This window comes from Pyrus communis, chromosome 15 (assembly GCF_963583255.1).
Source record: "Pyrus communis chromosome 15, drPyrComm1.1, whole genome shotgun sequence".
Classification (NCBI taxonomy): domain Eukaryota; kingdom Viridiplantae; phylum Streptophyta; class Magnoliopsida; order Rosales; family Rosaceae; genus Pyrus; species Pyrus communis.
The window spans coordinates 20104447-20175422 of record NC_084817.1 but is presented as its reverse complement, the minus strand read 5'-3'; the positions used below and the strand labels follow the sequence as shown (position 1 = coordinate 20175422).

The window sequence follows — 70976 nt, the reverse complement described above, 5'->3', positions numbered from 1 at the left end:
GAGAAAAGATGATAACAGCAACTTCAGATTCACACAGAATCGACAGCTCTTCAGCTTTCTTGAAAATCCCTCTTCTCCTCTTTGAGAAGGTCACCTGCCTTGCCGGCAAGTAGTCGATCCTCCTGATCTTGATCTTCTCTTTCCTTATTTTCACCATTTCTTCCTACCCCTTCAAAAACAATTAATTCAAATAAATAAAAATAAACCAACCATGCACTTTTCACATATATAACTGTTCACAAACTCAAAAACTACCGTATATTTTCTGGGTATTTTTATAAGTTTAAAGATATTGACCTCAAACCCTAGCATCTCAGATCTAAATAAGAAAATCAAAACCCAGAAAAACCCACCAACCACAAACAACTGCCCAACAAGCCTAAAGTATTTTGTATTTACCACCAATAGAAGAGAAGAAGTAAAAAAAAACCATACATAAATTATTTACTGGGTTTTCCGTTGTTATTTGTTTACCTTCGTCGGGGAGTTTCAGGTCTGAAGTTTTGGGAAATTTGCAGAGCAGTGAAAGGAAACCAAAGATATTTTGGAAAGAGAAGAACAGAGAGGAGAGAGAGAGTTCGGGTGCTGCCGGTTGTTCTAGAAAGGATAGGTTGGTGAATTAAATTTCCTATTTATAGAAAAATAAGATATATCTCGCTTTAATATCAACTGTTTGTTTCTCTTTCCTATTTTTGGATATTTAAGGTAAGAAACGTGGAACGCAAATCAGTTGGCGTGATGAGTGATGAATGCGATCACCACCGTTCATCATATATGCGGAATGGACGACAGTAAAAATATGGAATCTCTTAGATTTGTTCATATCTAACTGAGTGGGGATTCTCGGTTTATTTCTTTTTAGGTGTCGTCACATCCACTTCGTCTCTCTCACTTCTTTATCCTAAAGAGCAGCGGTAGCAGCAATCGCTGCAACACCTGCCATCCACCATCGGCCAAACCCTCTTCCACCGTTGCCATCCCGGCCGGCCCTCTCGACTTCCCTGCAGTGCAATCTCTTCATATCTTTTATTTATTCATTTATTTATAATAAATAAATAAATTATGGTCGGTACTTCTATTCCTCCCTTCCTCTTCTCTCTGCAATCTCTTCATGTGACTGAATGTTGATTTTGTTTAGGCGTTGGTTTGTTTTAAGGATAATTATTAAGTACTTGTTAGTGAGTATTTTATGTATTCATTTTCTGATATGTTTCGATAAAAAAAATATTAAGTGTCCTTTACATTTTAAAACTTCAGAAAAATTAATAAAACGTTCATTACTTTTTTAAAAACAATAAAATATGTGTCAATTTATCATTGGACAAAATTAAAGTTGAGTGATGTTATGTTTTATCAGAACGACACGTGTCAATTCCAGGCTGTGAATGTAATGCGTCCAACTTTGTTTGAAGGAATTACATAAATGGTTGTTCTAGAGCAAGCAATGTCCTAACCCACAAGGTCACACTCCCCCAGAAATGTCTTCCAATAACTCGACTTTATTTACTAAATTAATAACGGTGATCGTCACGTATCTGCCGGATCATTGCACAATAATACGCATTAAGCCTCGGAATCTATGTGCTCCTTTATCCGAGGGATAGCAGAATAAATTCGCATGGCCAAGTCTTTGCTTCCACCAAAATCTCACAAGTCGATCAATTATAATTACCTGATCAACTTGCTGTGTTATCCTCGAGTTCCTTACTCGGCCTGATCTCGTTTTCTTTCTCCAACTAATTAATCTAATCAGTCACATGAAAACTTAGCACTTCAATGGAAGTTGAACTGTAAGTTGGAGTCATTACTCAACAAGTACTTGCACATTTTAACCCAAGAGGGCAACCCTGTTGCTGCATGCATATTTTTACATAAAACACTACGAGTGAGGATCCTCCAATCACATCCGTTCATCGTACATTATGCGGTTAATTTTCATCAAGTACTGTTTATATTCAATTTTAAATAAAAGAATTTACAATAATTTCTAACCGCACAATGCACGATAAGATAATGTAATTTGAGGATCCCCATAATCCTCACAAAGAAAATCATCCTCACTCAAACTTTACTCTAATTCTGAATAAAATATTATTTTTCAATTAATGCCTTACGTAAGATTAAAACTTGACTTTAGTCCTTTGACCACATGCCATGTCAATTATATGCATGGACTTAAATTGGAATTTTTTTTTTTTTAGTCAAGATCAAATTTGGAGAGTAAATTTGCAAATTAAATGATATATCAACAGTAAAAATAAGCACATTTATCAATGTATAAATAATAAACCAATTATCAACTTCCATGTCCATTAACTTTTAAAACTTTATTTACAAATTTAATCACCCTAGCATTACCTTTTTTTTTTTTTTTTCTTCTAACTTTGCTGAACTTTTATTCTTTTTTCCATGGGGGAAGGAAACGTTTACTGTGAATCCTCAATTCGTGGATTTTTCATTCATTTTTATACATATAAGTGTTCAAGTTAAATACTTTAATAATTATTCTCACAATATTCAAATTTGGAATAAACGCCTTTCATGTCTGTCATTAGTGTTTTTTTTTTTTTTTTTTTTTTTGTACTTTTTTCTTTTACAACTAGGTTTATTCATTTTTTGGTGTATTAAAAAAATTAGTAAGTAATATTTTCAATAAAAGCACTCCAAATTACAAGGCTCGAATCAGAACGGTTGTGTTGAAAACCCTCTGATATAAACTCAATGAGACTCTAAAGTTTAGTGCACTCTATGTATATTATGTAAACAATGAAAAGTTGTTTAGTGACTACAAGGGACTTCCCTATTTATAGAAGATGAGATGTTTCTTTGGAAAGCATTTGATTATTCATAGAGTCAAAAGTTGTAACTATTCATTTGAATTCATATTAGGATAGAAACATAATTTCACATAATACACCACTTCTAGTTTCCATTCAATTAATAAACTTAATATTATAATAATAACAATAGTAATAATAATAATATTATTATTATTATCATTATTATTATTATTTTCTACCATCCCCCACATTAATAGAAATTGACACAACACTATGCAGCACTAGGGATGGATTCAGTAGGAAAAGTATTGCATCGGGATAGTAGTTTTTAGCCTAGAACCTTCCGTTGTGAATAACTATCAAATTTACTTAGCTAATCAGTAAATGCGATGTCTTGAACAACTCTGCCATTTGTGCAAACCAAGACAATAATAATCACACAATACCCTTCCAAACACCCTCAAGGTTGCTCTATTGTGTTATTTCGTCCATGAAAAAAATCCTAGTTTATCATGAGTGCTCTAGAGAATTAAGTTCTTTTCAGCCCCATTTCTCACTCAAGATAGGTGACTTCTCATTAATAGTATCATGCAATACCCTACTTGGACTTCTAAGTCTTCCAAGCTATAAGAATCATTGAAAGCATAAAGTTTAACCTAATCTCGATGGCATCATTGCGAGACTGGTTGCAAGAGTATATATATATAGTGCTACTCTAAGTTGTCATAATTTACTTGTCCCTTTTGAACCTATATTGGGATCTCTAGTAAATTAGGTTGGGTTTCCACTATGACTACTCTAATTAAGAGCTTTTAACCCATTCCCTCAATGATACAACTTGCTCTCTAGTCCACATTTTAGTAATTGGTACCATTTGGTTGACTTCTCGTACTATATGCCCATCACAAAACTCATTCATGTGTGGAAATAAATTTTGTTTGAGAGTTGTTGTTTTCTAAGGTTAAGGCCTTCAAACATGTATTGGGACTCAATTACACAGTAATTTGCTAACACTTGGGTAACTCCCCCACATTTGAAGTATTTATTGGAAAGTCTCTTTCATTACCTTAAACAGTACTCATTACAAATTTAACATTTAATCTAACAAAATGTATCGCTTAACCAAAAAAAAGTATATATCAACTCATAAAGATAGCTAGTTACCCCACAATCCCCTTCCACTATGGTTGCCTTGAAACCATCAATAGTTCACTATCATACTTTTAGAAGTAAGAAGATGTGACAGATAGGTTCTCTATCTTCACTTGTGCCTAGTCTTTTAGCCTACCTTCATGGTTCTTAGCACTTTTAACTTTATAAGTCTCATGGGTACGCCTGCTTTAGATTGCTTAATTCTTTCAACGTAGGCATTGACTAAGAACTCATCTAAAGTGAGTTCAAATCTTTATTTGACTAAGAACTGCACCTATTTATGTTGCCACAACTAGAAGTCCATTCATTGACTTTCCCATAGCTAACATATATATACAACGACAAGACACTCTATTGTCATATTTCTGATTGCCTTGTCTGTTACATCAGAACAACTATATGCATGAAGCACCTCTTCAAGCATTTGTGGAAGTCTTTGCTATTTATGCAACAAACATCATATTGATGACTTTTCACCTTGATATACGTGCATCTACTAAAATAACAAAGCCTAATGATGCCACTGTTGATCTAGAGTAACATACATCCAAAACAAAACGACTTAATTTTCATTCCAAAACAAAATGGCCGTTCGTAAGGAATGCATCATTGCATTATTGAATTGCCCTACTCGCCCTAGTGGATGTTCACAGAACCCTGAAACAACAGAGTTCTTCCCGAACAACACCATCTCTGTAACCGAATAGTTACAGCCTGGAAAAGGACCGAACGATCCATACAAAGTGATCCTGCCTTTCTATATGAATGATTTGATCAAACTTTCAACCAAAAGTTAAAACCTTGACAGTTTATTAAGTTCCAAAACATGCAAAAACAAAATGATCCATTGCCCAAATGAATGAGTTATGATGAAACCCTCTGAATCAGTTTTTTGAACAAATATTCATCGGTTCAAAACTATTGTAAGACATACGTATATTGCACACTATGCAAACTCATCAAATGTATGCAAAGTGGCATTCATGTAACTAAACAGTGTAACTTTTCAATCAAAGCAAATGGCAATTCATTCATCTACTAAATGAATACATACACACACACACACACACACACACACACACACACTCACACACACACAACTGATTGTCATAAAGAAACAAAACTTAGTTTCTTAAATTAAGAAGTTTTTGAATCACGTATAGCAAATAAACCAAAAACCAATAAGTTTGTCTTAAAATTGTTGGAAAGTTAGGGTCTAATTGCTATATTAATCACATATAAAATTCATAAAGTAATATGCAAGTAAATAAACAATTTAAATCATGCACATGGTCAACTAAAGTTTAATGAACACAACATAATAGATTAGAAAAACCTAAAAACCGGTTGAGGCAAATATTTGACATTTTAAGATAAGTTAACACTCTACTACGATGCTCATGGTTAATCGGCGTTCATCTAACATGATACAACAACCACATCTTTGTAATACCAACATTCCAAATCACAAGGCTCCAATAAACCGTGATTGTGTTGAAAATTCTCTCATATGAACTCAATGAGACTCTAATATTTAGTGTACTCTATGTATAATTATATAAACAATGAAGAGTTATTTAGTGATCATAGGGGTTCCCCTATATATAATAATTGAGATGTCTCTTTAAAAAGTATGTGACTATTTATAACGAGTTAAAAGTTGCAACTATTAATTTGAATTTTATTAAGACCTTCCCTAAATGTTCTTAAAAGAAAAGAAAATTGAAGTTTTTAAAATTGGTATTGTGTGAAATTCGACCTTATCATGTTGAAATGAATCAGCTTGAGAGAACAACCACCGCCCAATGATAAGCAAGCGGAGGGTAAGCAAACCCTCCGCACGAGGACAGCAAAATATCTCTTATTTACACAGTTCCGAGTATTTTACTAACTTTATTCTTTGCAATCACACCATCAAATAAGCAAAAAGCAAAAAGCAAAAGCAAAAAAGCAAAAGCAAAAGCAAAAATTCAAAAGCAAATAGCATATATATTAGCGAGTTAAGTGCCTCACCCCAGTTTGAGAAAAAAGAAGTCGTAGCAGTCATTTTCAAGAGAGAACACGGCTGGAGCAGGTGGTCACATTTGCGGCTGATTCAGATGTCACGCCTTCTTCTCCAACATTCGGGTTTTCCTACTCCACGATCGCCGCAGGTCTGATATCTCGTCCGGCGATAGCATCACCATCTGCCATGCAAAAAACAAAAAAGAAAAAAATCGTCCAGATTTAATTTTTTAATTAAGAGTGACTTTTTTTCATTAAATAAAAGACTTTGGGTGCAGTCTTAGTCACTAATACTCATTGATTAAAATCTTAGTGGTTTTCAATTTTTGATCAAAATCCTTTAACTTTGTACACCTCAACATATTAATATATTTTCATGTCAACAATAAAACTTGAGATTTTATGGTATTTAAAACCTCACATCTAATGAGCTATAGAAAAAAAGGGCCAACAAAATATATGGAATTTTTTTCAAAATTTTGATTGAATAAAAAATCAATATAACAATATAATTCCTTTTGAAAATGTATATTAATAGATGTTAAGTACATGTTCGCATATATATATGTATCAATCAATTGGAAACAGTGTTAAAAAAGTGCCAAAAGAATGTATCCAACATTGTTATGAATTTGGCCAAAAGAAAACATTGTTATGAATGATAAAATGGTTGTCACATGTCAAAAGAATGTACCCGTACATTCGCCATATATAAATATCTATGGGGTACAATTCCAACATTGTTGCAAAAGTAAAATGTTTAAATATGTAACCCATAAAAATGTTTTAAAAAAATGTACCCATATAATTACATGAGTACAGTGGTGCACGTAATTATAAATTTAAAAAATATGGGTTCATTTTATACAAAAAATGGGGAAGTTTATATTAAAAAAATGGGTACATTTTATATAAACAACAATGGACACATTTTAGATTAAAAAAATAAATAGATTTATATTAAAAAATTGGTAAATTTTACATATAACAAGTGGTACATTTTTAAAGATACATGGGTACATTATAAATAAATTATAGGTACAAATAAAATGGGAAAAAAAAATCATGAGTACAAATAAAAAATTTTAAAAATATGGGAACAAAAAAATTAATATATGATTACAATTTAAAACTATTACAAATTAAAAAAACAGGGTTGCAAATCAAAAATGGGTACAAATTAAAAATAGAAATATATGATACAAAGTTTAGTCATAAATATAAATATACCAAATGTAATGTTTCTAACACTACATGAATATATTTAGTAATAAAATTTAATTATCTTGACATGTAAATATTTTATTATTGAAATAATGACATTCATTAAAACCTAAGGAACTTGATCAAAAGTTGAAAAGGAATAAAGTTTTAATCAATGGAGTAGGAATAAAAAAAAGGATGGTAACCTAATTTCTCCTAAAAAAAGGAAAAAAAAAAAAAAAAAAAAAAAGAAATATAGATGGTAGTAGTTGCTTACCCTCTGTCTCAGTTGCTTGTTAACTTCTATAAGCCCAGCTCCCTGCATGTATAATCAGTGAATGGAAGAGGACAACAAAGCAAAAATTCATTAATAATTTATTTTATGTTTATTATTTTCTTTTCGGGAAATTATTGACTATTGTATGTATTTGTGATCATTCCATATATAGACACATACAACAATCATCTATTTAAACCACAAACCTTTTTAGCAAGTGCCACAATCTCACTCATAATCCTTTCTTCTTGAAAAAATGGAAATTTGGAATTAGATTTTGCTGTATAGACATATGAACCAAAATGTCTTCCGCAAATGACCTAATTAAAGTACGGAAAATACTTGGATCAAGTCTACAATCTTTACAACCACAAAGAAAAGGTCAAGTCTACATTCAAATTGATCAAAGGCTTAAGGTGTCGATCTGTTTATTTGATTAAGCTCGGTCATAGTTCACGCATGTATAGTGAAAAAAATATCAAAGAAAGAAATGCAGCATTACTATTATGAAGTGCTAATAAAAATTTCGTATATGAACAGAATTAATACATTTGTCTTATCCTTTGCAAGAATGATATTTAAACAATGACTAATTAAACAACAAATCGTCCGGATCATTGCACAATAATACGTATTGCCTCACAATGTGCTCCTCTATCCTAAAGGATTCCTAGTTTTTTCTTTCACTTTTGATTTTTACAGTTAGGTTATTCATTTTCCATTTAGGTACTATGATTTAATTCTAGAGTTAAACCTTTTGGCCTGGTTTTGATTTCTAGGCTTCGGGAGCAACTAGATGAAGAGCTGAACTTCCCACAATAAGAAGAAAAGCCTAAGGCGGTAGACCAAATGCAACTTAGAAAAGGGAACAAGTTCTAGTCATTTATGCGGCTTATCAATGGATGATGGAAAAACCAGCTATCCTAAATTATACAGTTGGGATGAAACCAATTTTTATAACTCCAGGGAGGTTATTACTTAGTAGAGTTGTAATTAAAAAGTTTATTTATTGACTTATTATGAATGTTGTATTTCCTAAATAGAATTCTTTGGGTGCCAAGTATTTTATTTCTTGCATATTTTTGTACTCATTGACAATTATAATGATGTGGAGACATGTTTCCTTAAGATAGGACCAAGAAAAATTATAACTTATTATAATATGGAGTTTATTTCAATACCTATTTGAAATATTATTTATTAACTTATTTATCCTTAATGAATGTTGTATTTCCTAAATAGGATTTCTTGGTCGCCAAGTATTTTATTTCTTGTATTTTTTGCACTCATTGATAATTATAATTATGTGAAGGCGTGTTTCCTTAAAATAAGACCAAGAAATTATAATTTATTACAATGTGAAGTTTATTCGAATACATAACTGGTCCCAAGTTGGGATTGGAATTTTTTATGACTTTAAGGAAGTTATTTTATTATGGAGTATTACTATAAAGAGGTTTTACTGTATTTTTTTTCTTTATGTGGTATATGACACGAGAAATTTTAAATCCTTATGATCATTAAAAAAATTTAATATGTCACTTAATTTTTTATTTACTATTATAAATTTATCCATCCAAAATTAACAATAACAAAAAAAGAGATGTAAAAATCATAATTTTTTTAATTTATAATTGTAACAAATAAGCTAACGTTGACACATTATTTGGTTTGCAAAATTTGGTTTAAAAATTTAGCCACCCTAACATATCCATTAGAATAAAGTACCCCAAAAACAAAAGGACAAAAACATACACAGTGAAATGCAGATACCTAATTTACCAACAAGAAAACAAAACTAGAACCAAGTAATCCAGATTTGGAGATAATTCATCAAGATTAACCAGCCACAACAGTCTCGCTTTGGATATATTTGGTTCTGTTGCAAACCAACTAGCCAAAAAGCCCAAAACATTAGGGCAAAGCTTTCTGGAGGCCTATTGCTTGGTCTGGTTACCCAGATCAAAATGTCAAGCTGGAATATTGTACATGAGATCTTCAACTAGGATGAGAAATGCTAAGATGACTCTTTAAAAAGTGGAACTCTCTTAGATTCTCTGATACCTCATGTTTTTCATACAATGTTTTATAATGTTAGCACGAAAATTAACGTTAAACTGTGAGATGCCAGATAATCCATGAATAATTTCACTTTCCCCCTTGACATTTCTCACTGAGGATACACAACAACATAAAGGCAAAACCAACGTTGGGACTATCAAGTTAACCAAAAAAGTGGGTTTGGATCCCATCCGGATCCAGGTTGTGAGAATTCTAAAGATCCTTACATCCTAGCCGTTTATCGTACATCATGCGATCAGAAATCATTTTGAATATATTTATTTAAAATTAAACACAAATAATACCTAACAAAAACTGATCATACGATTTACGATGAACGGCCTTAATGTGAGAGAAAATCCGAATAGGATCGTCAACCCGAAAAAGTGGAATAAAATGTTTAAGTCAGTGCTCACATCAACTCGGCATCATTGCAAATATGCTTTTAATTGTTATATTCCCTATGGCCACTTTTTGGTGGGTGCATTGATAACCAATCCTAAAGTTGTCAATGCTTTTGCTACCATAGTTAGCAAAATCCGAATACAATACGTACATATTTCTTAAAGGCAATTGTTATTAGCATTTCAAAAATCTCATTCTACACTCTAAACTTTTTATATTTGAAAAGAAAAATACACTTGTGAAGAGTATAGAAAGAAAAATACACTTATACGAGTATAGAATGAGATTTTTGGAGTGTCAATAACATTTCCCTTCTTAAAAATACTATTATTATCCATACACGACTTAATTAGTCATTAAATCACATGAATTTTTAAAGGGAAGTGTTATTGGCACTCCAAAAATCTTATTTTACACTCTTCACACATGTATTTTTCTTCCCAAATATGGAAAATTTGAAGTGTGAAATGAGATTTTTGGAGTGCTAATAACAATTCCCTTTTTTAAAACTCCCAAGATACAATACACGCACGTACATATTTTAACATTTAATGCACATTACCTGCATATATAATTAATAATATATAAAATTTACATTTTCTTGTACTAAGAACAATTATATTTTCTATATATATACGGAATACTTAATATTAAAAACAATTAAATTTTAAAATTAAAAAAAAGGGCCAAGTTTTCAAAATATTATTCTATGCTCGAAATTTGATAAGAAAAGATTAACGAACAATATTGCTAAACGGCCTAAACAACCTTGCAAAGGTTGACTTCACCATTCTAAGTAGATCCACAATTTGACATCAGCACTTGAAAACGTTGAACAATGTTAAGAACCTACACCTGTTGCAGACAATTTTCCATTAGTTAATGACACCACATTTGCTCAACTCCCCTCAAAACTAGTGTTAATGGACTATACATTATAGCATATCTCTATTAATTAAGGGGTGTGATATCCACACATCCCATTTTACTTCTCACACACCTTTTTAATTTTCGGCCGTCGGATCGGATGAATTAAAGAAGATCAATGGACATAAATTATCAAAGGATGTGTGAGAAGTAAAATGGGATGTGTGGATAACACACCCTTAATTAATAAAACCCTCTTTGTCAACCAAAAGAGGATGAAAATACTACTTAGTCTTCTATCCCACAAAAAAAATGATGGACAAAAATGTAATTTCACAGGTCCAAATTTTACTTTTTTTTATTGAACCTCACCTATATGTGATGTTAAAATACCTCAGATATTAAAAAAAAAATTAAAAAATTTAAAAAAAAAAAACCATAAACAAAAACCTCTCACTCCCCCCACGTTCTCTCTCTCCCTCTCTCCTTCTCATTTTCTAAAAAAATGTGTTCATACACACAAAGTGTGTAGGCAAATGCTAGTATAACTTATGACACACCCCAACCCAGATATTCAAATGAAAACCTAGATCATATCATGTTGGCCGACACTTGTAAGGTGACACAAGCCAAAACAAGCACAAATGATGTGAAACTATAAATTCAAGGTGGGGCATTACTAAAAATTGGCATATTTTGCCGTAAAAAGTGATTAAAACCAACCTGCATAAAGTTCACAATTGTTTAACAACAGAACATCCTGAATGGCCACACCTAATGGGTCGGAGACCCTCCACTACAAGCATGTTCATAGTTCAATTCATAAGTAGTACTAATGTGCATGTGGAAGCCAAAATTCTCAAAAGCAAGTCTAGATGTTCTATCCATGCGCAGATGGATTTACTACTAGGTCCTACAACAAGGATAAGTCTCTCTACATTTTCGGGAGTATGGCATAACTGCCCGCTAATCCTCGACATGGATACAATCACCTCTACTAGGTCCTAAAGGGGGCGCAAAACAAGAAGAGTGTGAGTGGACAAAAGGAAAGTTTTCAAAAAATTTCTCTTTTTTAACATACTAACCCCCTTGCTGAAAATCCGTAGTGTAAAATCCATACTACATATAGATACATAGATAAATCTCAAAACTGTATAAATAACCATGGATTTCAAATCACAATAAGTCCCCCAAAGGCAAAGCAAACACATATGCCTATGTCGCAACTCGAACCCATTTATATGTACTTAGCCAGGACTCTAACTCAAAACGCTGGGAATTGAACCCAAGAAATGAGTTGCGACTCGAACCCAAAATAAGAACGGAGTTGGGACTCTAACCCGACCCTGAGACTTTAACCCATAATGAATGTCATGGCAATAATTTACTCTACTGCCGCAGAAAAGGGTACCATGACATGAGTGCAAGCATACCAAGTGGTGTCGAAGATCATCAATTCAATGAGTTAGAAGATGCATGATCATGCCTATTAGTGAAACCATTATCTCATAACACCAATATCACACCAAATGAATGTCAATAATAACATCAAATCTCCACAATAGTTTGCAAAACTAAACCATAATTCTCAAGTATCAAGTATCAACAATAATCGACAGTAAACCGCACGATCACAAGTAAGTCAAAATCATTAGAAATCATTTGTAAGTATATGGATGTACAAGCAAACCATTTTATGAAAAAACAAAGTCCACTCACAGTTACCGCCGCTTGCTCAATATCGAGGAGCCTTGCCCTTCGTCGATCTGGAAGAGCTCAAGAAATACGAACACGAACATATCCGAAGTAATCGAACTTGGTTCACCGTAAGAGAATTTCAACACATGCTACATATACGTTGGCATATAATTTCGGATTAATCACTCAATTAACAAAAACCCCAAGCTAAGAGAACCAATTCTTTAAGGGCTTGTGCCAAAGAGAATAGGAACTTACCCAAGGTCTCAATCATGTCTCCAATTACTCCATTTAGCTCATCCAAGCTCAAGATCAACTCAACCACCACGAATCTTCAACAAGAACCCCGGAAACTCGAGTTAGACACATGAATCTCAAACTTGTTCGAAAATGAAACTTGGAATTAGGAAGATCTACTTACATATTCTGAAAGCCCGTGAAGAGAGGAGTGTTTTTAGCTCTCGGGCGATATTGGCCGGAATCGGCGAAAAACCGTCGGAAAACGTCCAAACTTCCCGGTTTCGATATCTGTGAGTGTGTATGCTTGGTTCAACGTGCGTGTATGGTGTCAAATCTAAGAGGGCTTCGGGACGAATCCAAAGCCTCTGACCTTACACGATTTCGTTGCCTTATGAGAATGTTATGGTCAATTGAAATTTTGAAATGTAGAAGAGCGCAGAAGGAGTGAGGAGGAAGAGAAGCAGCAGGACAGCGGCTTCATTTTGGTTTTTCTTCTCTTAATCTTAAAACAAGCCCATCCTCCTCGTTAATACTCCGTCTGCAACCACCACGTGTTTGTCACCATGAGTGTAATAAAAATATACTAAAACAAGGAATCAGATTCTCTTAGGATCCGAATAATTTGACCTTAATGATTAAATAATTTTGGACCGTTAAAATTTAAAACAACGATTATAAACAGATAATCTTTTAAAAATTATAATAATTGTAACCGTTAAATTAAATTTCGACAATCCAGATTAAATAACCCTTGAACTTAGTTTATTAGGATCTGGTTCCCTTTGAAAATGCCTCAAAGGTCAATAAGAGCCAGCTTTCGCCCTTTAAAAATGTTTTGATCATTTCACATCAGAAGGGTAAAATTGAATTATCAATTAAATATTAATTAATATGTTTAATTTTTTTTTTATGACAAACCATTTAATTTAAAATAAACTGATTTTGCTAACATTAATTTAAAAATTAAGGACAAATTGTAACAATCTAACTCAATAAATGACCCCAAAGAAAAAACACTGTGCAAGTGAAAGTAGAAAATTTTATATTTCTAACTTTCCCATTCCGATATTTGGCATTTATTTTTCCCTGAATTCCAAAACCAGGGAATCCATGGATCCAAACAGGGCGGAAGCCGAGCGATTGCTCGGAATCGCCGAGAAACTTCTACAGAGCCGGGATCTGAGCAGCTGCCGCGACTTCGCAATTCTAGCTCAGGAGACCGAGCCGCTGCTGGACGGCTCAGATCAGATCTTGGCCGTCGTCGATGTGCTCTTAGCCGCCGACAAACGCGTCAACAACCACCCTGACTGGTACGCTGTTCTCCAGTCCGATCGCCGATCCGACGACTTCGAACTCGTCAAGAAATCTTACAGACGGCTGGCGTTGCTCCTCCACCCGGACAAGAACAAGTACGCCTATGCGGAGCACGCGTTCAAGCTCGTCGCCGATGCATGGGCCGTTCTGTCCGATCCGGCCAAGAAGCAAATTTACGACAACGAGCTGGGGCCGTTCAGCCGGATCGATCTCGGCGCGTCGAATTCGAACAAATTGCCGGTGCGGCGGGACAGCCGGGGCCGAAACGACGCCGGTGTGGGAAACGACGGCCAGCAGCAGCCGAGGTCGAGATTGTCGACTTTCTGGACGACGTGCCCGTACTGTTACGTGCTGTACGAGTACCCTAGGGTTTATGAGAGTTGCTGTTTGAGGTGTCAGAATTGTAAGCGAGGGTTCGAGGCGGTGGTTGTTCCGAATTTGCCGCCAATGGTGCAGGGACAAGACGCTTACTACTGCTGTTGGGGGTTTTTCCCAATGGGATTTGTTGGCGGCAGCGGCGCGAAGGGTAAGTCCACCGCCGCAGCCACTGCCGCCTTTCCTAACTGGATGCCACCTGTCTTTACAACTCCGCAGAGTAAAACTCCGGTGACTACAACGACAGTGCCTACCTCGGTGCCCGTGGTGCCGAATTCGGGGGGAGTGGTGGATCTTTCGGATGGGACCCCGGAATTGAGGCCTAATCCGACTCAGAAGAAGAGAGGACGACCCAAGAAATACTGATTTGGCTGGTGATGCAAAGCAGAAGAATACTCTTTGTAATGGAATGCTTTAGGACTGGCAGAGATAAATTTTTAGGTTGGTTTTTTTGAAGCTGCTGAGTTTCGAAAACTCGGAAGGTAACTCTTTACGGTCTTTGCTTTTGCTGTTGTTGATTTTGCTTTAGATTGCAATTGTTGGTTGTAGATGTTCCGATGTTCGCCTCTTAAGTTATGAAACTGACTGCATTTGTAGATTTTGTAGTTGTTGTGTAATCAGTAATCCTTTCCGTATTTAGGCCAATGTCGTTTCATTAAGTGTTTTCAACCTATCCTGGGCCCTCTTGTTCTTGTTGGCGTGTTTGGTTATATATTGAATGCATTTCAACCTATCTTTTTGTTCTTGTTGGTGTGTTCGGTTAGATATTGAATGCATGCACATATACATTCTTTGGGGACATGTGTGATCAAGTTAGCTGATTAGATGAACCATCTTAGGGGTTGTAGTTTATACCGGTTTTTCGGTTCACTTCTATGAACAGAACTAACATCTTGCTCTTTAACGCTTGAGTTGCATGGTTTTCTGGTGACGAAAATGTTTGTAATTGTTCTTTTGCTAGGGCACTTATTGGTTGGTATTCAATAAGGTAAAAGAATGCAGAGGGTGACAGGAAAACAGGGAGATTAATAGGTTAAAACATAATTTTGGTCACATTGTTATGGCCGGAATCACGCTTGATCATTTTTGTTTTGTTGTTACCAATTTTGTCATTGTAATTGACTCCGTTAGCAATTTATGTTCAACTTTGAACTTATGTCTGTTGAATTTGAAAATAGAATATAAGATTAACAAATTAAAACATTCAACTAGAAAGGAAAGAACTTTGAAGTCATAACTTTGAATCGAAGATACGGATGGAGATGTTCTAGGTCTTGCTTCGCATCAGATCATATGTCAATTAGTATTCAACCCATTAGGTAAAATGATATATATTTCAATTAATGGAATTTATAAATTGGACTTAATTGCTAACAGAGAATCCCATTGACACATACTGAAAAACTAGAACAATGACAGTTGTGATTTTGTACCAACGCAGTGACCAAAAATGTGTCTACCCAAATAAATTAACAGAGGCTAAAGAACGTAGCATAGAGTTGTTGAATTGCAAGTACTTCTTAAATCCTCTTTCAGTTGGGCTTACAATTCTAACCAGTCCAGCCAGTCAATAACTGACTGATTGTTTATCCGTTTCCATGTCCACATCTTCCTTGTCGGTGTACTTCTAGGAATAATCTCTAACTCCATACTTTGTATTATTACTTCTGTAGTTGCAGCGGCTGCGTGATAGCAGCTACTGCATCCTTTGTTATGAATTGTGTGGTAATATTGTGAAAACGATTTTCTAAGTTCAGCTTTATTTTGAACATCTAAGAGGCTTAACCGGCAACCAGTAAGCTTATAAAGGTTGAACACCATACTCCACCGAATGTGGAAGACATATACTAGTCGGTTCCAAACAACAGGAGGAGGTTAACGGTTGAAGCAATGTTATCTACTTCTTGGTACCTGTATGACTGCAAGCCATTGCGTAATTTGCAGCTCATATAGATGCGTAAACTTTAGTGGTTTTGCCTTTTTGGGGAGAGTTTGTTAGGATAGATTTGATGTGAATCTGCCTTTCCTTGATTGAGACGGTATTTTGATGGTAACATCATTGTTTTTTGCCCATTCTTAGCGTCGTGCATATCAGTATTAATTTCCGTCTTCGTAGATCAATTCATGTTATTTTATAAAGTAGAACATTGCCCTAAGTATGCACATATGGTTTGATAGAATTTCCGTTTGCATCGTTGTTTTCTTTTCGTTTTCTTCTTCTTCTTTTGTGGGTCTGGATTTGGTGGTCCTTTTGTAACGTTACTGGGTAAGCAGGAAGGTGCAAAATACCAGCAACTACAATATGAATATAAGACACCTCTAAGCCGAGGTGGCTATATCTCAAACCTATCTGAAACCGCCACCCACCCTTGTGCCTTAATTTGCTTGCATGACATTGCATGATTGGTTGAGAATATTGTCGCCTCTGCGTCGTAGTTGGCATGTTATAGTTATTCCAAGTACGTATATACACTCCTCGTACTCGTTCTTCCGTCAAGACACTTTCCAGCGTAGCCTTTCAACCGGAAAAGAAAATGTGCAGCGCAAAATCGTAAACGGAGTGGTAGTCAAGCTCCAGAGTTTGAATTCAACCACTCCATATCCAATTCCAATTCCACACATTCAGATTTGGAAAAGAAGTGATAAACGTACGTTCTTTTTTTCCTCTTACATGATTAGAAATAAAGAGAGAGAGAGAGATGTGAGAGTGATTAGAAATAAAAAGATAAGCAGCTACCACAAGTGTGGTACAGATGATATGATTTTCTTAATCAATTGGAGTGTGTGAGTACTTCCAATTTGAGATCTTTTCAAACATTATATGTAGCTTTTTGAAATGCTAAACATTTATAGCATGTTTTTACTTGGTGTGCGTACGAGGAGAAAATGGACATAACAAATAACGACGGGGGCATTTTTGTTTACCACCTTCAAGTGATAGTAATGTTCACCATCCTACTTAGCATCATTGAATAAGTTTAAATTTTGAGATTTGTATATATTTACACAATTCTCAAAATTTAAACTTATACAACGGTAATAAGTTGGATGGTGAGCGTCACCATCACGTATCATATTACTAAAGAACAACTATAGGATAAGTCAATACCCTCTTTGGTTACCCATATCTTCACTTTTCAAGAATGCTATACTCAAAATCAATGGAACCATTTTCTCTTTTGTTTTTTAGTGGTTAGTAAACACATGAATAAGAATGATACTCATTTCTTGCCATCAAATGTATTACTTCATGACTGTCTCAAAGAAAAAGTCAAAATTAATATTACCAAGCTACATACAATGAAACATAATGGATCTTAGGTACAATGAAACACTACCTGAGACTTCTCGCGTTAAAGATAAGACTTGTAATCAACTAAGCTACAATCGCCTACACAGGATATGACTACAACGATGTGGATGTGGTGGAGGGATTTTCTATAGAAATTAATGCATAATTTCAGTGACAACACCAATCCATTAAATGCTTGGCAACTGTTCTAAATTACCTAAAATTTTAGACTATAGTAGATATTCTAATACGATATTCTATACTAATATACAATAAAGGAGATGGGCGAATGTCTGAGGAATACAGTGGGCTGAAGAGGAAAACATTAATCATTAGAGTAATCTACTTGCTACTTTGATTATCAAATAGATGTTTGTCATGTGGCATCGAGCATCCCTCCATGTGGAAGGGTAAGAGCATGTGTAAGAGCAACTCCACCCCATCCAATTCCCTTTGCAATTGCGTGACTCGATCACCTAAACCCAACAAAAACAGCTCCAGCCCATCTAAAGCAGTAGAGCTATTCGATGGGCCCAAACCCCCATACCTAGCAATCAGGCCATTGTTGCGCCACCTATCTGCTTGTCCGCCTGAGTGGATCTGACGTCAGCCACGTATAAATTTTTTTGTGTTAGGCACGTAGGCTTCACATTCGAGTGAGGGAGAGTGAGCCAACCAAAAGGTGGCGGTATGACCTGCCGCCACGGGCGCACTCAACTTCTGCGCACGTGGCCATTGGATTTCTCAAATCTGACAGTCCACATTAATTTGGCTTTTTAATTCAGAAGAAATAATAAAAATGAAAATTCTAATTGGAGCCATGTGGCACAATCTAGGCAGTTGGATTGCAAAAAAAAAAAATGTGATCCAATGGCCTGTATTATTCATTTAGAAAAAGTTATAAAAGAATACCGAAAATGGGGAAAAAATTAAAATTAAGAGAATTTGAAATTGAACATAATATTAATTTTTTTAATGCCAATTGACCCGACAATTCATTTACGAGATGGAGATGTACTCGGGCAATTACCGTTCAATAAGGCAATAATTGCCAATTGCAATAGCCCAGGCAATTATCACCCAATGGGGTGAGTATGAGAGATTTTTCCAGGTACCAGGTTCCCAAGCGGTACTTCACAAGTCATAATATAAGTAGAGAAAATAATATTTCATTCTCTCCTATTTTATGACACGCTTGAATACTGGACAGTTGAAAAAATAATATCTTGAAATAAGTATTTCACATTTTTTTTTTGGCCGGAAAACTCTTCAATAGAGAGATGTAAAATATCCTTCTTGACCGGAAAATAGGGGTGGACAATTGGAACCGAAAACCGATATCGAAACACAAACCAAATTGGACTGCACCATACGGTTTAGTTTTGTGGTTTTGAAATGGTTTTGGTTTTGAAACCAAACCACATTGTAGGAAACGGTTTGATTTTGATTTTGGCTTTTAAAAACCGCACTAAATATCATCATTCATCATTTGGTTACTTGTTAGAGTTCCATACATTTAGTATCTACTCAACCACACTAGAATATCATCATTCAGCATTTGCTGCATGTTTGGTTACATCAAGTTTGCTTTCGGCATATATAGTTGTTGTAGGTTTGTTTGTGCATATATTGTCCTAATTTTAGACGGAAATAGATTATCAAAACATCGTCACTCAATGTACTCTTTGTTAACATGCGTTCATTCATTATGTATTGTGTAGAAAACAAGACCGTCTTATGCGCAGATAGATGTATATTTTAAAATGTACATTTTTTTCTTAAAAACCGAATCGAAACTGTTTGAAACCGCACAGAACCAAACTGAAAAAAATTTCGGTTTTGGTTTCGATTTCATTTACAACCGTATCAAACCAAACCATGCCCATCCCTACCGGAAAATATAAACAAAAACGCGTTTGATTACACCTCACATACTTAATACACCCCACATTTACTTTTAAATTATAATTTATTTTAATACAGTCCAGATACATTCCAACACTACACTCATGCTCCACACTTTATACATACACCCCATCACCACTTAAACTCCACATCAAACTCATCTTCTTCACCACAAACAACTATTTAAATGTATATTATATATTGTATATTGTATATTGTAAAGTAGGCAGTGATGCCAACTATTCAACAAGAAAAAAGGTGCCAATAAAAAAACTAGGGGTGGGCACGGGCCGAGCCCAAATTTGTAGGAACTGGACGTCCCGTTTTAAAATGCAATGGGCCGGGCCGGTCCAGGTATATGAATTTTGAGATCTGGAACCGGACCTAACCCTGTCCGTTTTAAACGGACTGATTCGGGTTGAGTCCACGGGTCCAAATTACTTCTTTTTTTTTAAATTTTTTTTAGAACAGGTTATTTGGATTTTGTACATAGAATAGCTCAATAGAAAACAATGAGAAAGGCTCTGCTGTCAGTACAAGGCGTTCGTAGCCTTCTCCCAGTTCTCAGAGGGGTGAGTACATCTTTCCCTGCCAATAGTTACAAATAAAAGCTTATAAAGATGAGTTTACATTCAAATCCAATTTGCATGAAATGGTCATGGTTAAAACTTAAAGTGGGATTTTGAATACCTCATCCTGATCATATTTGGTGTCAACTTGCTGGCTTGCATACGTGATAGTCTACAGATTGCAATCATATATTGCATCTCAACGTCAAATTGGGGATTTCGAATTGATTAAATTTCTGAACTTGAATCAAGTGGACTTGCATATTATCAAAGATTGTTGGTGCACAATGAAACTAAATACCTGTGTAACTTAATCGACTGGAATTACAAAATTCTCCACTAAATTTTCTCATCAACCAAAAATTATCTAATTACATTACTTGGATTTACAGAAACGTTCCACCAATCAACCAAACATAATCTAATTAAAAATACCCAAATCTGAAACAGAAGATTCAAATATATACAAGTATGAAACTATCACAGGACGTGTATATATATATATATATATTCATATTCAATTTTATTCAACAGAAGATTCAAATTCAATTCAACAAAAGATTTGAAATTCGAACATAACAGAGGTCAAGATTCAAGAACCCAACAAAATCCCTAAATCTTGTGCACCATCAACACAACAATTTTGGTTAATGTTAATCACAGCATCAAGCATGTGCGGCTTTCATTTGGTAATCCTATGAAGGCAAATTTATGGATTGGGTTTGGGGTTTTCATGAAATCCCATATGATTACAGAAGGCAGAGAGTCAGAGACTGCAGAGTCAGAAAGGCATATATCTAGAAAACCCTAAATCCCTAAATCTAAAAATTTAATCAGAGATTGCAGAATGCAGATCCTCCAGAGAGTTAAGATTTAAGAAATTATAGTACCTTAATTTGGGAGGAGATGAGATGAAGGTGGTCGATTTCGATTCGCATGATCATGGTGGTGTTCTAGAGGGCGGTGATGGGTAGTCGCGATTGGGAAGAGAAGGTGGTGATGGTGGTCGCACCTCGCAAGTCGCCATAGAGAGGGAGACAGAGACAGAGAATTGGCGATGGGTGCTGTGAGGAGTAGAGGAATAAGATGAGACTGGGTGAGGAAAAAGATCCAATCGAACGGTGGAGCGTGGAGGTGGGAATAATCATTAAATTCATCCAATATCCCACGTTAGAAATGGTTCGGGTCGGGGCCCGTTCCTCGTAATATTTGGATCCGACCCGCCCCATCAATTCCTCCGCTGTTCTTCAATTCCTCTGCCCCGAATAGCGAGGACCCGGCCCAACCTACGGGTCCAGGACCCGTTTGCCCAACCCTATAAAAAAACCCAACAAAAACTTAAATTTATATTTTATAAGATCTCAAATTCACATGTTAAAGTAAAAGGTAAGTGACTCTTTAGTACAGTGGTAGAAAAGTATTAATCATTTGCAATATGATATGTGTTTGAATTCCGTTGATGGGTTAATTTAGCATAATATAACAAAATTTATCGTTTGATAAAAAATATATATATATATATGAATTTTGCATCCAAGTAGACCCTCTATTTTCTCTGGAAAGAAATCTCATCTGGATCTCTCCCATCAAAACCTATCAATCAATTAATCTGGATCTTTAAAATTTGATTCAATAGCAATAAACATGAAACCTCTTTAAAAGTTATAATAACTTTAATCATTAAATCAAATTTTAAGAGCTCAGATCTTTTGATTGGTAGGTTTTCTCTTCCCATTTTCTCCAAGTATATGCAGTCCCTTGTGTAAAAAAGAAAAAAAAAAGGTATATGCAGCAGGCCCCGCAAAATAATTACAGAAGTGACAAAACGTGCAAATTATCCCCGTCTTATTAAACCAGCCTGACAGAAGAGAAGGGAACCCAATAAAGCTGCTGCTTCGTCGTTCCAACTTCCAAGACACGTCCTTCTCCACCCACCATTTAGCCCATATACGGCACAGTCATCCGAACTGCTATCTCTCAGTCTCAATCTCAATCTGTTGCTGTCTCTCTACTTTGCTCTGGTGAATTGTAAGAACCCAAAGCTCCTCCTCTTTTTCTGCCCTTTTTTATTTTTAATTTTTGTTTATGTACTCTGTTTGTTTGTTTCTTAAACACACTACCTGTTTCCTGCAATGTGGGTTTGTTTTTTCACATGGGTTCAATTCGTGCTCTTTGTTTGCCGGGAAAATGTGGGTGAAACCAAGTTAAGAACATGAAAAATGATCAAGTTTAAGCTTTCGAAGTGTGGTTCAAATTTTGACAATGTGATGTAAAATGTTCACACTACTTTCACAAATGAACATTTTTCGTTTTGGGAAGATAATCTAAGCATGGTTGTTCACAAAATGTTAACGAGAAAACAAAAATACGCGATTAAATTTCGAAGTTTTGTGGACGAGGTTCAAGTTTGATTGCGTAATATAAATACAACTACTTAATTTTTAGCAAAGTAATCTAAGCTTATAATTGTTTATGCATAACCTATATTATTTAACGAGAAGACCTCATTTGGTTAGCATTATATTATTGTGTATGATTGTGATCAAAGCAAAGTCCAACCTAGTGTTTAAAATGTTAGGATCTTGGGAAGCATATGAGGAACTTTTCACGATATCGATTGTCACAGACTCGTTGTTTATAGTTATTATGTGAACAGCATGGCGATTCTACAATGCAAGAGTCTTCTGTCTTGTGGCGTAGTCTGTGCTGCGTAAACATTTCACTGTCATGCTACTTGATCCACCTTGGGACTGCCACAGTTCCCCTTCTCGCCATGCCTTACATGTTCCTTGCAGTGGTTTTCTTGTTGGGATTAGGTGGGACAGGTGAGAACGGGGATTATTCCCGTTGGATAGAAGACAAACAATGTACAATATACAACATGGGTGATCCACTACTGATAGTCTAAAAGCATCAAAGCTTTTTGAGTTTAAACCCCACACCCCATAGGTTCATTAGGCTTTCTCATACACCATTGGTTTAGGTGACTAAGTTAGTGACAATCTCGGTGTTGATTCAGATTTACAACCACCAATCCGTTGCCCAACATTTTAAGGTCGGTCACCTCTACAATATCGTTCTGCTGGACCTGACATAATAGTAATTCTGTATACCTACTTAGTTGGTAATAGTAAATTTGTAAAGCACATAGAAAAATGTTTCTGTATACTGTCTACCTGACTGTCTGTTAAATTTTGTTCAAAAGTGTAGGCATAAAACTCCAAAGTAGACGAGCAACATAGAAAAGGCTAAAGCTTGATTATGTTAAACTTCTAATCAGACAGAGAATGAGACAATAGTTTGTGTATAATCGTTTGAAACGGAGATGTTTGATTCGATTGCGGCAATTTTATCTGTAGAGGTTTACAGCCCAAGAAATACTTATGTTTTCCTTTTCTGTGGTATTTCCAACTGCAAATGCAGATAATGGAATGCGATCATCCTTCGACTGGGAAACATAATAAACTGGAAGATGGAGAGGTTGTTGCTGCTAATCAATTGGAAGGGGAGGTCAAGTTGGCTGATCTCATATGGGTAAAGATCAGTGGAGGCTCATGGTGGCCAGCACAGGTATTTGAAATGCTGTATTTTCTGATTGTTTTGTAACATTCAATAATCGAGATTTTTAATTGCACAGATTCTATTTGATATTACTTAGGTGTGCCAAAGGATCCATTTCGTTATCTTCTTGTTTAATTCATAGGTTGTTGATGATAACAACGTGAGTAACAAGAACAAGCCAAGTAAAAGATCGGCAGAGAAGGTTCTTGTTCGGCTCTATGGAAGCTACAAGTAGTAAGTCTTCCACGATCAGGTGTTTTGTCCTCATTTGTCTTGTGATTGTATAGAACTTCTGAGCATATTTTCTTGCAGCTTGTATGTGGACCCGGTAAAATGTCATTCTGATTTCGACATGGTATGTTTTGAATGCACTGTTGAATCTCCTTGAATTCTGCCTAAGCATTCGAAATTTGAATACTAATTTCCACCGGATTATAGTAGACATGCCCCATACCTGATCATATTGACTGAATTGCTGAACTTTCAGATACTCAAGCAGAACAACGGTTGTTATAGGGAAATACTCCTAAAAGCTCTGGAGCAGGTAACTATTCTTTCTTTGCTAATTGCTCCTTTTAGGCAGGAAATCTTGTGGTTGAAGTTGATGGTTTCTCGTACGTCATCTAATATGGCTGTAGGTTTCTAGCCCAAAATCCGACATATCAAAGAAGCAAGGATCCAAGTCTAAAGGTTAGCCAACTCAAAATCCCTGTAAAAATGTATTGTATAACATTTATCAGTTCAACATAAATTATTGTTATCCAACTTGAGAGGATTTAGTTTCAGAATTTACAGCTGAATGGTGTAATAGAAATCATCTCGACGAACAAATTAGAATGGGAAAGGTTTTTTGTGCTGTAACAACTTATTTTAAAGCACTATTCATTATGAATTTAAGGTTGAGAAGTAAATGAGAGGATTGAGGAATTGAACTAAAAGGGGAAATACGTGGTATATGTGGAAGCATTGGTTGACCGATTGAGCCATCGTTCACTATGGAAATACTAGATGATCCCTCACTCGAGAATTATTAGAGTGACTCAACTTGCCTTTCAAGAGAACATCAGTATGCGCCTTTGCTCATGGGAGACTTGTTTGTGCCCATGTAAGGGAATGAGTTTGTGAAATGGGCTGAGAAGATTCTAGGAGTAACGCCAGCCTACTCTAAACATTTTGATATTTCTAAAAACAATGGGAATCCACTCTAAGTGTGAACATTTTGTAAGGTTTTAGAAACCCTAATATAACCAATAATGCTTTAGGTACCGATGCAAACCTTATAAAAGTTATTAAATTCATGGTAATTTAAGAAATTAGCGAGAACTCATCAGAATAAGCGATCTTCCTCTCCTGGGTGCGGAATTTATGTTAGAACCTAAATTGTTATGAAAGTGTGATACTCTTTTTGGTGTTTCGTTCTTGTGGCTTTCCATGTCCACCAATATACCCCTGTTTGTCTGTGAGTAGAGGTCACAACTGAGCTGAAGTCTTTATCTATCAAGGTCATTGTCACAATTTACTATCTTATGTTGATGAAATCATTATGTTCAGAATGGCCTAAATGGAAAGGTTTCTGTTGTTTCTTAGAAACTGAGACTCTCATACTGGTCAAAATGTTTATATTGTCGGGCAGAAAATGTAGCAGTTGATCTTTCTAGGCGTAAGTCCAGTCATAATCACGCAAGGGAAAATCCACAAACAGATTCTTCAAACTTGGTAAGTTCTTCTGATTCTCAACGGTCCTTATTTTGTAAAATTCTATTTCCTTGATATCACGTACGGGTACTTGGTTGCAGAATGCTGTTGCTCAGAGAACGGAATTTTCTGTGAGTTTCTTTAGCTGGTCTGTCGTTACATATTTATCTTCATGGGTTGCAGTTTCATACTCTTTGGCATTATCCATGTAAATCTTCTGTTAGGTAAGGGTTTCTCCAAGAAAGCGGAATGTCGTTATACCACAAAGTAAGGTGGAGCAGAAGACTCAACTTGCACTAAGGGTTGGAAATGCAAATGGAAAAGCTTCCAAGCAAAGTGGGGCAGAAGTGGTATCCAAAGAAGTGAGTGCCCGGAGATTGAGAGTGATGCAACAGCTTGGCCTGATTGCGCCTTCGGGATCTTCATTCCACAACAATGGACTGATTTGAGTCTCTTACTTAAGGTATTACAATTTTGTTTGTCATGGTGTCGATCATCTGTTAAAAATGGTAAGATTTTTTTGGTCCTTTGCAGCTGTATGATAACGTTGTACCCTTAAGAGACTTCAAATCCGGCACATGAACCATTCGGACTCAACCTGTTTTTCCCGTTTAGGGCTGCTCGATGCAAGCTGCTGGCTTTTGGTGTAAGAATTGCACTGTAGATGCATAGACTTATGTTGTAAGGCCACCTGACAAAGTAAGCCTAAATGGTCTTGGCTAGTTGGTTTTTTGCTCTCATTTTGTTTTTGGAGGGTGGTTGCAAAATCTACTGAATTGTGTTTAAGTTTCTTTTTTGTGCATACCAAGTCTGAAACCAGTTAGTGAAATTTAAGCACAGGGTGTATTGCTTCTCTCTCTATTCTCGACCTTTACGATAAACTTTTATAACTACTGAGAACACAAGTCACGTGATGTATTATTTCACGTGTTATAATGAAATGAACGATGTCGTTGATATATCCCACTTTTAGAGTATTAACCATATTGTTAAGTGGAATCCAAACACAATAGACTTTTTTCAGGAACATCGAAAAGAATACTTAAAAAAATTGACAGTATTTCTGGATGCATTGAGAAAACTAAAGGCTAATTAAGGCCAAAGAAAAAGGCTTTTCCCAAGTGATAGGACTAGATGGAACAACTCAGAATTTGATTGTTCCGTTTAGAGGTGATTTTTTAATGGATGAGACAAAATAAAATTGTATGTAATTACATATGTTTGTAATATATACGTAGAATAGAAAATCAGATTTTATTCCTAATAAGAAAATATTATAATATATATCCTTAATTTAAACTCAATATCAACCTTTAACTAACGAGTTGCTAACGTTCTTTGCTGTTTAACTTAAAACCAACCGTGAGCTAACGAGTTTGTTAACGGCTTCAATCGTTATCAACATGATCCGTTAAATATTCCTCCAAATATTGACTTTTTTACCAGTAAATGCGGTTGAATTAACGGGTTGGGATCAATTTGCCAGCTCTACGAGAGAGAGAGAGAGAGAGAGAGAGAGAGAGAGAGAGAGAGAGAGTACATACTTGTACATGTCAAGAAAAAATCGTTTGTAATTTTCATGTTCTCTTTCCAAGTAGGCACCATTATTCCCACTGTGGATGACTACTACTGAATCGCTGACAGGTGGCATTGGATAAGATTAATGCCTTTTTCTTTATTGTATTCACGTTTATTTATTTATCAAATAAATCGTTTCTTGAAATACTTGTTTGCCAAACTCATCTTTTGGAGCTTCCAACAAATGCTGAAGGCGGGAAGAGAGATGGTGTGGCCAATCCGTAAGTTTCATCATCTCAACCGGCTTCACCTGTTTATTTCATTAGTCTCTGTTTGGCTGCAAATAATTCTTTTCTCTCAATTAATACAGCCTCAAAATTAGCTCGTTGGATGATTCCAACACTGGTTTGTAGAGACTCGTTTGGCTGCTGCTCACTCGTTTCTGGTTTAACCAATTCCTCTCTGGCTCAAATTCCCAGAAAATCATCTGTTCCAAACAAGGTCCTACTTTCAGCCTCTCATGAATCATGCATTCATCCTTTTCTCAAAAATGTATTCCTTACTGATCGTACCAGATTTTGTTACTTGCATTTATGAAAATTTCTTAGACAAATTCTGCACAAGTTGAAGGCATCCCCGTCCAATTTCCGCCTTCGATCAAGTAAGCATAAAAAGATTAATGAACATTGATCATCTGATCCCCTTGACTTGCAGTCCAAACTTTGTACTGTAATTTTATATGTTTTAGACCTAAAATTGTGCCACTAAGAGCTTCCCACTATAAGTGCTATATACGATGAGCTTTTTCCATTTGTAGAAACAACCTGGTTCTGAGGCCGGAGGCATCAAATGATTCCGAGGATCTCGCTGGTGAATTTACAAAATTTAAAGTAGAAAATGTATCGAAAGCTAAGGACGGGATGGACTCGTTTGTAGCGATGAAAGAGAGGTTTCTGAGTTTTAAAAGGCACAAATTTTTGTAAGTAGCAGTTAAAAGTGTTTACAGAAGTTACTTGCACATACACATTGGTGGTGGTCTGTAACTGTAAGGTAAATATAATATTGAACAGGAAAGAGTCAGAGCATTTCCAAACCCTAGCTCAAGTACAAGCACCCAAGGTAATTATATTTTCTCTTAATCTTGTTTAATTATATACATTCTGCTTTTGTTTGATTATTTACAAAGGAATTGGGATATATCCATATATAAACTTAAAATTGTTCGAAAACAGTTCATGGTGATTGCTTGTGCAGACTCTAGGGTTTGTCCGTCTAATATCCTAGGGTTTCAACCAGGGGAAGCTTTCATGGTTAGAAATGTAGCAAACCTTGTCCCCCCATTTGAGGTATTTGGCTCATCTTTCGTCTGTCCTTATGTATTATCTCGAATCTAAACACATACAAAATCGAATTCTTCGGATCAACCTTGGTCTCTTTTGCAGTATGGAACATCAGAAACTAATGCCGCCCTTGAGTTCGCAGTAAATACTCTTCAAGTAGGTCGTCTTGCTCTCTCTAGTCCCTCCATCTATGTGTATTTATATCTTGACCATGGTTTATTACAAATGTCGTATGAACGGAGATTCGTCAATCCAAGATGTTCTTTCCAAAAACTGAAATTCTTCTTAATTTTGTCTCAACACATTATCTTATCTTGTAAAAGGAAAGGCCAAAAATTGTTCGTTTCTATACCAAATTACCGATACATTTGCAAATAGGTTTGGGAGCGAAACAAAGGTTAAAAATTAGTGACCCCCATTCCACTTCTTGCATCTTCTCACACGAGTACTTTTCTGTTTACTTTCCTTGAGAAGAAAATTGTTTGTGGCTGACTTCAGGTTGAGAACATATTAGTCATTGGCCACAGTAGCTGTGCAGGAATTCAGACCCTATTGAGAATGCAAGATGACGGTGATTCGAGGCTCGTTAACAATTCATTTCTATCTTTTGTTTTCATTCAGTTCATGAATTCCCTCTAAATATTCTTTGTGTGATTTTGCTTTCAGTAGCTTTACTCAAAGTTGGGTTAACAACGCGAAAATCGCCAAACTAAGAACAAAATCTATTGCACAGCACCTCAGCTTTGAACAACAGTGCAGGCACTGTGAGAAGGTTATACTCAATTTTCCTCGTCCTACTCTTCTTAAGCTTGTTTGTTTGTGATTAATTTCTAAAATATCTCCGAAATGATCGAAAACAGATTGTTCTTAACTCATGGTGATATGATAAAACAGATACTTATTGTCTTGTGCAAACGAATGGAAGTGACTGATTACGAATTGTTAAACGTAACAATGATAAAAGAATGCAGATCAAGCCTCCAAAATGTTATCATTCTTGAGGTATAATAAGTTTTCGTTCTAGTGCAGGAATCGATCAATCGTTCATTGTTGAATCTTCGGACGTACCCGTGGATAGAAAACAAAGCAAAGAAAGAGTTGATCTGTCTACATGGAGGATATTACGATTTTTCGAGTTGTACATTTGAGAAATGGAGCCTTGATATAAATGGCAGCAGCAGCTTTGTAGGAGGCAGATACTTGATCAAAGACGAAGCACTTTGGCGCTGAATTTCTTGGTTCTTCCATTGAAAGAATGTTCATTCTCCACATTGTAAATGCTATAGGCTAGGTGGGCTTCAACTTTGAAGGCGTACACAAGCAACAAGAAAAATTTATTCATATTCCACATTGTCCCCCGAAGTTATCTTATTTCATTTTTTGTCCTTAAGTTTTTCAAGCAAGATTTTATCGAGACAACTACTATTAATTGTGTGGTTATTCACTTGGAGGCATTATGTAATAGCTTAATATTGTAGTTTTTTATTGGAAAAACACTAAGCCTATAAATAGGCTATCTGATGAGAATAGTACTGTCTTATTTTCTCCATCAACTGCCCTTTTGTTTTTCTTTTATCTGTCTAATTTATTTTATTTTCAATACAAAAACATCATTACCAAGAACAAATTTATTGTTTTTTCTTAATTTTTTTTTTCTTTTGACAAAATGATATTGTCCACACTAAAAGGGAAGAGGTGGACTTAGCCTCACAAAGAAGGGGGACATATAAACCTTATCCTTCTAGAAACAAAAACAACAAAGATACAAGGAAAAGAGGGGGGACATGAAACATAGCCCCTCTAAAGCCGAACCTAAAGGTCTAAATCTGCAAAATAGAAAAGCAACATCACGAGGTTAACAAGAAAGTGAGACAAATATGTATGTCGAGATACACATTAATTTGAGAAGGGGAAGCCAGGCAAGCCAACATTGTCTGAAAACAAAGTAGCACGAACCATCATTGGAGGAGATTCATGCCATACCAAAGTTGGAGAAGACAAGCTCATATTAGCAAAATTGTCCACAACTATATTGCCTTCCCGATATATGTGAAAGGCATAGAAAGTCACCTTCCGAATACGGTCCAAACAAATAGACCATTGCATACAAAGAGACCATGGAGGATCAAAATCAGGCGAGTGGAGGGCAGAATAAAACACTAGAAGAGTCACTTTCCAGCCAAAGACAATGTCAACCCCATTGATATGCAAACTCTATACCAATAATAATTGCTGATAATTCTACCAAAAAAAAAAAAAGAATTGCAATGACCAATCTGTTGGCAGAAACTACCAAGAAACTGATCGTGGCAATCACGAAAAACTCCTCCACAAGCAGCAGGACCAGGATTTCCTTTAGACAAACCATTTGTATTAAGTTTAATCCAAGGAAACCAAAGAGAAGTCCAAAGCATAGGAAGAATAGTTGGCGCCTTGCGAGAGATAGGTGGGATCCCTAAAGAAGAAATGATACGAGCATCAAAACCCTGAGAATAACTAGGAATAAACTTCCCACCATGAACGATCCCATAATTGATAGACAAGCAAAGATGATGAAAATAGATTGGGTGACCCTCGAAAATGAACTTATTTTGAGCTTTCCAAATAGCTGAAATGTCTAAAGACCCACAAAAATCCAGAGATTGTGCAACTGTTAGGAAAAGGGATTACGTACGTAGGCATCCCAAAAAACAACCACGGAATCTGAAAAAGGTAAAGAGGTACCAAATTGACATGCTAACCACCTCCAAAGTTACCTAGATATCCGAAACCCGAAAAAAAAAGATGAAAAGTAGATTCCTCAAAGTTATGACATAAACAACAAATGGATGCCGGAGAAATACCATGTTGTTGTAGTGCACCTTTTGTAGGAAGTTTGTCATGAAAAAGCCGCCAAGCCAAAATAGACAGTCGAGGTGGGATAAAATGTCGTCGAATAACCTTGGCCCAACCACAATTGCTATGTTTTTTCCGAATAAGATAATAACCAGAAGAAAATGAAAATTTCCCAGTCGATGAAGGCTCCTAGATTAATTTGTCATTCTCTACCTTTAAGGCAAAGGTAAACGAAGAATTTGTTGGACTACAGAGGGGAATAAATCTCCAAAATAATCTGGTAAAGACCATCTTTGAGCATCAATATCATTTGAAACCTGAGGAAGAATTGTGGGTGAAATGACTGAAGATAATGAATAGTCAATAATTGGGCCATCCAACCATTTGTCGAACCAAAAAGAGACTGACATTCCATCACCAATAATCCAACAACTATTATTATTCAGAATATGCAAAGCCCGCTTCAAAACCATGCCACACTGAAGACCGTAAATAGATATCTTGTTTTTTGTAGGGCGCAAGAGGAAAACGCTGACGAGCGAAAGATTCACATAGAGAAGATTGTAAAGCATCCCAACTAAAACTAAGCAAAGCCGTGAAGTTTAAGGCAGCCAAATCACATATTACAAATTTATTTGTCAATTTTTTTTTTTTTTTTTGGCAAACAATTATTCAAAATCATTTTGTGAACTGACTAGTACTACACTCTAGTAGTAATCCTTTTGACATGGATGATGAAAGTGTATTATATTTTTATTGGATTAAATACGTATTGTGTGGCGTACCTCGATCCACCTCCCGTATCAAGGTATCCTCTTGATATTAAAGCACGCCTTGAACCCTCAAATTAGTAGGGTACACCCACTTCTGATAGGTGCATAGTAACAAAAATTGTCCTACTCAGATTAAAACCCAAAACAAAAAGGAAAAAAAAAATCATTTGCTAATTAAAACTGTAAAACCGAATAGGCCTCCACAAAATTAAGAGAAAGTGAATGAAAGTAAAACTTTATTTAAGTCGAGTCAAGCCGGGACTAAATAAAACAAAGAAAATGCAATCGGGGGACCTCATAAGCTGAGCTTTGAGGAACTATCGCATTTCGGACACACACAGAAGACGGAAAGCAGAGGCAGCCATGATCTCGCAGTTCTTCCTGCTCTCGCAGCGTGGCGACAATATCGTCTTCCGCGACTGTCAGTCTCTCTCCCTCTCTCTCCCTCTCTCTCTCTACTGATCCAATCTCTAATTCCTTACTAATTTCACTCCCTAGGATTTTAACTTCCGATCTGAATTGTTCAGCAACTCAGTTGTTGTGTAGTTCAATCTTCGTTTAGATCAATTGTTGCTTATACTATTTGAAATTATCTCTAAAATAGTTATTTGGTAGAGATCTCCAAGAACAGTTATTAATTCAGCTCTAATCTCTAGTGGGTGTTTCCTAGATCGCACATGCATACCGTAGTTTTTCCCAATTAATTTTCGTTCATGAATAAGCAATTTGAGCACGATTTTGAAGAAGTTAGTACTATTATGACCTTTTCGGAAATGGGTATGGTGAGAAATAGAGAAACAACTGCAAGTGAACACATTTTTTGTTCTACAAGAAAGGATGAATAAGCATTCGGGAGATCTGTTATTATTGGATTTAGTGCTGAAAGATGGTGTTCTTGATGCGTGATTTTGTTCATGCAGATCGCGGTGAAGTGCCAAAAGGAAGCGCAGAGATATTTTTCCGGAAAGTGAAGTTTTGGAAAGAAGATGGGCAAGAGGAAGCACCCCCTGTCTTTGTAGGTATTATCTTACTGAGGAATGTTTGGCAGTGTCAACTATTTTCATTTGATTCAGTCTGCATATACGGTATCTTATACTGACTTTTTCTATACTCAATCAATAGAACGTGGATGGTGTCAACTACTTTCATGTGAAGGTTGTTGGACTATTGTTTGTCGCAACCACAAGAGCTAATGTATCACCATCTCTTGTCTTGGAACTTCTACAAAGAATTGCCCGTGTCATCAAAGATTATGTTGGGGTTCTCAATGAAGATTCTATAAGGAAGAATTTTGTGCTTGTGTACGAGTTGCTTGATGAAGTCATTGTAAGCTCCTCTTATATTTCTTAACTTATTTGGTTGTATCTTTCCCGGGCACATATGAATTCATGCTTCTTATCATCGTAATGTGCTAAGATAGTTTCTCTATTTGATTGAAAATTTAAAATGTGATTTGCTAGTTACCCTTTTCAGTAAATCTCGAATTGATGTTATCTTGTTGATAATTTTGTAACTATTTCTTGTCCCTGATTATTGCTCCCCCTCCTTTGTGTTTTATTCCTACAGTTATTTAAATGACTAGCTCTTTTAAAGGACAGCTTTAATTAGTATTTTTTCCAACCAAAGTTCAGATATTAACTGGATTATTTGAATCGGCAAAAGTAATGCTGAATGTATCTTTCTCCTCAATGGTGTGTTGTCCAGCTGCGTATTATTCGTAAATAGTGCTAACGATGTACAAGGCCAGCTGGAGTTGGGCAATTCCTGCTTCTTGTGATTCTTTACTGTTCGAAAGTTAAAGTTTTGGGAGGGAGGAAAAGGGTTTGGTGCTAGGAAGTTATGTTGTATTGGCAATAATTTGGGTTGTTTGGATGGAGATGAACAAGAGAACTTTCAAGGGTGCTAGGGAAAGGATATGGTTCATTAGAGAGATGAAGTTCGAGTTTGAACTTCCTTGTGGGCTTTCGGTTTCTTTAGAATTTAAGGAGTGGTTTTCATGCTATTTATTTTGACTGTACTCCTGTTTTAAATAGTTTTTTTATTTTTTTTATTTTTTTTTATTTTTTAAATTTGTTTTCAACTGGTTTTCCTTTTTGATATACATTTTGATGGGTGGCATTTATCGAAGAACTCCTTGTCCGTGTTGCAAATTTCATTTTTATCCAATAAAAGTTTGTGTTTCATATTGAAACTATATATATGTTGATAAACTTGATATGTGCATTTATGTGAAAAATACATTGTGATATATTTGATCCATGGAAATTATTAACTTGCTTGTGACTTGATTTTGTATATTCATTACAGGATTTTGGCTTTGTGCAAACAACATCAACTGAATTGTTGAAGTCTTATATATTTAATGAGCCAATTGTTCTCGAATCTGCGCGTTTATCATCTATTGGCCCTACTGGCCTTTTTATGGTAAGGTGTTATCTATCTATTATGAATTTCAGAAAATTAATGGAATTTAGGTGGAATATCATTTCTATTGTGGTCTTATTGGCATTTTAGTTATTGACTCCCAAAATCGATGCATGCAGCAAGGGACAAAGAGAATGCCTGGAACAGCTGTCACAAAATCAGTTGTTGCAAATGAGCCTGGTGGTAGGAAGAGGGAGGAAATTTTTGTGGATATAATCGAGAAGATTAGTGTGACTTTCAGCTCTAGTGTGAGTATATTTTTCTTACTATTAGATTTAACCACTTTTTGCTCACTGTTATACAGGCATTAAAATATAAGAACAATCGTACAGACACAATAATAAGTTACAGTTTCTAACAAGCAAAATTTGATGCCAATCTTACCCAATTGTTATCATGAACTTCTTGGGTTTGATATAGAAATGTTGCACTCCCATCTCTTTTGATATCATAGTGGTATGTTTAGCGGTTCTTATGAATGAGGTGACACTGTGACAGTGTCTCTATGGCACCTGAAATTCAGCTTATTTGGTTCTTTATAATTAATTTTATATCATGCACAATAGGGGGTTGATTATGAAGAGATTAGGTGTCCAGCAGTAGCCAATTTTAGGATTTTTCGACCTTTCTGAAGGGTTGTTTGAAGGATTAGAATTGTGGATGAACATATAGGTTTTAGGGTTTCAAATGAATGCTAAGGCCTCCTTTGGTATAATGGATTGGATTGGAAGGGACAACTCTCTAAATTCAAGGTATTTTGAAGGCAATGGAGAATGATTCTTCATTTTGAGGGGATTAGAAAAGGATTAGGTATGAAGAAAACTTCTCCCTTCTAAATCCTATCATTTTGGGGAGAATTGCAATGGATAACTTTTCTTCTTGAGTAATCCATCTCCTACCTCCAAGTTGATCACAAATTTTATTTCTTCTTTCAACATACCTTGAAAATAATTGCCTTTTCCATTCCACTCCAATCCTTCATACCAAATGAGGCTTAAAATTCTTGTAAGTCATCTTGAACACTTGTGTCTAGACTCAAAAACTCCTTTGAGGTTCTAACGCTTGTAACTTTAGCCTCAAAATTTTAGAATGGATAAAATGCATGTAGTACATAAACTTTACTGCAATGCACATTCTTTTGACTTAATTCTTGACTTCTCCTAAACTTAACTATATTTATTCAGTATATGTGGAAACAGTAATATAGTCAATTAGCTCTGCAGTGCTAGTCTATTCTTATCAGGTAATCTTATGTTGCTATACAGGGTTACATATTGACTTCTGAGATTGATGGAACCATTCAAATGAAAAGCTATCTCTCTGGAAATCCAGAAATCCGATTAGCCCTCAATGAGGATCTGGGCATAGGAAGAGGCGGAGGGTCGGGCTATGGTACTTATCTGACATGCCACCGGATTGTTATGTTTTACAAGTTCACAACTATCTTTTGAAAATAAATCTTTTCATATTATGGTGTCATGGAGTTGTTTGTGGTATTATGGTCAAGTGGATGATCTAATTTTAAAATTTGTAGTTTTATGTTCCCTAGAAAATATCTAGTTTTTAGATTAATAAACTAAAATTTTGAGGTCACAACCGTCAGATACATGCAGTATGTCCTCTCTTCTAAAGAAAGTCCCTGTTTCTTTTTCATGTTCTCAACCGTATGATATTAGTGCCTACAATCATCAACTACAATGCCTCAATATAGCTTTAATTCGTTCACTAAATGCCAAGTTATTTTGTCAAGCTTGTATCTTGTCCTTTCACAATCTCAAATGCTGCTTTCTCTTGCAGACTATAGGAGTTCATTTGGATCAGGAGCAGTGGTACTTGATGATTGCAATTTTCATGAATCTGTACGTCTTGATAATTTTGAAGTAGACAAAACTCTGACCCTGGTAAGTGAAAATGAGTCAGATCAGATTATTCTTTTTTCAATTTAACTGATACTCAAGTAATGTGATATCTTTTGTTGAAATGATTAAATGGCTGCTCTGTGGTACTAATTTTAGGTGCCCCCTGACGGTGAATTTCCTGTCATGAACTACCGTATGACTCAGGAGTTCAAGCCCCCTTTTCGTATTAATGCGTTGATTGAAGAAGCAGGAGCTCATAAGGTGATCACTGTTTCATAAATTTTATTCAATGTTTTAAGGTTGTGAAATTAACAAAAAAAAATTATTTAGGAAGATAAAGAATCAGATTTTGAACAAGAGAATGAGGCATTTACCTTACACTATGATGCTGACTTTGTATAATTCATATCATTTAAAGATCATGTAACTGAGGTAGAAAATTATCGTGTAGTTATGGTAGAAAATTACAGTTTGGAATTGCCATTGTAGGCTGAAGTGATTCTGAAAATATATGCCGAGTGCCCCTCAAACATTACTTCCAACACAGTTGCTGTACAAATGCCGCTACCTAAATATACTATCAGGTAACTGTTCACTTAATTTTCGATTGCTAAGAGAAGATTAGGTATTGTTCCATGTCATCCTTGTAACAATTGATATGGTGAAAGGGCAACGTTTTTGCATGTCTATTAATTGATGATCAATTTCCATATAAGATTTTCTGGGTACTTTAATTTGCCATTGTTTTTAATTTGTCATTGTTCTTGGTTCTAAAGTTTGTTCAAAATACAAATGTCAGTCTCAATATGATAGAAAACTTTGTTCACTTGGGTTTCATTTTAACAAGTCTTGCTAGGATATTTTTTTACCCCTTTCTCACAGTACATTGGAAGGGAGAGGAAAGAGGAGAAGGAAAGGGGAGGTGTTGTTTGCTGGGTAGGGTACCCATGACTATCATTCTCTCACTATAATTGCAGACATAAAAAATAAGCAAAAAGGGAGGTAACTAGAAAGACTGATTAGACTTCAGCAGGTTGTTGTGAACTTGTAAAGGCAGCAGTTATTAAAACCAACTAAAATATACAGCAAAACATGGTGGTTGTCTTTGAGTAATTACAAGGACATTCTATAAATAAGAGGACCTTTAACTTCCAGTGTATGAAAAAGGTGTAGACAAGGCTTCATAGTATTCACATGAGGAGTCAAACTGGCGGACCTTGCTAAAAACTGCATTATAGTGTCTATATGTACTAACCACTGCTTAAACAATAATATATGTTATTTCAGAGCCAGTTTTGAGTTGGAACCAGGAGCAGTTGGACAAACAACAGACTTCAAGGATGCCAATAAGAGACTTGAGTGGGGATTAAAGAAGGCAAGAATTTCTCATCCATGATCTCATTTGTTCACGTTATTGAGTTTTGAGTAGTGATTTTAGCAGTGTTAAACTTTGTCCCATTATTGCATAAACTATATTGACAAGTTCAAGCAACAGATTGTCGGTGGATCTGAACATACGCTACGTGCCAGACTCACATTTTCCCCTGAAGTACATGGTATGACCTTCATTGATTGGGTTTAGTATCTCCTTGATTACTTTCAAAATGATGCATATTTAATGTTAATCTCATTATATATACATATTCGTGCGTCACATACTCAATGCAGGAAACATAACAAAAGAATCTGGTCCAGTTAGCATGACATTTACAATACCTATGTATAATTCTTCAAGACTTCAGGTAAGCCATTGTCATTACTTTCATTCTTACCTCGTTAAAAACATGCAATGGATGTTGATTATGGTTAAAATACTCATCATGGATCATGTTAAATCCTTTCTTTTCATGCTGTTGCTGATTTGTGTTGGACTTGAAAGGGACATTATGGGTCGAATATGTGAGTTGAATGTGGCTCCAGATTTTGGATCCCTATCCCAACTAAATCTCGACTCGACTATGGCAAGGCCTTGAGTCCTTGACATAGTCTAAAACGAGTTTCTTTTCTAAATCTTCAAATGAGGATTGGTTTTCGAATGGAGCTATAAAGGTGGATCATTTTCTGAAAAACCCCTAGGTTACAATGTCATTTCTGATGAAGCATATGCATTGTGCAATAGAAGAGGTCAGCTTTGTTCGTGTGCGATAAAAATGTTCCCAACGACTTGTTTGAGGCTGATATGTACAGCCTTAGTGATTCTTCCGGGCCAGGGAGGCATCAGCCCTGGTGCCTCAGAGAGGTCGTCATTAATTTGTCTAATACCTAGCTCTCATCCTATACAAAGCTCTTCATCCTCTGTTGTCTTGCGCAGTGAGGCGAATGGATTTTCCCTGCTAAGTATGCCTGAGATGCAGAGTTATCACTACCTTTTAACATTACTGGCCCCCGCCATTTAACAATGTTGTCCCCCCGGTCTTTTTTCAGCTTTTAAATAGAGTATAATAAAATACTAAGGCCATTTTATAGGGAATGTGTCGACCGTACATCAACATGTTGGTTTATGTGTTGAAGATTGGATAGCTAAGCTCTGTTATTTATCTCCAATTTTTGCCTATGAATATGCTGAGTTAAATGTTTTTTCTCTGATGCAGGTAAAGTACTTGCAGATAGCAAAGAAATCTGGGACTTATAATCCATATAGGTGGGTAAGATATGTTACTCTCGCCAATTCATACGTTGCTCGGATATGATATGAGGAAGCCTCATCTGTCATGCCATTTCGCGGTGGAGGAATTGGATTTGGAAAGCAAACGGTTCTAGCTGTTGTAAGATGTCTAATGAAACCCTTTCTCTCTCTCTATTCTTTTTTCGGTGGGTTCGGATTTCAGTGATTTCATTTCTCGACGAACATTTTGGTTGTATCACTGAATTTTTTTGAGCTGGACTATTCATTCGTTGAATTGCTCCTTGTGGATTGGCTGTTTATTAACTGTACAAATGCACTCAAATTGCAACCAGTAAGAGTTTTTGTTACTTTCGATTTATTTTTTCCCGGGTCTGAGTATGTTGTCTTCAAGAAAATTCTGCCCAGAACATTTGGGAGTGATGACAATGTAAGTTTCATATGAACTTCTGCCGTATCTGTCTGTTATATGCACCAACCTCCAGTCTGCTTAACAACAAAAAAAAACAGTCGACGGTGGATAAACAGCAGTGCTTTTGTTTTCATCTGATATTTTATCGAAATGTTGAACTTATAGCCGTAAAATGTACACGTGACGGTGTTATAGCAGGCCGTCGCAGCAATATTTGTTGAGTAGTGTTATTCGTACACCTATTTTTACTTCTCTTACGTCCCTCTCAATTTCGTCCGTCTGATCCAGTAAACTGAAGAAGATGAATATATGAAAACTTAAAAAACTGTCTTATTTGTTTCGTCCGTCTGATCCAGTAAACTGAAGAAGATGAATATATGAAAACTTAAAAAACTGTCTTATTTGTTTCCCTGCACAGATGAACAGTTCTACCGTGAACCCAACCCATGGCTGTATATTCAACATGCCACTGTAGATAATTTAGCCCATGGTTGACAGAGGTTTTGTTTTTAGTTTTCATCTTTTGTGTTAGTGGTAGTGGGGACAATATATGAGGAGAAAGACATATGAAATGAGTTCACTGCTACCGTAGTGTCCCGTTTCCAAAAACCATGATATGTGTAAGTTTTTCAACACATGACACTACATTATTGAATCGGGATACTACGTGGTAGTGAACTCGTTCTATGTAAGTTGCTTTCGCAGGTGAGGGATGTGGAAGAGTTGAAGAATTGTGGGAGAGGTGTGTTTGGGCTAGCAATGAAAATTAGGCTTGTTTAGGGCCAAATAATTTCCATTTCTTCTTGAGAATACGAGTTGAGCTTCGTTGTGCCAATTTACAGCCAATCTATGAAAGCAAAAAACAAACAAGGTTCCTCTTCTCACCCAATGTAAGTCATAGGAGAGCTCATAAAAAGGATCTTCAACACTCTCAACAAATTGAGACGTTGAGAGAGCCATCGATCTACTTATGGCGCAATTGTTTGGTTTAGAAGTTAATTAAACTCGCAACATATATCAGCACTCACTTTCTCTGTATGTTGGCAGCATCCAACACTGGCATGCTCACTTACACCTTTCTCTTGTGGCTCCTTTTGTCATTGAGAGAAAAGAATCACTTGGGGGTTTATAAAGGTGGTTTGATCAAGATTTTCTATAACCAACAAGATTTCAAAGAATTGTACTAGGAGAACTTTGACGCCACTAGAACTATGCATGTAAGAGAAAATCTCTCATGTACCTAGGACTGTAGGCGGTAAATACGGGAATCCATCATTCCTAACAAACTATAAAAAGTTATGTAATGATTCAAGTAAAATTAAAGAAAAAGCAAAGAAGCCATAATTTAAAAGGATTGATCTTTTTTAATTCATTCAATCTGACAGTTAAAAATTAAAAAATTCCATAAAATACAAATGAATGTGTCGATAACACCGAATTAACTTGGAATTTGGCAGGTGCAATTAACTTGTTTTAACAGTGATGGATTAGATGCTTGCAACTCTTCTAAATTTTACTTTTGCTTTTTTACTAAAGGCAAGTAACCTACGTCAAAAATCAAGCAGCCCCCCACTTTAACCTTTATGACCCTTTAAAATTCGACTCTTTTCCAAGGGGACAAGGATTATTTCTCTGTTTTTTTCTCTCTTTCTATTTGAACGTTCAAGAATTTATCTTTGTAAAGAGAGAAGAATAAAAAACTGTGAGAGCAGGGAAAAGAAGGGAGAGAAAAAGGGAGATTAGAGAATCCCCATCCAACTCAATAGACCTTGAACTAGGAGGCGGCTTAGTAGGATAGGACAGGATAGCTTTCTAGGAGGAGTCATCTTTTGAAATATTTACGTTTGATTTAAGTTGTGTTCTTTTAGCTTGAAAAAAATGAACGGAAATATTCTTACGTGCTAACTTGGACCAACTTTAATCTAGTAAATAATTTTTGCTACAATGGGACAATGTCACTATCGTGATCATCATGTATTCAATAATGTTTTTTAAGAGTGCCAACAAGGGTCTGTTGAGTTGCCAGATATCGTTTTTTTTGTTACGTTAAAGTTTATATTCGAATTTTATTATCAATAAATTTTTTTGATCAGCGATCTGTAAAACTAAAGAAGGGGCTAAGACTCCTTTATTTTTTTTATTGAACGATATTATCTACATTAAAGGGGTGAGGGAGTACGGTGAATCTCATAATAGGTTAACAATAATGCAGTTCAAATTCGCTTTTTGCGAGAATCGAACCTAAGACCTTTCACTTACTAGTGAAGAAGAATATCACTAGACCGAAGTCCTAAGTGGCAAAACTTATAATGCCCTAGGATAGGGTAGCCTCCCCTCCCCTAAATTTTTTTGAAAAAAAAAAAAAAATATTCACAAGAGTGAGAGTTTTTAAGTTTGATTCTTGCCAAAGATAAATTTAAACCACATTATTGCTAACCTTCTATGAGGCTTAACCCACTCTCTCACCCCCTTAATGTAGATAATAGTGTTTGTTAAAAATAAGAGTGATGGCATCACATACCCTTCTATTATTGTGATCAATTATTTGAGAGGGATTGTAATGAATTAAGTTGAGAGGGCGCTTATTAATAATATATAGTCTGCAGTCTAGAGCCGACCGCAAGGCTCGAGAGTCAACGATGAGCATCTTGGCAAATCACATAATTAAAGAAGTTTTGTTTTGATTGTCTTGGGCTGTGATGTTTTTTTTGTTTCTATAAACTTATAAACTTGTAAGTAGGAGGAAAATATTGGCGTTTAGAATTATCCAGGGTGAGATGAATAGGTTCGATTTGGATTGCCACTTAAGAATATAGTAACGAATTTAATTTTATCTTGTAAAACAATGTAGAGTAGTGTAAATAACTTGCAGCTTAGTTGATTACGCGTTCAGTTTCCCTTCTCTCAATATCGCTTGCAAAACGAAACAATACATAAGGAGTTGCGAATGGGTTGGAATCTTTTCTTAAGTTAAAAAATCAGGGATCGATCTAACTGACAGTCTCGTTGGAGCCAAAGCTTGTACGCTGTCGAGGGTTTATGAAGAAGACAAAGAAGTACAATTAAATGGCGAGTTTCGATGTACCGGCTTCTTCTGGCTGCAACTGGCGATCGAAGTGACTAGACTCTTATCAATTCAACCAGTCAACGTAAACAATTAAACAGTCCAAAAGGATGCCTGTTGAATTCAAATCCTCATCAACTAGCAGTCTAGTAGTACAAACAACCGTTCTATTGACCCAAAAAACATCATCTTCTTCTGACTCTGAAGGATGTCGTGCAATGGATGTTCAGCGTGTGGTATGGTGATATAAAGCAAGTTGGAATTTTATTTTCATTTTTTGTCTGAATCCTTGTATTCCTAAAATATTAGGAGAGCCCGACTGCACATCAAGAGTCAGACCGTGGCTGCCAAAAACGACCTACGTCTTACTCTGCTTAGAGCAATTGAAAGGAGCCATGCCATCAATAAAACATCGCCCTCTCCGGGCGCGTCCCAATGTACATGAGTCAAGAAAACCCAATCCTAATAAAAACGAAAAGTGAGGCTAAGAGAGAGATTATATACAATGAAAAGCACGTTGTACTAAAATTATAAAATCATTGTATATTTGTATTATGACACGTAGATTATAATACAACTTGTTCTTTGAATATTTTTTAAGAATTTGGAATGAATAGTACTATACAGTGACATATTCATTATTCACTGTGTTTAGTTGTTTATAATCATGTGTATAAACTACAACCTAGATCTTTCTCATTTTTTCTGAATATTGTTTGTTTAAAAACCAAATTAGGGTTTGACATTGGGCTTCTTTTGTTGACAAATTCTAAACAAAAACGGAAAAGGAAATTAAAAGGGCAAATGACAAAAAACAACCTCAATTATGGGTCGAACAATACTTTCATACCTCATCTTTTAAAAATAACAATGTCATACCTAATCTGACGAATTTGGTCCAATGTTAGACCTCCATCAGTTTTTCTGTTAATTTCTCTGTTAAGTGCTGACGTGGCTAGAGATGGGACCCACTCACTTATCCAACTGGATTAAAAATTAATTAAATACTAAAAAATTAAAAATAAAATTATTTTTTGTATAAAATTGTGGGATCCACCTCTACAAATCCTTCCCCACCCGTCCCCCCAACCTACCTCCACCACCCTCTATCTCTCCTCTCTCTCTCTCGCCTCTCTCTTTTCTCTCCCTGCAACCTGCATCCCCAAAACCCAGAAACCTTTCCCACCCGCCCCCAACCTTCCTCCACCACCCACCCTCTCCTTCTCCTCTCTCTCTCTCTCTCTCTCTGGGCAACATGCATCCCCAATCCATCAGTAAATATCCATTTCGCATTTCGCACTACAAAGTTCCCTACTACAAATTTCTAATCTTACGAAATGAATACTAATTCAAGTGGTATTAGGTCAGACATTTTCCAATTCCTTCAAATTCCTCAGAAATTCAATGTACTGTTGTCACATCCCGGCTCGGGACGGATCACTTCCCGAGCCCGCTCCACCACCGTAGCACGATATTGTCTGTTTTGGGCTTACCATTCCCTCACGGTTTTGTTTTTGGGAACTCACGAGCAACTTCGCAGTGGGTCACCCATCATGGGATTGCTCAAGCCCCCTTCTCGCTTAACTTCGGAGTTCCTACGGAACCCGAAGCTAGTGAGCTCCCAAAAGGCCTTGTGCTAGGTAGGGATGGGAATATACATTTAAGGATCGCTCCCCTGGGCGATGTGGGATGTCACAATCCACCCCCCTTAGGGGCCCGACGTCCTCGTCGGCACACCACGGCCAGGGTTAGGCTCTGATACCAATTTGTCACATCCCGGCCCGGGGCGGATCACTTCCCGAGCCCGCTCCACCACCGTAGCACGATATTGTCCGCTTTGGGCTTACCATTCCCTCACGGTTTTGTTTTTGGGAACTCACGAGCAACTTCCCAGTGGGTCACCCATCATGGGATTGCTCAAGCCCCCTTCTCGCTTAACTTCGGAGTTCCTACAAAACCCGAAGCCAGTGAGCTCCCAAAAGGCCTCGTGCTAGGTAAGGATAGGAATATACATTTAAGGATCACTCCCCTGGGCGATGTGGGATGTCACAATTGTACACACTTTTCTCTATATATATACACACAGCAGGGCTAGCAAAGAACTAGGTGATTGATACCCACAAACCCTAACCCCAAAATCGACCACAACTGAAGCAAGGCCGAAATGGAATAACAGATAAGGAGCTGGAGATTGGGAAGAAAGAGTGAGGGAGTACCTTACGGGGCATGCACTCGATATAGTGTATCTGGTTTTTTAGGGTGGCAAACTTGGGCTTCTTCTCCGGGCCCAAGGTCGACTTGGACCGACGTCCGGCGGGGTTCACCCGCCGCTTACTGTAGCCACCGTGAGCCATGGTGTTACCTCTCCAAATAATCACAGAGATTAGAGAGAGAGAGAGAGAGAGAGGGAGTGTCTTTGATTTGGGGCTAGGGATTAGAGAGAAAGAAGGAGTGTCTCTGATTTGGGGGTGGGCTCGGGTGAGGAGATGGGGGTGGGGAAATGGGGTGTGTCTGATTTGGGAGTGGGCTCGGGTGGGGAAAAAGGGGTGGGGAAGACGAACTGGTTTTTTTAAATTTTTTTTTGGGTGTACATGAACAGGGACTAGCTCGAGGAGTTGCGGGTGAAGCCATCGTCGACCTCCTTGGCATCGAAGATGGTGATTGGCAAGTGAGGACGGCGGTGGGGAAGTGGGTTTTGATTTTGGTGGTGAAGGAAGGTTGGGGGAAACAGGTGGGAAGGGTTTATGGTTTTTGGGATTTTGGGGATGCAGGTGCCCAGAGAGAGAAGAGAGAGAGAAGAGAGAGAGAGGCGAGAGAGAGAGGAGAGAGAGACGGTGGATCCCACAATTTTATATAAAAAAATAATTTTATTTTTAATTTTTTTATATTTAATTATTAAAAATATATTTAATTAATTTTTAATCTAGTTGGATTAGTGAGTGGGTCCTCTCTCTAGCCACGTCAGCACTTAACAGGTAAATGAACAGAAAAACTGACAGAGGTTTGACATTGGACCAAATTCGTAAGATTGGGTATGACATTGTCATTTTTAAAAGATGAGGTATGAAAGTGTCGTTCGACCCATAGTTAAGGTAGTTTTGTGTGATTTACCCAAATTAAAAACCAAAGATGGCAGTAGTGTTGCTTTAGTTTGAGTCCACGGTGAGCATGCCAAATAGCAATGGCAGCTGGTGTGCATATGTAAAAGCTTGTGAGCAAAGGAATGCCACTGGTATATGTTTGTCGGTTGTCTTCATGTGCAACTACTGCATGCCGATACGGATGCTCTTCTAAAATGGTGCACCGACTTGCAAGTTTAGCAGCAAATCTTTGTCGTCTGAACCACACCCCAACTCCCCAACCCCCACTATCCAGCAAACAAGCAAATAAATTAAAGAAAAAGGTATGCTGGTCGCTGGTTGTCGTAGGGAACAACTTATATAGTACGACACCGCTATAGTGTTATTATGTTTTAAGAATACAAAGACATGAGAAGAGAGGAACTAACATATATCTTTGTATCACATGTTTCGATATAAAATGTTACTATGATGATATACATTTGCTGGTTCTTCATCCGAGCGTCCTGAATGAATAAGAAATGAACAACATAGGTAAGGTAATCATTAATTCTTATTCAACCGAGTTGAAGCTAGCAACTTGTCGATTGTGTAAGAGGTTGGTAAGAGCTGGGGTAAATGCCTTATTAGCAATGGATTCAATTTCTGGTGATGAAAAAAATACAAATTATTCTCTCGTTGTGTGAGCAATCTAAACAAGATTTAAGTTTTATATAAGCAAAATAATGTCAAGAGAGAGATGGTGTTAGATATTAAACCTTGATGGCGATGGACACGAGAATGTTCTCCATGGTCCATACATTTTTCTTCCAAAGAAAATAAATACAAGTATTTAATTAAGCAAAATATCCAATAATTCGGAAGACAACTAATTTATATTCCAAAATAGGATAGGAAGGACAAGTCTTGGCCCATGACAGAGGCCGTGTGGTCGACCTAATTTGTTGTTTTGCTTATACATTCGAATTGTTTTTAAAATTGGAGAAAAAAGTAAACACCAATCTTTTCTGATTTGGGAAAGTGACAAATCCAAAGTTCCAATTTGATCAAGGCTTAAAGCATGCTTCCATCCCTTTGAAGCTCCAATTTAGCACATGAACTTTGATTCTCATGTCATCTCTTTCTTAATTTTCAATCTTTGTGTGCTTTAGGGTGAAGAAATCTTGGAGTCAAAGTAAGTGAATTGAGAGAGATTTAAAATGTGTCATTCTTCTAGAAGGGGTTTTTTTTAATAACGATAGTATTTTCATCCAAAATGTTATCCTATAATGACGGATTATTTCTTGTTTATTTCTATTTGTACATGGCCATGTATCATGTTATATGGTTACTTTGTCTGTGTCTATTTCACAGGACAATCTCTACAACTATGTGTCAACCCATCTCCAGGCCAAAATTGTATGTCATTTTATCCCGCAAATGTGCAACTTAAGTAGAGGGGTATATCCTAGTCAACAAGGAGGCTATATCCTAGTAGACAGAGAATGGCTATAAGTAGCCTTCTCGTTGCTTCTTATACAAATGTTTTTGTAGAGGTTCCGTTAGGCTTCTTCTATCTTCCTGCACTCTCTAAATACAATAACTATTATTGTACAACCTTGTACTAGAAGAGATGGAAAAGAAATATTTGAGGTTAAATGTAAAAAATAATATTTTAAAAAATTGAATCACAATCCGCCGTATTTTTTATTCTTAAACTGCTCATGACCTCATGTCATGTGATGAATCATATGTTAATCTTTTTTGATAAATAATAAAATTTAAAATCAAATATGCACAACTATACGTTATACCATATAACTTTCATATCTCTTTTCACAAGGTAAATTACGTCTTATCTTTCATTATATAGTAATATTTTAAAGAAAAAAAATATACGAATTTTGTTTAATTAAGTTTGTTGTTTTTGTTATTTAATCTGATTTTCAAAAGATAACGAATAATAGTCAGTGTTGAAAATTACTGAGCATGAGAAAAACAACCTAGTAGGAAGTTGGCTAATGCTAATTGTAACGTAACTAGTGAGAGAGAGAGAGAGATTGAAAGGCATCCCCCATTGCCCAAAACCATAAGCATCAACGCCAGTCGCTTTCAATCCGTTCGGTCGGGAAGGAAGGCCCTCAATCACTCCCCTCTCTCTCTCTCTCTCTAACTTTGAACAAAAGAGTACTAAGGCGGTGCCAGACACCTTGAGCTAAACCAATACCCATTCTCTTTCCATTTTCCTGAATGACTGCTCTCTCTCTCTCTCTCTCTCTCTCTCTCTCTCTGTGTGATGTGTGGACCCTACCCAAACAGCGGCGCCATTGGTCTTTACTTGGTTTCCAAGCTCACCCACCACCCCCTCTGCACTGCATGCATAGCCATATCCATATCATAACATTTCATCCTCATCCCATATATTTATTATAAATAAATCCAAACACCACCTCACCCCATCTCTCTTCTACTTCCTCCTCCTCCTGCCCCCCTCCCCATCAACTTCATAACCCCCTAAATCCTCCCTCTCCTTCCTCTTTATTTTATTCATTTCTCTCCCCATAAACCCACCAATCACTTTACCTGCCTCAGCTCAGCAGCTAGAGAGTTATATTTAAATAAAAACCCAATAAATCCCAAAAATAAAAAAGAAAGAGAGAAGAAGGATAAACAAATATGAGAGGTGAGTATGTTGACAGCAAGAGTGACTCCCAAAACATCTTCTCCAAGCTTCACCACCCAAACCAACAAAACCCCCACCACCAACACTTACACCACCACGCCCACCAATTCTCCAGCCCCTTCCAAGTCATCCCCCTCCGCGAATCCCAAACCTCCGAAGAAGAAGACACCAGCCGAACCAGCAGCGGCACAGCCACCATCACCACCACCAACCCATCTCCCCACAATCCCCACCCCAACTCCTCCTCCGACCCCAACAACATCAACAACCCATCTGCCGATGGCGCCACCATTGAAGTCATCCGACGGCCCCGAGGCCGCCCACCTGGCTCCAAAAACAAACCCAAGCCCCCCGTCATCATAACTCGCGATTCTGAGCCTCCAATGAGCCCCTACATTCTCGAAGTGCACTCCGGAAACGACGTCGTCGAAGCAGTCTCCCGCTTCTGCTCTAGCAAAAATATTGGGCTCTGCGTTCTCACCGGCTCCGGAACCGTGGCGAACGTCACCCTTCGCCAGCCGTCAACTACGCCAGGCGCCACCGTAACTTTTCACGGCCGTTTCGACATCCTCTCCATATCCGCTACTTTCCTCTCCCAATCGTTGCCGTCTTGCCCCGTCTCCAACCCCAGCGGCTTCACCATCTCTCTGGCGGGCCCGCAGGGCCAGATCGTCGGGGGCCTCGTGGCCGGAGCCCTAATAGCCGCAGGAACCGTTTACCTAGTCGCCGCGTCGTTTACCAATCCTTCTTACCATCGGCTCCCCGTGGAAGACGAGGTGGTCAGGAACTCGGGTGAGGGTGAGGGTCATTCGCCGCAGGTTTCTGGGGGTGCAGCCGAGAGTGGGGGACACGCGCCGCAGCCGTCACAAACGTGTGGGATGACCATGTACAGCGGTCACTTGCCTACTGATGTAATATGGGTTCCAACTGCAAGGCAACCACCGCCTCCACCGCCTTACTGAGAACCTTGATGTCTCTCTTATTCGCCTTTTTTGTATTCTGTCTCTTAGTTACTGTGAATTAAGAAACGAGAAGCTACTTTTATTGTTTTTTTTGTAACTTTGGGTACTTTACATTTTAAATTTCTTGTTTAATTTCTATGTGAATTACCGTTGGTATTCTATGCGATTTTGGTTGTGTGTTTTCATGCAGGATTTTAATGTGACGTTAGAATTTAGAAAGCTGTTTTTCCTATTAATTAATTATCATTTGGTACTCTTATTTTGTCACTTGTTTATAATAGAAATAGTTAAGGAGCTGTTATTGACACTGAACATTAGTCATTGTTCGCGCTTCTCTCCTAATTTGAAACGTGAAACCTGAAGCATGATTATTGTAAAGTGTTAATTACAGTTATTTATAACTATTTTAGAGTGCTAATTACTCTTGTTATTCTATGTGATTTTAGTTATTGTTTAGATGATTATCTGTTAGTGTTTGATTTAAATTTTGAAGGGGGATATCAAACCATGCAGGAATTTTATGTGAATTTTGAAGCTGTTTTTGTTATTAATTAATTTCTATTTGGTTCTGTTATTTTGTCAAATGTAAGTTATAAATTAGGGAGTGGTTGTTGACACTCTAAAATAGTTATCCTTCATGCTTCTCTTGTAGTTTTCAAATGAAAACTGAAACGGAAAACGTAAAACGTAAAACATGACTATTTTAGAGTGGACATGACTATTTTAGAGTGTTAATATTTTTCGATGACTGTTTTAGAGTGCAATACACTAGTGTTTTCAGTATGGTAGTTAATGAATGTGGCAGTTATGTTACGGTCAAATGTAAGTTATAAGTTTTCAGCTGCTTAGGTGCTGTGAGCCTGTGGGGGGGCGTCTTTAATGGGGTCTGGACCGGCTCTTTGCCTCTTGCCTCTTGCCTCTTGGGCGGTGTCAATAGTCGAAGTCGAAATTCAAAAGTGCTGTTCTTTTTGGCTTTTGATTGTTTTGGAGAGAGAGAAGGAGAGGTATGGCGGTTTGTGGCTTCTGATTGCTTGAAGTTTGGAGCTGATTGCTCAATGGCTTGATGGGAAGGATGAGTTTCCTATGGGTGGGAGTACACTATTTGATTCCGATGCTTAGCTGTTTTCTGCTCTGGCCTTCTGCAGAAGCAGAAGCACCACTGGCTCATCAGAGATAATGCCTGATTTTGTTTTCTTTGAATTTTTCTAGATTCTGGATTTGGATGGAGTGTATGACTGATGAAACGTGGCTTAGGGTTTGTCATTTGCCAGTCCAGTCGGTTCCTTTTCATACACGCACTTTCTTTTATCCAACAGGTACTTAAAGGAGCATTTTTCTCACCATCACACATCTCATCGTAACGAGATGTATAATGAGCTTACATTATAGTTATAATGGTAAGGAAAAATGCTTCCGTTACTTAAATGGTCTCTCCATGAATAGCATAAGACCATGTTAATAGTGAATCTCAAAGAAACGTTGCATACGTTTAGGACTTATTCTGTTTAAAGAGAACTTTTAAAAGAAGAACATAAGCTATTGTGATGTTCCGTATCACCTACAGAACAATTTGAGCAAATTTTTCTTTACAAAAATTTATATTGACACATGACGACACGATAATTGAGTCTACTATGCCATGAACGTGTAGAACTTGGTCACTACGATAATTGAGTCTACTATGCCATGAACGTGTAGAACTTGGTCACTACGTCATGAATTAGTATAATTATCGATTCACGATCAGATGTGTTGTAATTATATTTAAGGATCATATCTAATTATTTATGAGTGATTTTTTCTTTAAAAAAATAAGATCAGCTGGTAGTTTTGCCACGATAATCCATCTTTTTTAAGTTTGATATATTCATAAAAGCGTTTCAACCTCTCTATCCATTATCTTACAATTCATCAACATCAAAAATCAAATTAAAGACGTACAATATGAAATAGTGCCTTCTCCTATGACTTTATATTTTCTCCATATTGGTGTTTTTTTTTTTTTTTCAGTCAAATATGTGTGCGCACTTTGTGGTTTGTCACCATTTTACTGTGCTCCCGATCCTTTCCTTGATGGGAAAAAGCAACATAATGAAAGCCAAAGCATGCTGGCTCTTCCCGAGCCTCACAAAAACCATAATATTTCTCGTTTTCTTTTATATTTCTTGATTCTTGGAAGAAGAAGAAGAAAACAGAAGTAATTAGAACCACTTTATTTCATGTCATGTTTTGCAGCAGTCGCAAAAGTGCAAATCAGTGTGGAATCTTCAGTACTTTCTGCTTGAACTGATCACATGAAATAATTGAACGTGGGCGACTCATTTTGTCCTAGATGTTTTTATTGTTGGATTTTGAATGAAATTTCAATTTAACTATGGGGTATTATTAGAAATTTTGAGCAGAAATTTTATTATTTTACATTGGTCATTCCCAAAAGGAGTATTTTTGCTCACCATCATTTAGTGTGATGTATGCTCATCACCTTATTCATCACCGTTAGATGAGTTTGAATTTTGAGATTCGTGTAGTAGATAAGTACAAATCTCAAAATTCAAAATCATCTAATGGTGATAAATTGGGTAGTGAGCAAAAATGCACTCATTACCAAAAGGATTTCTCACTTTATAAGGTTTTGTCCTTTATAGATAGTGATTGGAGTGATGGACCATAAAGAAATAAATTGAGCTTAACCTTAGAGTTAGGCTTTAGGATGTACTAATTAATTGATAATTAATTAATAATTAACGTATATAATTAATTAACGTATGAAAATATTTGAGAAACAGATGGAGCAACACACCCTTTGCGTTGAACAGTCGCCTCCCAAAAACATGTCTATTGCGAACAGACGTATGTTCACTATAAATACATGCATCTGCATATCATTCGATTCACTGAAAATCATTAATCTTTATATACCAAGCATACTAAGAGTAACACAAAGAAATTCACTAGAAATCTAGTTTTCCGCTGCTGGAATTCTAACTTAGATCGTTGAATCATGGTGAAGCAGACGTTCGTAGAACTACAAGCACTGAGTATGGACAAAAATTTTGTTTCAAGGACCTTGCGGTACGCAAACCTAGATCTTCTGTTTATCTGCTTAAATATTATTTCATTTTGTTTATTCTATGTAATATATTTATTCACATTTATTATTAGCATATTTAAGTTTATCACAGATTGTTGACATATATCCAACAGTTATGCGTGTCTTGAAATGTTTGTATTCACAAATTATACATTGGCAATTCCAATTAGGAACAAGCCAGTCGATTTGTGCTCAAGTTAACTGAATCGGGAGATTTGTTTTGAAATCTCTTCTAATAGATTTTTCTAACAATGAGAAGAGAAATCTAGCTAAACTAATAGTTAATTAAATGTTGGTTTTTTTTTTTTATCATGATTGACTTTAGATGTTATGATTTTAAAAACGTTTCATGTCAAGAAATTGGTTACTAGAGAGAAAAAAGAACTTGAGAGAGTTTGAGTAGCAAGCGGCAATTACCATTATAATTTTTTTTTTTGTCTACCATCATTTTTCTGATTTAATGTTATTTATATGAAATAAATTGATTTTTGGCTTACAGTTTATTATATTGGAGACTTAGATATGGCTAATGTGGATCCATTTGATACCGAATGTGTAGGTAATGTGGATGGATTTGATGCTGAATGTGTAGGTGATAAGAAATTGGATGTACTAAAAGTACATTAAAGGCTCATTTGAGAGTAAACTTTATCACAATATGAAAACATGTGTCGTGCTCAAACTTAACGACTATATGTGTTCCAATATAATTGAATTATGTGTGAGTTTTTTAGGTGGTGTATTAGGGATTATGGCATCTCAGTGTCATAATTTATAACGGTCCAACTACAACAAAAATTAATGGGTCAAAAACCAAAAAGATTATTAGTATATAATAATATTTTGTAAAATTTGTAGTATTTTATAGCTAGTAGGAGTTCCAACTTTAAAGCTTTGAATAATAAAGCTTAATCAATAACTATAGTATGTTGGACAATTGCTTTCATGCAATCTGTTGACTATGGCCTACCGCCATATGCATTCATGTGAAAGTAATTTTAAAATGATTAAAATGTTTTTTGTAAAAATATTTTTGAAATCATTCTTAATAAAAATGCAAGTGAATCCTAAAAACAAGCACTTAAAATGCTTTTGAAACAAAAAATATTATATCTAAAAGCGCTCCAAGTATTTCAAACCAACCCGTAGTAGTATTGAAATTTGAAAAATAACTTAAGGTGAAATTGTTGTATCATGTCACTATGTTGCAAGTGCATTGAAATTTGAATTCGTTTAAAAAGATTTCAATTGTCAAGTATGAAATTTATGATAGGAAAATATTTGCATACATCTCATGGGGCGCACCACCTTACTCACCCCTTGCAATTAACATCATATTTCTACTTATTCATTTTTTTCAACTTTTATAATCAGAATATTGTCATTTCTTGATAATTATTTATATTGGTTGAACAAATAGATGGTGACACATCCCGGTTCGGGCCTCCATCACATTCCGGGCTCTACTTCACCGTAGCACGATATTGTCAGCTTTGGACCTCGACTACGCCCTCACGATTTTGTTTCTGGGAACTCATTTGAGAACTTCCCAGGGGATCACCCATCCTGGGATTGCTCTCGCATGAACTTGCTTAACTTCGGAGTTCCTACAGAATCCGAAGCCAATGAGCTTCCAAAAGACCTCATGCTAGGTAGAGATGAGAATATACATATAAGGCTTACAGGATCCATTCCCCTGACGATGTGGGATGTTACAGATGGTGTTGGTACTAAGTAACATATTTAAATAAACAATTCAATTATTTGATACATACATGATAATTAAATGATTTATGTTTTGATTATTTTTTGTAGAAATGATCTTGAAAAGATGATCATGAAATTAAACAATAATGTTGTTGGTACTAAGTAACATATTTAAATGAACAATTCAGTTATTAAAAAAATCAATGATAAAGATTAAATGCAAGTATTGTCTAGACATAGTACAAACCAAAGGTTCCAACAATATCAATATTGTCCCTAATTAATAAATTACAAAAAGCCTTGGTATTAATTGAAGTGAGGTTATGATATTTAAACTCTTCTTTTCTCATAGAGACAACCAATGTCCACATTTCAACAATTTCACCTAATATCAGCAAGGACAAGTGATCAATTTTTCGTCTAATCCCACCAAATTTTGGAGAATATTATTTTGCCAAAACCCAAATTTTCTTTTATTTATAACTATTCTGTTTCCATTGCGTTGGACTTGGATGGATTAGTAGAGAATAAAGCTATCTAAGATTATGTTAATTTGCATATAAGTCATCATATATATAATTAACTAGCCGTGCAGGCGCCCAATTTTCTTGACTATTAGTAGTCTTTTATTCCCTTAATTTCAAACCCTCTTGTTTATTCTAAGAATTAATCATGTTTTCCTGCCAACTTAACTTTTGATTAATGATCTTAATGATTTCTGCGATCGTTATGATCAGCAGCCAACAATCGATGGACTCACTGTGTTCATTTTTTCGGTGCTAAAGCTAATCGATGGACTCGCTGTGTTCATTTCTACTTGACTTTCTTTTATCTGTGGACTTTTTTGTTTTTTGTTTTGTTTTGTTTTGTTTTTTTTTTGTTTTTCTGGCTTTGGGTCTCTATTGTTGCCTTGAACTCGAAGTCTATAATATACAAATGCATTTTGTAAAACGTGATTAATTGTGTCCCTAATTCTAGATTATTGAGTGATGAAATTGATGTGTGGAACATTGTATTTTCTAGATTCATATGAACAATAAAATTAACGAGATCACCGATGTTGAATAATTAAGCCGTATCCAATTTTTCGGAAACCGAAAATGTCAAACCAAAAACAAATGAAATTGAAATTTTCGGTAAACCGAAAAATTGGATTGGTTTCCTTTTGGTTTGGTAAACTGAAAAGTTGGATCAAGCTTTGTTTGTTAGACCAACTGTTTTCGGATCTCCCATTTTTAGCCCATATATAAGTGACTTTGAGTACAAATTTTGGTGTAATTTTTATGAGAATTTGAGGGTTCGAAGTTGAGTGCCAAATTTTATCTTAACTTCAAATTTTAAATGGCATAACACCAAAGTTTAAGTTCAAGTTGAAACCTGAAATAGAAAGCAACTTGCAATTACAAAAAGATTACAAGAATTTTACCTTGACTTAAGCTAAAGGAGATAAACTGAGAGTGAGACTAAGGTGAGTCGTTGCTGAGCGTTGATGATGTCGAGAGGCATGAGAGAGAGAATGAGTCAAGAGGGAGGGGGAGAGAGAGAGTGAGTTGAGAGGTACGGAGAGGGTGAGTCGAGATGGAAGAGAGAGAATGACTTAATAAATTTGTCTTTAGGAATCAATGGTTGAGATTAATCTCAACCAACTACACTAATATATATTTAATATAATAAATTTCAATTCGGTAATCTTTGGTTTCAGAAGTTTGATTCAGTTCGATTTCATTGTTCAGTTCATAAAGTATTAAGCCCTAACACTAACAAAAATAGCAATTAGTAATTCATGGTAGTTATTGTTGAAGTAAGAATAGTGTTAGTAGTGGCAAAGCGTAAAAGATGTGGGCGTTGGTGTAAAAAAGGACCCTTTGCTTGTGACATCCCACATCGTCCAGGGGAGTGATCCTTAAATGTATATTCTCATCCCTACCTAACACGAGGCATTTTGGGAGCTCACTGGCTTCGGGTTCCGTAGGAACTCCGAAGTTAAGCGAGAAGCGCGCGAGAGCATTTCCAGGATGGGTGACCCATCGGGAAGTTCTCGTGTGAGTTTCTAGAAACAAAACCATGAGGGTGTGGTCGGGGCCCAAAGCGGACAATATCGTGCTACGGTGGTGGAGTGGGCCCGGGAAGTGATCCGCCTTGGGCCGGGATGTGACAATTTGGTATCAGAGCCTAACCTTGGTCGCGTGTGTGCCGACGAAAACGTCGGGCCCCTAAGGGGGGTGGATTGTGACATCCCACATCGCCCAGGGGAGTGATCCTTAAATGCATATTCTCATCCCTACCTAGCACGAGGCCTTTTGGGAGCTCACTAGCTTCGGGTTCCGTAGGAACTTCGAAGTTAAGCGAGAAGCACGCGAGAGCATTCCCAGGATGGGTGACCCATCGGGAAGTTCTCGTGTGAGTTCCCAGAAACAAAACCGTGAGGGCGTGGTCGGGGCCCAAAGCGGACAATATCGTGCTACGGTGGTGGAGCGGGCCCGAGAAGTGATCCATCCCGGGCCGGGATGTGACATTACTACTATTTATTTATTTATTTAGTATATCAACATTTTTACACTAAGAGGAGGGGGAGTTCGGCTAAGCCGCATAATGGGCAACCTAATTTGATATCGAATTCACCATCCACGAGATTCAAACCTAAGACCTTTCACTTTCAAGTGAAGATGAATACTATCAGACAGTAGTACTGAATGGTTGCTACTATTTGTTGTCATTGTTAACACAAACAGCGCCAAAATGACACTTTCTACACAAACTCAAATTCTTTTTACTCGTTGCAATTATTTTCCAATATTGTCTATTGGTGACTATTGCACTTTTTTTGTAGTAAATGGGAAACAAATTGGTTTGTTAGTTTTACCTAAAAGCATCTCCAAGCGAGGTAGTAGTTGGATAGTAAAGTTAAATTTGTTATGGTACTAAGAAAAAACGTATCTCCAACGAAAATAGCAACCCAATTAGCAAATTGAAAAATTAGAAACTGACCTTGTATATTACAAGCCCAAATGCCACTTGTTCAAGTTAACAAGTTGAGTTCCGTAATATATTTTATTGAAAAAATTTGTTTAGTAAAGATTTTGAATATTAAAATTTGGGTTTCAAAAGATAAGAGAAAGTTATTAGATTAATATTTTAAAGTAGTTTGGGCAACAAATTTTTAAGATAGTCTAAAAGCGTCAAATAAGTTAACAAATAACAATTAAAAAAAAAAATTTGCTAACTCGTTTGAAAATGCTCTAAAACCTCTAACGAAACCAAATCATGTTTAGTTTGGTCAGTTTGGGTCCAAGCCCGTTATTTCTTTTTCTTCTGCATTTTTTTTCTAATTGCTTAGTCATTTCAGAGCCTGCTAAAACCTCCTTTTTATTTTAGTTATAACAAACCAAAATTTGCAATGAAATAAAAATAAAATGTGGCGACTAGCCTGAGTAAAAGATGTTGATCTATTTCTTTTTGCTAATTGTATTTTAATTTTTTTAGCTGATTAGGACTTATTTGATTGGATTACCACAGTGCATGCAGTTCCAACAATTGTTAAAAAATGTTACTTGGTACACGTGGCCTCATATAAAATTCCATCTTATTACATAGAATTTATTAAAAAATTTTATTTATTACAAAGAATGTAGTAAAAATTTCTTATTGCAGAGAATGTATTATATTGTTGTTAATTCATAATAAAATGAATAGCGTAAACTGTTAATTTAGTTACTGAATTATCACTTTAGTGAAAATTAGGTCCTTAAACTACTTTTTCAGAAAAAATCAGTCCTTAAATTAAAAAAATATGTCAATTACATCTCTAACATTATATTCAAAGCTACTATATTCAATTTTCCATTAATTGAAGTCACATTACTTGCATGTGATACACATAGAGGGTAGATTGATAGTTTTTCCATAAAGAAATAGTGTATAGAGTTAACTTTGAAGGGTAAATTGGTAGTTTTTCATAAGAAATAGTGTAAAAAATGGAAGGTAAATTAGACGTTAGATTCGCAACCTAATGAAATGTTAATGGTTTATAAGCGAGAAAATAACGGTATTACACTCTAAAGTATGTCAAGTGACTTAAGTTGATAAAAAAAATTGATAAAATAGCTTTAAATATAATAATATGGATGATATTAGCAATTTTTAATGACTTTAAAAACTTATTTTACTGAAAAAATAAATCAAAGATCTAATTTTTATTGAAATGATAATTCAAATATTAAATCGGCATTTCGTTCAAATAAATATAAATTCCATATTCCGCTGCACCGACAATATAATATGCACGTGGTATTTTAGTCATTGTACTTCAATATGTATATTCAAATTCCTCATCGGGTCAGGAGCATACATAAACACGGGTCAAAGGGTGACCCTACTATGAATGGGATAATAAATTATGCCTTTGACTGGCCTTGTCAAAGAAAAAGAAAAATGAGTCGTTGAATGGATTCATAAAGAAGTTAATCTTTTATTATAAAATTGGGATAATATTTTATTCATAAATTACGCCTTTGACGGTCCTTAATTAATAATATTTTTTTATTGAAACTTTTGTGGATTTCAGTTTTCGATCGAAACTCTTGACATTAATGTAATAATGTATTTTTATGTAAGTTATTATAATTTTAAATTAAAAAAAAATTTAGTTATTTATATTAATGAGATTTTTTAAATAAAATCCACAATTTATGGGATAAAAAAAATATTATAGATAAATTATACTCTCAAATAGATTATACATATACATGGATACGTTCATCAAAACTAAACAAAAAATTATTGCACCAAAACATGGGTACATTTTTCACAATATATATATATATATATATATAAGGCTTAATAACATTATTAAATTTCTTCTATTAAACTTGGCATGGATACATTCTCAAATCAACCAAATAGAATGTATCCATATAAGTTTAAAAAATGGAATAGAAAAAAGATTGAATGAATTTTATATGAACAAATAGGTTCAATTTATATTAAAAAAAAAGGTACATTTTACGGATAACAATTTGGTATATGAATGGGTACACATAAGATTAAAAATTTGAATTTTTTTTTTATGAAATTTTGAAATTTAAAAAAAAACTAATGTGTACAAATTTATTCTAATTTTATTTTTTTTATATTTTGAAAATTAATTAGGAGTTTAATAAGGATGTGAGTATTAAAACCCTAAATCAATTACTAATTTTTATTTTAAAAAATTATGTAACTGACATGTAATTCATTGATACATTAATATTAGGAACTTTGATCAAAATCTAAAAAGTGATAATGTCTCAATCAATGAACATTAGAAACTAGGAACCAAATACTAATTTTTCCTAAAATTAAACGGTAATACAGTGAGTGCTTTAACTTATTTTTAAGTTCATGCAAGATCATTCCTTTCATTTATGTGAGATTTATTTTCAGCATTCCATTTCACATATAACTAATTTTCAAATCTAACACGTAGACATTATAAATTGGATGACGTGGAGTACATGTAGACGTTAGGCTTCACACGTGGGATAACATGTTCTCATGTCATAAAAAAAGTTAAAATTCTACCATAAAACTACTTAAAAAGCAACTCAATTTATAAATTCATACAAGGCCTTTCATTCCATCAACGAGAGATACATTAACTCTCAAGAGATGCAATGCGTGGCGAGGTTGATGAAAAGCATGAGCTAGCATACGGAAAGAGATCGTCAGACAGCAATCTTTCAGCCGAAAAGAAAAATGAGAACATTGTTGCTGCTTTCTTGGACATCGCCGTAACACAAGGGATACTTGCGGTGTGTACGGGCGTTTAACTTTTTTCGTGACTTTCAGTTTCCGTGGAAAAGCTAAACCGTGTACATATCCACATATATTCAGGCGCGGTGCCTGCATGCATGCATGCATGGATGCTTGCTATATGCTTTGCCCATGAAATTTGGTTGCATGCATGACTCTTCAACTGAATTCTTTTTTAGCTGGATATTAACAAACAATACCCTTCTCAAGTAATTTATATGTAATTAATTAGATTGATTCTTCCAACAATATACCGCCCAGTATCAAATTATCAAATATCGATCGGGACTTTATATCCACTCGTACGTACTTTGTTTCTGGAAAAAAAAGGCAAATGGAATTCAAAATCAAGCTGAAATACAAAAGTCTCTAAATTGTTGGAATATAATTATGATGATGTTGGTTTTACTATATGTGTATTTGATGTATGGAGGTGCATTATAAGATTGGTATATGGATATACGTATAATCAACGGGTGTGATAAGATGTATGACTAAGGTGGGTTGTAGGGGTGTAGTCCGGGAAGGTTTTTTGTGAACCCATGCTTTAATTGTTTGAATCCACCATTAAATTCATATCTCTGCAATTTCCTTACTTTCTATTGAGATTTTTCAATAAGTGCCACCTTTGGTATGATCTTAATCTCTTTATTTACTTATTCTTGGTTTAATTAGTAGGTTAATTATTTCTCTAGTCATTGAATTTGTCAGTTAGGGTTACGATTTTGAGAATAGTTTATATATATTCTACTGTTGTTGTTTCATGTTGATTATTATATTTATATAGGCAGAAAAATGAAGATATGATTTTATGGTACTAATTTCAGCTAGCCCACCATAGAAAAAAAAATCCTGGCTCCGCCCTTGGTCTTATCATGAAAAAATAGACCATTTAGAAAAATCTCACAACTCTCAGGAAAGAGTATCTATAAAAGTATAGTTCATTCCTCCAGACAAATCATTCAAATGTGAAATCTATTCCTCTTATTCCCTTTGGTCTGCTATTTATCCCTTGATATTACTGCATAGTAATTAATAGTCTAACAACATTAAGAATTAGATCTTGTTATTGCCTAAAGAGCGTCCTAAATAAAATCAAGCAACTCTTTGCCGAGAGAATTAGTAATGCGATCGATTTGATATTTTATGCTTTTAAAGAACTGAGAGTAGTACTCCAAACTATGTAGAAAATAATAAAACACACCTATCCATGTTCAACTGGGAACTAAGTTCCAGCCGATGAGCACACATTAATTTCAACTTGACAAAAGAATTTGAATGATTCCACTCTTATCTATCCCCAACCAAAAACCACCAAATCCAAGTGGTTTAAACGTAGGCCAAATTCAAGACGACGGGCTCCACCCAAACAAGTGGATGGGATTAGGGCATGGGTTTGGTGCAACTTGGCATGACGGTCAAAAGGCTGTCATCATTGGTGCTGACAGCGCTTTTGGTTTGATCTTTGAATTTGAAACTTAAAGAAGAAAGAACTTATATGACATCGGTATATTGTTATATCACAGCATCATTTTGTGCAAGTAAAATAAAATTTATGTAAGCTTTCGTTCATTATTTCAATTTTATTAACACGAAATATCATGTGAGATTTTATCCTTGCCGTATAAGTTATTCTGAATCTCAACTTGGAGAGGATGATATGGACCAAGGTCTGTAAGTATGCATATGGGCTACGTTTGTAGCGTGTGGGCCGTTTATTTGGAGTGATTCGATTCGGTTTGTCTTCCTTCAACGTTCAAATTCCCCGCCAACGATCACGTGCCGTGAGTAATAGTTGACTTTCCGGTCAACATTTATATGGCCCAACTCACTTTTACTAAAATCCGACAACCTCCACTTTCTTTTTCTATTTTTGGTTGGCCTTCACTCTTGACTACTTTTTTTTTTCTTTCTATTTTTGGTTCGCCTTCAATCTTGACTCAATTGCAGATTAGCCTTTTTTTCGGGGTGACGTTCGCACTACGAATGTTTGTTTGGGAACATTCACACTTTGTAACACATGTTCTATTTTAACTGGATAATATTTGCCACAAAAGTCCCACCCGAAGTTTTTCTCCCAAGGTTATACTCATTACTTAGGGGTGGATTTTTTTGCCAAATTGGCGTATCAACCATGTCATACCGCTTTTCTGCCAAATTTTTTATGTCAATTGGTAATGGTACGGTATTGTATCGTACTGAAATTTCTTGATACGGTATTAGTAATGGATACCATTACCATGGTATTATAGTACCGTAAAATTTAATATAATATATAATTTATAAATTATATAATATATAATCATATAACACATATTTATAATATATATTTATAATATTCCAATAATTTGAAAATAAAACCCTACTTATTAGCATTGGTGTTGATGACTTTGATCTCTTGAGTTGGTGGAAATCAAACACAATAAAGTTCCCAATTCTTTGACATATAGCTAAGGATATCTTTGCAATCCCCACTTTTACTGTTGCTAGTGAAAATGCATTTAGCCTAGGGAGGAGGGTTGTGGACCCTTTTAGGGCATCATTGACTCCTAAAATGGTAGAAACACTAGTGTGTACTAGTGATTGGCTTAGGGCGGATGAAGTAAACTTCTACAAGAAACTAACGAAAGATATGCGTCAATTTTACAAAGAAATGGAAGAAGTGGAAACAAGTATGATATGTTTTAATTTTTTTGGTAAATTTGTCATTAAATGGTTTTCAACTTTAATTCTTCTTGCTACTAATATGTTTTCCTTGCTTGTAATGTAGTCTTGACACAAGCTCAATCTTCTACAAATTCAATGCCTTCTCCAAAAGCTTTGGCATCTCAAGCTTGAAGGATTGATGAATGAATTTTACTTTTTGAAGTTTAGTTCCAATTTTCATTTGGTTTGAAACTTTAGCTTCTATTTGGATTGTTAACTTCTATTTGTTTTGGTTCATAACTTCTATTTGGATTGTAGGCTTAATTTTCATCATGAATCTTGATGCATATCATTTGAATTATTGTGTGTGTGAATTGTGAATGATGAATAATAAATGAATTTAAACTACAATGTATGAGATAAAGGTATAAGGAAAAAAAAAGAAAAAAATGTTTTTCCCTTGAAGTGAGTTACAAAAACAAAAATAGATTTTGTCCCAAAACAAAGTGACAATTACTATTATCATACCATGTCAACCAAATTATTTGGTAATACCGAACTTTGGTATACTCTTGATGCATATCATTTGAATTATTGTGTGTGTGAATTATGAATGATGAATAATAAATGAATTTAGGCTACAATGTATGAGATAAAGGTATAAGGAAAAAAAAAGAAAAAAAAGTTTTTCCCTTGAAGTGAGTTACAAAAACAAAAATAGATTTTGTCCCAAAACAAAGTGACAATTACTATTATCATACCATGTCAACCAAATTATTTGGTAATACCGAACTTTGGTATACTGAAAGTTTGATACGAAAATTGGTACGAGACTTTTAGTACGATAATTGTACTTGACCCACCCCTACTTGTACCCGCCTTGTTTTTGTTTGATGTTGTATGTTGTTATCAAGTGTCATGTGACATATGATGAGTTAGTCATATTTAGGTATCAAATTCTCCATACACGAAAATCAGACCTTGAAATCTTCTATTTAGTTTTCGTCCGGTTGCACTATTTCCTATTTGCATTACAAGAGAGGCTTTTACTCAAACGCTGAAAGAATTCCGCCATCTTTTGTTAACTTCAACACAAATTTTGATCCCCATAAACTAAAATTACGACATGAACGAAGCAATGACTTCTACTTCTCTACCTGTAGTCGCCTACGCACAATTAAACATTGTGAAACTCATTTGCATCAACGGCTAAAAGTTCACACTCACGCACCATATCTTCGTCGAAGCTTTAAGATGGTTGTGTTAATAACATTAGACTTGAACAGGGTAACCGGAAAAAAGGCCACGGCCTCCATCTCTTTTATTTACCGCTTTCGAACATAAAATATACGAGAATCAAATGTTTACCGTTCTTTCTCTACTATTGATTTTCTAAATTTTACATCCCCTAAGGAGTCGGGTCCTAATCTCTCCGTGCCGGTTTCCCTATTTCTACTACTACTACTACTTGCTAACTTTCTACATTGTTTAGTGGTGTCAGAGTGCAAAAAAGTAACCGTCGCTGTGCCAAACGAATCTACTGGCTTGCTACTCCCAATAGTTTCAGGGGAAACTGAAGCATACCTGTTCGAATCAGAGAGGGGTGAATGCTTAGTACTCGAGGGTGAGGAAGAGGATGTGGAAGAAGTGTCGGAATCTGAAAAATTTCTCCAGGATCTACTCCAACCACGCCCTGAATGACCAAATATGTAATCGGACAAGTCATCGGTGCTGGTAGACAAACGAGTACTACCAGTACTATAAGAACTTTCGTCAGAGTTGTTGCTGATAAGGGAAGAATTGTCACTTGATGAGTCCTCTTCCAAAATCCTCCGCAGCTCCTCTGGTGGATATGCATTGGGTACAGAATGGTCAACACCCGAATGTGTGGAGAGTCTGGAGACAGATTTGGGTTTCAAGTTGGTAGCCTTTCCACCGATCCAAGAAGGAATGGCTCGATGTTTGGGATCATTAGATATAATTCTGTTCCTTATCAATCTCGGGGCCCTTGGCAAGCATCTGCAAGGTAGTTCAGTCAAAAGCCCAAAAAACAGCGACGAAAGGAACTATACGAGAGAAAGATAGGAGGGAGAAGAGCAAACAAAACAGAAGAGATCCATCACCTTGAATAAAGAAGCATGTAAGCGCCTTTCGTCAAGACCTTTTCAAGTTCCACAGGGGTTACCTGCCCAACCAAAGCCAACACATTATCAGTTAAAAAGTCCTAGGATATGAAATTACAACAACATTCTGGTTATGCATGAAAATAAATAAGCAAGACACTGGAGACTAAAAGATAAGGCATCGCTGAAAGGTCCAGCATAGAAATTCAAGTTGTAATTCTTAAAAGGGTTGGATGCTACCTAATAATGCATCATATCATCACAATTGGAGGTAAAACAAAATTTCATCGGTGACAAACATAGTTAATATAAATCCCTGTAGTTGTAGAGAACCAAATCTTCGGGTGACGTGGAAGGAGGTTGACCATTTGTGGGACAGTTCATTTTTTGTCATCCTTGTGGGCTTCGGTTTCTTGTTTTACATGTAGACTAAATGAAGTTTGAAGGAGAAACCTTGTTCATTGCGTTGTATTTTCCTTCAGGTAACCCATTGACTTACAGTAGACACTAGATAGCTAAAAGCAAAAGCTAAATAACAAAAAAGTAAAGAGTAAAGTTGCAACCCATATTAAAGAAATAACTTCGTAAAAAACATACCGTGCTGTCATCAACCTTGAACCACTTGTTGTGGGAATTCCTGACATAGCACACGTAGTGACCAGAAAATGCTGCATTCATGATATCTAAGTGCACAACCACCCCGTAAAGTCTGTATATAGGCGATTTATCACTTGTACCACTCATAAAAGGTGCCAAGTCCAGGATCTCAGGAAACCGGATAGGCTTACTGATCTTCCCAAACTTACCAGACTGTTTACAGGAGAACACATCAGATAAAAGAAAAGGAATCTACAAAAACCCGACACTGAAAACACGTCCTTCAATAACTCAATTACCTGAAAACGCTTTAGTGCAATTGTAAGGATATTTGGAGCTTCCAGTATTGTCAACTTCTTTTTGGCCTTCTCATAAGATTTGCAACTGATTGACATGATATTGAAATGCACCAACAAAATTAGTGCATCTTAGCCAACAATTCCATAAAATTAGAAAAACTTAAATGTATTTATTTTTTATTTATAGTTGTTCAAACTCTGAGGGCAGATCAATGAGTAACCATCCATAAGCAGACTACAAAAGGGGGAAAAGAGGGGGAATACAATAACAACTCCAGAAAAAAAAAACCACATCCAGTATAATTTGATAACAATCGGACAAAAAAACTAACCTTGGTAAGGTCCAGAACTAAAATTGTAATAAGAACTTCATTTTTTCGTGTACCTTTCACTCTAAACCAAACCTCGGCGAATAATCAAGCCAAAGAGAAGAAAATAATAGTAGGATTCAATTTTGTATATAGAACAGAGAGTTTGAAGCCCTAGTTTGATGCCCTATAGCCCATAATATCTAATCAGAATGTGAAATTAATATAGTATTCATCGCATTGCCAAAATGGTTCACCAAGTTATAATTCATTGCCCTAAAGGTTGATTAAGAAAACATAATGTTTGCTGTAACCAGAATTAATAGATGTTCAAACATATTTATAGAAGAAAAGGGAAAAAAAGGACAACTAACCTGCTACATTGGTATTTGTTCTCCCCATCCAAGGTCTCAGTACCCGTAAATCGACGAAGAGCCTCTTCCAGGGTTCCTATATCACCCTCAATCTCTACAGTAAGATCCATCATTCTTTCCTGCCGCTCAGACTTGCCTTGGCACTTTGTGCATTTTATCTGCAACACAAAATCAAATTTATACATTCTATTAGGAAAATTATTATCCAAGCTCAGACAAGATAACACAAACTTGGTTGTATAAAACTTATAATAACAGTAATACATACCTTTGATCGAAGGTAGCCTCCAAATGTAAGGCCTATTAAAGTTGTTTCTTCGTTCAAAGAGCGCGAAGAATTAACCCCAGTTTCCGTAAGGCAAACAGATTGCATCATGTCAATTGCATACCTGTCAATTTAACTTATCAAGTCAATAAAAGGTTTTTCCAGAAGAACAGTAATAGTGTTACTAATGCATAGAATAGTATGTTAGGCTCAAGAGATGTACAGAGTTGGCACACCTTAGAAATTCATGGGCATCTTCTTCTCTCCCATTACCAAGTTGACTTCCAATTTTTCTTAACTGGGAAAGGATTCCCATAGGAGGCAGAGGAGAGTTCCCTTCCTTTGCCATCAAAACTAGACTTTCAAACTCACACATGAAACACCATCCCTTCTTTACACCTGACCCATTAAAATCTCATCAATAAACTGTGCAGAATACAAGACCTACCGACTGTACCAAACAAGTACTTGCTAGGAATCCAAAGGGGAGAGCATGTTCGAAAGCTTACAAGCTTTAGAATGGAGTCCTTGAAGCAAATAAGCAGTCAGAGGTGGAGTAAATGACAAGCACTGTAGCACTGCATTGGCATAACAGCTGCAGAATAAAAATAGAGAATATGTTAAAAACAGAATGACCACACTTCTGATAAAAAAAACTCAAAGCTTGATCTATCAAATCTGTTATAAAATGAAACGAGCAAAAACATATAATAAAGTTTTATGCACATAATAATTGAAGCAAATTCAGTTAAACAGTGTAATAATCGTGTCCTCACATCAAGGTCATTTTCCATTTCTGGTTTAGAAGACTGAAAGATGGAATTGCACCATATATGTGGAACTGGGTAATACTGACTATGTAAAGCAACAAGTAGCAACATGCAAGTTCACCTTACCAAGAAGACATAGTAACTAAAAGCAAGGTTACAGCTGCAAGACTTTCTGAAGATCTAATCCGATTCACATGACTAATTGATTCTATGCAATTATTTTTCTTCCAAACACGACCACATGAACAGGTACCATATGATGTTACCTGTTACCGCAATTTATAAGGCCAGAAGGGCGCAATTCCACCTTGTTCCAATTGTAAAGCTTGACGAATAATTCATAAGAAAAGAGTTCCTGCTGAAACAAATACAGATGATCAATTTACAATTATTTCTAGCCAGTTAAAATCTTAAGAAATAGGCACTACAAAACAGTAGAAGGTCAAACCTTCTCGCTATATTTTCCTGCAATCTCACTCCCAACTCCCAAAGGATAGTGCTTTGGTATTTTGGATCCGCGAAACTGATCGAAAACCTTAAATACAGAGGTTTTCAAGCCATTCCTATCATTTGAAAGATTTGTGGCTTGAGATGAAACAGTATCACTAGCCTCAACACAGTCCACTTTTCCAGATTTTACACGTGGAAGTGCACCTCCAACAGCACATGCAAGGCGAGCATCAGAAACACTGGGTGATGGAGTTCCAGCTTCCCTAGACTTTAAAACATCAGAAGTTCTGCTGCAGTTCTTAACAGCATGACCTGACCTTTCTGAACTTGTGGATAGCACTCTACTAGAGTTCAGAGCATCTGTGCTTTTTGAAACTCTTTCAGTGCCAAGAGATCTTTGAACTGAAGGCGAGGAGGATGACATAGACTTAATTTCTCTGAACTTCAAGGCATGTGAATTACTGCTAGATTCATTATCCTCTTTTTTCAACCCTTTACTGTTCCGTGATGGGGAATTCTTGACCTTAACAGCATCTCCACTAATCTTTTCTGATAAATCTGCTCCATGAGTAGACTTACTGAGCTCTGAAGAATCTAGAAGATCATCACCTAACCTCGTGCCCCTTGACTTGGAGCCTAGCCTATGAAGGGGAGGTGCAGTACTTCCAGACAAGTTGAATGAAAAATGTAAGGAATCTCCAGAATCAGATATCTTTGTATTACTGGCTACACTGGAATTGGACACTTGGGCATCACTCTTGGACCCTATGGAATCAAGAGTGTTCCCCCAGAAATCAGAGGAAGGTGTACAAGACTCAGCAACTGGACACTCACTCATGCCACTGTCGTTCAAACCTGAAGAAAAATTTGATCTCTGCACATTTTCTTCATCATTTATACTAGGTTTAACCTGATTCAACTTACTTAACTTAGCAAAACCATCAACAGAATCAACCAAGCTAGCAAACTTTGGAGATGATGGCTTAGATTGATCGATGTTGTTAACATTAAAGGGAATCTGCTGGATGTCAAAGGCATCATTAGCAGATGGTTGTCCATCTGATCTGTCAGGTTCAAATGAACTAACACTCCCACTGACAGAAACATCGTCCGAAGATTCAGTACTGCTGGCAGAAGTAGAAAATCCAGAAAACGAGGTAGCTGCTGAGTCAGACGTACAATTTGTTCCTTTCCTCTCGGCAAGAAATTCATCTTCACTATCATCATCCCTTATACATTCAACATCGGGAAAGCAATGAGGATTAGGCAATGCAGGTTCCTCAGAAGATTTTTCAACAGACTGCCTACTTTGAAACTTGTCGGTATTAGTTTCAAGGTCTTCTTTGGTTACCTTCAGACCAGAATCACTTCCCACATCAATATTCTGGTGAACTATGGTAGAAGGACGGCACTCTTCCTTGTGACCTTGTCGCCAGTGAACAATTTGACACTTCCCAGAACTGAAACATTTAATTAGATGTAATGTCCATGAAAATAAATACCATACCAATTACAGATGCCCGCATTTAAATGAATAAAACTATAATTCCACAAAGTTTTTAATTTCTTATCAAAGTTTATAGGGGTTGGCTACAGCCACCTACAAGGATTTTTATTTCATCATTCAGCATTATCAAACATATTATAGTGGCAACAGCTATTTAAAATTTTAACAAACTAACTACGGCATTTAGCCAATCTTTTACCATTTTTCCTTTCAGACAAGTAGCACAATCTCGGTTATGCCATGTGGTACTTCTTGAAAATAAGCATATACAAAAACAACAAAAAACGATCTACAAATGGCTGTTAATCATCGTTAGTTCGCAGATGTCGTAACATCTTAACAAACAATTCCCATAACATTTGTAAACACTCACGGGAGATTCTGTAATATCAAAAACAACATAAAAATCATCAAATTTGTTCCCCCGTCTGCGTCAAATACAGGTTTTTGAGTTTTAGCTTCTTCAACATATTCAGGAAATAAAATCAGATTAATTACCAAAAAAAACCACCCCTGATCTAATGTTCAGCAAAAGGGAAAATAAGAGGGGGGGTGTATTCAATTGGGATTTTGAGGGATTTTAATTCTTTTAATGAATTTAAGGGTATTCAATCAGGATTTTAAGTGATTCATTGAAATTCAATGTGTATTCAATCAGAATTTTAAGATAGTTTATTAAAATCCTTAGAGATATTCAATTAGAATTTTAAAGATGTTTATAACATTCCAGGTGTATTCAATTAGAATTAGAATTTAAAGAATTTGGAAAAGCTGAGGAATTAGAAGGAATTAGAGAGATTTTGTAGTGTATTTTAAGCATCCACAAATCTCACCTCTCCCCATGAGATTTCGAGGAAATTGAATCAAAATTTTACATAAAATCTCTACAAATCAGTTAAACTCCATAAAAATCCATTAAAATCTCTCAAATTTCCAATTAAATACACCCACCTAAATAATTAATTGACTGGGTTTCACATTGAAATTTCCCAAAAAAAATACATAATATACTCAACATGCAATGTAATCAACAATCACAAATTACCACCCAAAACGCACAATTTGGAAACAAAATCACAGAAAATAGAATTAAATTTCAATATAATATATCAGAAAACTTACCAGTAGCGAACCGCTTTGCAGCGGGCGCAGCGCGTGGTGGTGGGGCAGTAACAAACAACGCAATAAGGACCCTTAATCTCAGCCACCGAAGCGGCGCCATACCCAGCCGTGACCTCGAACTCAGCTCTAGCAGCTTCCTCCTTGGCCAAGACCAAAAGTCTCCTGATCTCCTCCCTCCTGGCGTTAGCGAGGCGCCATTTTCTCCGAACCACGAAGAATCCGATCACCGGCGCCAGAAAACAAGCCACCAGCACGAGGCTCCGAAACCCTAGATCCCCAGCCACATGCATTTATCCCCCACCCAAAAACTCACGCTTCCAAACAGACCCAAAAACATAGATTTAGTAATTACCAACGGCGACGCCTGCGGCGGCGGTTGTGGTGGTGATTGAAGAGACGGACGATCACAGCCGTCCAAATTGGGCCACGGGCGAAACCGACGGTTGCTAACGATGGCGGAAATCGGAGAGATGAAACGAAACTGCGAGGAAATGGGAATTCAGGTTGGAAAGGAGAACACGTTTGGTTGCTTGGAGACAGTGTGAATTTTGGGATTTTTAGCGACGGTTTTTTTTTTTATTCGGACAATAAATTGGGGGAAAAATCGGTTCAGATTTTACTTTTAGGGCTCGTTCGTAAGGGAGCCAGAAATAGAGTTGTGAGAAATATTCGGGGAAAAAGTAAATTAAATTAAATTACAATTCAAAGAATATAATTTTCTATTTAATTTTTTTAATTTTGTTTTGTACGTTGAGAAAATATTTAATTCGGTTGGAAACAGAAAAATATTAAATTCGGAAAATTGACGGTCGGGGGTAAGGAATTTTGCAGCAGGGCATCGAGAAGCGTGAATTCTTCGCTCTAACAATATTCGGTTCGACCGCCGGTCCGGTTCAGTTTCCGGTTTGATTTGATTTGACGGAGACGGAATTGGACGGTTGCATGGAGTCGCATGCGTGTGGAGAGACAAAGACTCA

General features: G+C 36.1%; 7 protein-coding genes and 1 long non-coding RNA gene across 11 annotated transcripts in view; 5 read left to right on the top strand and 3 right to left on the bottom strand.

Annotated features, from left to right (window-relative positions):
- Nucleotides 1-13173, bottom strand: part of LOC137717340 (MADS-box protein AGL24-like) — a 21690-nt gene extending 8517 nt beyond the window's left edge. Inside the window, exons 1-7 of one of the 3 annotated variants that reach the window (XM_068456665.1) lie at nucleotides 12869-13173; nucleotides 12706-12779; nucleotides 12469-12596; nucleotides 7623-7736; nucleotides 7417-7458; nucleotides 475-6118; nucleotides 1-169 (exon numbers count right to left, since the gene is read on the bottom strand). The exon at nucleotides 1-169 is cut by the window's left edge and continues 34 nt beyond it. In XM_068456665.1, coding sequence (XP_068312766.1) covers nucleotides 1-157 — 157 coding nt within the window. In that variant the 5' untranslated portion in view covers nucleotides 158-169; nucleotides 475-6118; nucleotides 7417-7458; ... (2 more) ...; nucleotides 12706-12779; nucleotides 12869-13173. Of the gene's footprint in view, nucleotides 170-474; nucleotides 6119-7416; nucleotides 7737-12468; nucleotides 12597-12705; nucleotides 12780-12868 lie in introns of all 3 variants that reach the window. The other 2 variants (XM_068456664.1, XM_068456663.1) reach the window with 2 other exon arrangements.
- A 537-nt stretch (nucleotides 13174-13710) lies between these two features.
- Nucleotides 13711-15121, top strand: LOC137717612 (uncharacterized). Its single transcript, XM_068457028.1, has one exon. It carries the CDS (start codon nucleotides 13798-13800, stop codon nucleotides 14740-14742), a length of 945 nt encoding a protein of 314 aa, XP_068313129.1. The 5' UTR covers nucleotides 13711-13797; the 3' UTR covers nucleotides 14743-15121.
- A 4448-nt stretch (nucleotides 15122-19569) lies between these two features.
- LOC137718653 (uncharacterized) lies at nucleotides 19570-21224 on the bottom strand. The gene is made up of 3 exons (XR_011065905.1): nucleotides 21033-21224; nucleotides 20264-20314; nucleotides 19570-20161 (listed from the first exon to the last, which is right to left on the bottom strand). It is a non-coding gene; the product is annotated as an uncharacterized lncRNA (long non-coding RNA).
- A 2344-nt stretch (nucleotides 21225-23568) lies between these two features.
- On the top strand, nucleotides 23569-26261 carry LOC137717157 (uncharacterized). Its single transcript, XM_068456459.1, has 8 exons — nucleotides 23569-23712; nucleotides 23846-23937; nucleotides 24142-24247; nucleotides 24342-24393; nucleotides 25337-25419; nucleotides 25500-25529; nucleotides 25623-25861; nucleotides 25933-26261. Exons 1-7 carry the CDS (start codon nucleotides 23569-23571, stop codon nucleotides 25845-25847), a joined length of 732 nt encoding a protein of 243 aa, XP_068312560.1. The 3' UTR covers nucleotides 25848-25861; nucleotides 25933-26261.
- Nucleotides 26262-27120: 859 nt separating this feature from the next.
- Nucleotides 27121-29606, top strand: LOC137717792 (beta carbonic anhydrase 5, chloroplastic-like). Its single transcript, XM_068457280.1, has 10 exons — nucleotides 27121-27197; nucleotides 27287-27417; nucleotides 27525-27577; nucleotides 27734-27895; nucleotides 27987-28035; nucleotides 28149-28262; nucleotides 28359-28412; nucleotides 28755-28837; nucleotides 28923-29028; nucleotides 29286-29606. Exons 1-10 carry the CDS (start codon nucleotides 27161-27163, stop codon nucleotides 29484-29486), a joined length of 990 nt encoding a protein of 329 aa, XP_068313381.1. The 5' UTR covers nucleotides 27121-27160; the 3' UTR covers nucleotides 29487-29606.
- Nucleotides 29607-32143: 2537 nt separating this feature from the next.
- Nucleotides 32144-39132, top strand: LOC137717523 (AP-4 complex subunit mu-like). Its single transcript, XM_068456913.1, has 13 exons — nucleotides 32144-32285; nucleotides 32785-32879; nucleotides 32987-33190; nucleotides 34172-34288; nucleotides 34408-34536; nucleotides 35554-35680; nucleotides 36086-36189; nucleotides 36304-36408; nucleotides 36637-36731; nucleotides 37435-37522; nucleotides 37643-37703; nucleotides 37816-37889; nucleotides 38739-39132. The coding sequence occupies exons 1-13, from the start codon at nucleotides 32228-32230 to the stop codon at nucleotides 38835-38837; spliced, it is 1356 nt and encodes a 451-aa protein (XP_068313014.1). The 5' UTR covers nucleotides 32144-32227; the 3' UTR covers nucleotides 38838-39132.
- Nucleotides 39133-47774: 8642 nt separating this feature from the next.
- LOC137718507 (AT-hook motif nuclear-localized protein 28-like) lies at nucleotides 47775-49032 on the top strand. The gene has a single exon (XM_068458065.1). It carries the CDS (start codon nucleotides 47982-47984, stop codon nucleotides 48948-48950), a length of 969 nt encoding a protein of 322 aa, XP_068314166.1. The 5' UTR covers nucleotides 47775-47981; the 3' UTR covers nucleotides 48951-49032.
- A 14445-nt stretch (nucleotides 49033-63477) lies between these two features.
- On the bottom strand, nucleotides 63478-70648 carry LOC137717773 (ubiquitin carboxyl-terminal hydrolase 16-like). Of its 2 annotated transcripts, none has more exons than XM_068457253.1 (11): nucleotides 70000-70648; nucleotides 67369-68830; nucleotides 67187-67278; nucleotides 66660-66745; nucleotides 66387-66549; nucleotides 66154-66274; nucleotides 65886-66043; nucleotides 65204-65288; nucleotides 64905-65117; nucleotides 64308-64369; nucleotides 63478-64203 (listed from the first exon to the last, which is right to left on the bottom strand). In XM_068457253.1, exons 1-11 carry the CDS (start codon nucleotides 70287-70289, stop codon nucleotides 63549-63551), a joined length of 3387 nt encoding a protein of 1128 aa, XP_068313354.1. In that variant the 5' UTR covers nucleotides 70290-70648; the 3' UTR covers nucleotides 63478-63548. The 2 variants fall into 2 exon arrangements, with proteins under 2 accessions (XP_068313354.1, XP_068313355.1); XM_068457254.1 differs by having other exon boundaries at nucleotides 67187-67275.
- Nucleotides 70649-70976: the final 328 nt, after the last annotated feature.

Coding starts and splice junctions, on each gene's coding strand:
- LOC137717157 (XM_068456459.1), top strand. CDS start 23,569: ATGGAATGCGATCATCCTTCGACTGGGAAACATAATAAACTGGAAGAT. Junction 24,394..25,336: donor GCAAGGATCCAAGTCTAAAG/GTTAGCCAACTC, acceptor ATTGTCGGGCAG/AAAATGTAGCAGTTGATCTT. Junction 25,420..25,499: donor AAACAGATTCTTCAAACTTG/GTAAGTTCTTCT, acceptor ACTTGGTTGCAG/AATGCTGTTGCTCAGAGAAC.
- LOC137717773 (XM_068457253.1), bottom strand. CDS start 70,289: ATGCATGTGGCTGGGGATCTAGGGTTTCGGAGCCTCGTGCTGGTGGCT. Junction 66,275..66,386: donor GATGCCCATGAATTTCTAAG/GTGTGCCAACTC, acceptor TTAAATTGACAG/GTATGCAATTGACATGATGC. Junction 65,289..65,885: donor AACAAATACCAATGTAGCAG/GTTAGTTGTCCT, acceptor CATGTCAATCAG/TTGCAAATCTTATGAGAAGG.
- LOC137718507 (XM_068458065.1), top strand. CDS start 47,982: ATGAGAGGTGAGTATGTTGACAGCAAGAGTGACTCCCAAAACATCTTC.
- LOC137717792 (XM_068457280.1), top strand. CDS start 27,161: ATGCTGAAGGCGGGAAGAGAGATGGTGTGGCCAATCC. Junction 27,418..27,524: donor AATCATCTGTTCCAAACAAG/GTCCTACTTTCA, acceptor AAAATTTCTTAG/ACAAATTCTGCACAAGTTGA. Junction 28,413..28,754: donor TCGCAGTAAATACTCTTCAA/GTAGGTCGTCTT, acceptor GGCTGACTTCAG/GTTGAGAACATATTAGTCAT.
- LOC137717612 (XM_068457028.1), top strand. CDS start 13,798: ATGGATCCAAACAGGGCGGAAGCCGAGCGATTGCTCGGAATCGCCGAG.
- LOC137717523 (XM_068456913.1), top strand. CDS start 32,228: ATGATCTCGCAGTTCTTCCTGCTCTCGCAGCGTGGCGACAATATCGTC. Junction 32,286..32,784: donor CAATATCGTCTTCCGCGACT/GTCAGTCTCTCT, acceptor TTGTTCATGCAG/ATCGCGGTGAAGTGCCAAAA. Junction 34,289..34,407: donor GCCCTACTGGCCTTTTTATG/GTAAGGTGTTAT, acceptor CGATGCATGCAG/CAAGGGACAAAGAGAATGCC.